General features: G+C 32.9%; 2 protein-coding genes and 3 long non-coding RNA genes across 5 annotated transcripts; 4 read left to right on the top strand and 1 right to left on the bottom strand.

Annotated features, from left to right (window-relative positions):
• Positions 1-1,949: 1,949 nt before the first annotated feature.
• On the top strand, positions 1,950-13,096 carry LOC127715594 (uncharacterized). The gene is made up of 2 exons (XR_007988481.1): positions 1,950-3,088; positions 12,825-13,096. It is a non-coding gene; the product is annotated as an uncharacterized LOC127715594 (long non-coding RNA).
• LOC127715547 (uncharacterized) lies at positions 3,871-13,096 on the top strand. The gene is made up of 2 exons (XM_052221635.1): positions 3,871-4,696; positions 9,207-13,096. The coding sequence occupies exons 1-2, from the start codon at positions 3,913-3,915 to the stop codon at positions 11,684-11,686; spliced, it is 3,264 nt and encodes a 1,087-aa protein (XP_052077595.1). The 5' UTR covers positions 3,871-3,912; the 3' UTR covers positions 11,687-13,096.
• A 22,751-nt stretch (positions 13,097-35,847) lies between these two features.
• On the top strand, positions 35,848-64,977 carry LOC127715553 (heat shock protein 75 kDa, mitochondrial-like). Its single transcript, XM_052221642.1, has 17 exons — positions 35,848-35,968; positions 45,531-45,686; positions 46,844-46,926; positions 47,339-47,488; positions 48,747-48,818; positions 49,358-49,521; positions 51,774-51,883; positions 54,573-54,646; positions 55,257-55,416; positions 56,119-56,232; positions 56,627-56,696; positions 57,941-58,088; positions 58,629-58,756; positions 61,102-61,378; positions 62,091-62,236; positions 63,382-63,454; positions 64,819-64,977. Exons 1-17 carry the CDS (start codon positions 35,857-35,859, stop codon positions 64,918-64,920), a joined length of 2,139 nt encoding a protein of 712 aa, XP_052077602.1. The 5' UTR covers positions 35,848-35,856; the 3' UTR covers positions 64,921-64,977.
• LOC127715596 (uncharacterized) lies at positions 43,795-44,958 on the top strand. The gene is made up of 2 exons (XR_007988483.1): positions 43,795-44,083; positions 44,246-44,958. It is a non-coding gene; the product is annotated as an uncharacterized LOC127715596 (long non-coding RNA).
• A 4,041-nt stretch (positions 64,978-69,018) lies between the features above and the next one.
• Positions 69,019-70,001, bottom strand: LOC127715603 (uncharacterized). The gene is made up of 2 exons (XR_007988490.1): positions 69,841-70,001; positions 69,019-69,541 (listed from the first exon to the last, which is right to left on the bottom strand). It is a non-coding gene; the product is annotated as an uncharacterized LOC127715603 (long non-coding RNA).
• Between the last annotated feature and the right edge of the window lie 2,088 nt (positions 70,002-72,089).

Raw genomic sequence — 72,089 nt, 5'->3', positions numbered from 1 at the left:
CAATATCTCGGACAAATTCAATAATGGTGAACGATCAACTTTTTTTAAAAGAGTTATGACCCTTGGAAATATTAAATTTATGGAAAATGGCCTCGTTAGCGCTCTCACGGGTACATTTTTTTATAAAACTTATAGTATACTTGAAGGTCTATTTGAAATATTAAGTATACAATAAAAAAACTTGTTTGTCCACCGCGCACGGTTTTTATTTATAAATTGTTTTAAAGAACAAAAAAAAAGTGGTTTTTTTTAGTTATTGCCCCTGGATAGATAAAATAAGTGCAACACGGGGGACATTGGAACTCTGTTCTTTTATTTAAGAAGAAGTTGTCATTTCACATAAAAGGATTTGGATAAATAATAGATATATATGAGCCTTACTCAAAATATTTCTTTCTATTTATGGATGTTTGTTGTATAAGACATTTTGGCCAAGCCTATTTTAACTGTTGAAATAGAAAACAATACATGTCATTATCAAGGATGGGGTAACATTTTTCTTTATGGAGTTTTTAAATTCTTAAATTGCTACAGAATCTGACTTTATTTATCAAGGATGATTAAAATTATACTCCCATATACTTGATAACATAGTCTATCCTATAGGTAAAAACCAATACTAAATGTAGCCAAGATACAACAATAGATGCAATAGAGGAAAGAACTATTTAAACATCAATAATAAAAAATTCTTAATGTGCGTGCTCATGCTCTTCGGGATATGTTTCGCCACTGTACCTATCATACTCCGAATGAACCAAGTGTAGTTGATTAAGTTATGGTGTCGGAGGGTATCCCAATCTGATTAAAATTTAAACCTATTTTTACTCGCGTGCTCATACATATGAGTATAACGAAATCAGAGAACTATATTTTAATTAGACTGGAGGATATCCGTGATCAGATTGGTTTTTTTACTACCTTGTCTGACACACACGTAAGCTGGAATGACAATACCAGATATAAGTAAACTGTACAGTACAAAGGACTGACGAACCAAGTTCTCCTAATTCTATATGGGTAGATGACTCAACTGAATAGTTAAAAATTGAATTCTTCGTTTTATTCAATCTGACAGGAATGTTAGTCAATTTTATCGTTAAATAACCGTTGAGCGATATAGGCTCCTTTTGAGGCATTTCGTTATATTGTGAACTTGTTATATTTTGAATATATGACACTTGGGGGCCATGATTGGTCAATGAAAATTAAATAAATCTTGAATCTTAGAATTGAAGTCCTTTAACTTCAAATGACAATTAAGACAATCGTCAACTTTACATTGTGTTAAAATATCTTGAAATTTATGATAGTTACAACCTAAATAATGTTTTTACAGGTAGATATATCCTTAAATATTATTCAGAACTATATATTGAAGTCAAAGATAATTCATATATATTTCAAATTTGATCTGTTTTTCATCGAATAACATTCCGAACCAAACTGAATTTGTTTGGCTGTTAAAGAGAGGACACACTCTTTAACACCTAAACGAAGTCCGGTTGGGATTTCGAATGCTCTTTTTTTCTTCGTTTTTTTAATACTTAAAATAATTGAAGAAAAATTTATCAATAAGGAACCTGTTATCGAGTGGTTATTGTTGGTTTTTGTCTGCCATATTAGCTTTCGTGGATTGCTTTAAGCATAAAGTTGGTTTTCACTTTTTAATAATTATTGTTTGAATATTTGCTCATCCAGAGGTCTCAAATTTATAACTTACTATACGGTATGGGTTTTGCTCATTGTTGAAGGCCGTAAGGTGACTGGTGTATGTAGAACTAAAATATCATTTATTTTGGCATTTTTCAGGTCTGTATGCCTGCATGCAGACCTAGTGGATTCTAAACTCTTATTCTAGATACATGTTTGTTGTGGCAATTATGTATGATTGAATGCTAAGCATTTGATATGTAGTGACATTTATCATTTCTTTATGTCTGTGTGAGGAAATAAATTTTACTTTATTTTTGGTAAAACGGACAATCCATAATTTGAGAATATTTTTCATTAAAGCGACTTGAAATTAAAGTTGTAAAGAATTGATTAAATTCATTTGTAAATATACTTAATAAAGTAAGTTACGTTATAACGGTCACTATAGATAAATGTTGTTAAAGGTCAATATAACATGTCAAGCCTCAAGCTAAGTTAAACACTTTACAAGTTCGTTATGCAACTTTTCTTCGGTCATATCGAATACACAGATAATTCAATTGATATATGGATTGAACTTTATCCAGTTACGAATAATTAAATAAGACATCAAACAAAATACGTGATGTCCATGTATATTAAATAGCGGTCAGTTGGGTGTTTCCAACAACAAAAATGTGAGGAGAAAAGAAGGAAATTTAGCAAGAAATTATTATAAACTGTTAGCAAAAGTATTAAACAAATAACTTAAATGGGCCTCAGTTTATTGCTAACGAAAGTACTATATAAACCTGTTTCGCCCAACGCTAGGCACTTCGGTGTTGCGGCATATTAAAATATTAGAAACTTCATTTCTATTATTCACAGGTTAGTTGAACTATTTTATTTAAGTTTTAAGCAGTAAACTGAGTACTCGATAAAGATACAGTATTTTTATATTATCATTTATTCAAAAGCAAAGTTAATTCAAATCATTAAATTACTTGGTTTAAATGTTTATGCAAAGTTGTGTCAATATCAGATAAACAATAAATGCAATATTTAATTAAATAGACTAGAACATAAATTCTCTTTCTATTATCAAGTTTAAATGGACAACTTATTTACATAATTTAAGATGTTAACCTCATAAGGTCAACCGCTTATTTATATATATATAATGGAAACTTCTTCAATTATTCTTTATCTATATTTGTTATGTTTGTATATATTATTATGTATTGTTAATTGTAATACATGACTTCGGTGTTGCGGCATATTAAAATATTAGAAACTTCATTTCTATTATTCACAGGTTAGTTGAACTATTTTATTTAAGTTTTAAGCAGTAAACTGAGTACTCGATAAAGATACAGTATTTTTATATTATCATTTATTCAAAAGCAAAGTTAATTCAAATCATTAAATTACTTGGTTTAAATGTTTATGCAAAGTTGTGTCAATATCAGATAAACAATAAATGCAATATTTAATTAAATAGACTAGAACATAAATTCTCTTTCTATTATCAAGTTTAAATGGACAACTTATTTACATAATTTAAGATGTTAACCTCATAAGGTCAACCGCTTATTTATATATATATAATGGAAACTTCTTCAATTATTCTTTATCTATATTTGTTATGTTTGTATATATTATTATGTATTGTTAATTGTAATACATGACTTCGGTGTTGCGGCATATTAAAATATTAGAAACTTCATTTCTATTATTCACAGCCAAAACAGTCCCACCCAAAGCCAAACTACGGCAAAGTTACAGGTCTGTCTAGAACACTTACGAGACAATTATAGTCCTGATAATTTTGGTGGAGGCCCGAAAGTCCCGAAATTTCAACAAAACCCAATAAGCATGTCAACTCCTGTCAATTATAGAAACAGAGACACTATGAACGACTATCTTCTTAGGAGCAAGAAAACTGAAACTGATTTATCAAAAATCCCAGTAACACCGGTGAAATCAACGACACCGGAGTCCATTAACTTATTACCAACCAACCCTAGTCCGTTATCGGAGGCAAAAGCCACAGTGGAAAATGACGCGTCAGGGGGGACTACACCTGACAAAGGCACGTCCCTGCTTGATAGAACCCGTCGATTGACAGAAAGGTTATTGCAGCCGTTGGCACAGCCGCCAAGCAATTCCACGCCTGACCAAGTGCCTATGCGGCAGCAACAACCATCACAAGAGGACCCGGAAAAGCAGCAGTTAAAGTTGCATGTGCAAAACTTAGAACGGCAGCTTCAACTGCAAATGCAGCTAAACCAATTACAGCCGCAAGTACCACAGGCGTCCCAACCTGAATCTCGGGGACCAAAACATATGGGAAACGTGACCCTGCAGAGGTTCGAGGGAAGAGGTGAAAATCCTATCAAGTTTTGGAGTCTCTTCATCCAGTATTGCACCTTGTTCAGGTACACGGATAGCGACACAGTTGGCGTTTTCCCACTGCATGTTTCCAGCACTGTTCAAGACTGGTTTTATTCGCTGGAGGAAGGCGTTCGTAGGAACCTGCAGCGTCTGAAGGAGGCGTTTTTGGAGAGATTCCAAAGACGAAACTTAGAATACAGCCTCCAGCACATAAAGCAAAATCAGTCTGAATCGGTCGACGACTACATCAATAGAATTCTGGCACAAACTTCCGACAGCAACGTTCCAGAAGCCATCCTGGTGAGCATGCTAGTTGGAGGATTGAGGCCAGATCTCGCAGCAATAGTAATGCCTCAAGTACCAAAGACCCATCAACAGTTTTTGGCTGCAGCCTCGATTGCGGAGAAAACGGTCCAGATGACGACGGCAAAGCCTATTGAAAATCTGACTTTGCAGGTAGCCAACATAGCCAGTATGGAGGACAGACTGTCGGCCATGTTGACGGACAAACTTAGCAGTAGCGTCGCCGAAATGTCAGCCATACAGGCCCACAACAATAACCAGTCAAATGGACCGTACCAAAGACAAAACTATCCCCAACGACCGAAAACCAATTTCCAGCAACGGAACTACCAGCGTCCACCGAGTTCATCGTGTCAAGGATGTGGTAGGTACTGTTTAAATAGACAATCATGCCCTGCACAAAATTCAATTTGTCGGTTTTGTAAAGTTAAGGGTCATTTTGAACAAGTGTGTAGAAAAGCTAAGAGGTACAATCAATATCCACAAAATCAATACTCGCAACATCAAAACCAACAAAATAATTATACTCAAAATCAGTATCCTCAAAATCAAAATCCTCATAGATAGGAATTCGCGCCTGTCCAAGGCTTTCCCAAGGATAGGCACAATGGAAAGTCGGCTAAAATCAACTTAACGACAATATTACATAAAAACACAACTCGTGTTTTCGTAAATAGTATACCAACAAATGCTTTGGTTGACACCGGTGCAGACATATCTTGCATATCACAGTCATTTTTAAATAAAATTTTCATAGGTAAACCAAGTTTAAAGAAAACACATGTATATTCAGTTTTAGGTATAGGACAACAAAAATTGAGAGTGCTAGGAAAAGTATTTTTGACTATTAAGATAAAAGACAAATGTTTTGATTTTGATTTTCATGTCATTGACACTTTACCACATTCACTCATCATAGGTGTAGATTTTTTAGAGACAAACAATGTAACTATTAATTTATCTAGAAAATCTATGGAAATATCAGATAAATGTGCTAAAATTTGTTCACTTGAGACTAATTCAGGTTTAGCTCGATGTATTAAATCTTGTGCATTGCCTGCCAATTCCGAGATAGTTCTACCAGTGCATGTGTCAAGAAGAATCCAAGGTGAGCAAGTACTATTAGAACCCAATCCAAATCTTGAAAAGAAGCAGCTAATGGGCGCACGTTGCATAGTTACAGTCAACAAAGGTAAGTCAGTATTTAGAATCATTAATCCAACAAATAAAACCGTACACTTACCAAGACGCTATGTACTTGCAAATGCAATTAACGTGGATGCACAATATATGCAGACGTTAGATAATGCCAAAGTTAAAAGCATAAACACAATAGAGACTAAGCCGAAAAATACAAACAGAGACAATTTAGAATTCGATTTATCGAAAGCGGAGTTGACGTCACAACAAAAGTCGCAACTTCGGACGTTCCTTAATGAAAACAAGAATGTTTTTGCTACGAACTTGAAAGAATTAGGCCAAGCTACATCATTTAAGCATAAAATCGAAACACACGATTCACATCCGGTGAAAATGCCATTTTATCGACAACCACCACACTTACAAAGAGAAATAGATAGACAAGTCCAAGAAATGTTAGATAACAACATTATTGTGCCTTCAACATCTGACTGGTTTTCTCCAGTACTCCTAGTGCGCAAGCACGATGGGTCATATCGATTCGCAATCGATTATCGTAAGGTCAACAAGCAAACAAAATCGATTTATTTTCCATTACCCAGGCTTGAGTGTGTCTTCGATGCGATAGGCGCTGCCAAAGCAACCATGTTCTCAGTACTCGATTTAGCTTCCGGGTATTGGCAAATTCCAATGGACCCAGAAACAAGACACAAAGCAGCTTTCATAACACAATCAGGAATTTATGAATGGCTAAGACTACCATTTGGGTTATCAAATTCTCCTGCGTCTTTTTCAATGGTTATGGCGCAAGTTTTAAGGGGAATCAACTGGAAATTTGTCCTATGTTATGTCGACGATATCCTAGTTTTCAGCGAAAATTTTGAAACTCATCTAGATCATTTACAGCAACTTTTTAACTGTCTCTCAAAAGCCAACTTAACATTAAAACCATCCAAATGTAGTTTTGCAGTTACAGAGGTAAAATATCTCGGTCATGTCATCTCCAAAGAAGGTGTCAAAGTGGACCCAGAGAAAACTTCTGCAGTTGCAACATTTCCCGAACCGAAAACACAAAAAGACGTACGTAGTTTCTTAGGTATGTGTAATTACTATAGAAAATTCGTTCAATCATACTCAAAAATCACTACACCTTTAACAGAATTATTGAAAAAGGATGTTCAATTTCGTTGGACACCGCAATGTCAAATCGCATTTGACGATCTAAAGACAAGACTTACATCATCACCAATTCTCGCATATGCCGACATGAACAAACCTTTTGAAATTATATGTGATGCATCAGATTATGCAATAGGACATATGTTAGTACAAAAAGACGACCAAAATAGATCAAGAGTTATAGCATACGGAGGAAGATCGCTAGGTGCAGCTGAAAGAAAATACCACACAACCGAAAAAGAATGTTTAGCTATTGTCAACGCAATCAAAAACCATGACACATATCTATCAAACAATCGATTTATAATACATACCGATCATCAAGCCCTTTGTTGGCTACAAAACACAAAACATAAATCAGGAAGACTCTTACGTTGGGCAATGGCGTTACAACATTATACATTTGATATTAAGCATATTAAGGGCAAAGACAACACATGTGCTGATGCATTAAGTAGGCGAACATACCCAGAAACACATCCAGATCAAGATCAGATGGAAGATGGTCCAAAATCAGCAGACATTTTCACACTTGATAACACAAAAGGAGAAATAACAGAGGTGCATTTCTATTATGACCACGATCCAGATACAGTCATAGCAGCCGTGCAAGACGATAACTCGACAGTGCAAGTCGAACAACAGGATGATATAGGTACGTTACAACGCGCATGTCCTGACTTTGAAGACATCTATACATACTTGAATGATGGAACTCTCCCAGAAAATAACAAATTAGCACGTAAAATCAATGTAGAATCTCAACAATATAGTATTCTGAATGGCATTCTTTATCATTGGTACCAACGACGAACAAAGAAACCAGAAGAACAAGCAAGACAACATCAACAACTAGCACTTCCAAGAGTACTAAGGGATGATGCATTACTAGCTTATCATGATAGTCAAAGCGGTGGCGCACATTTAGCAACAAAGAGAGTTTACGAAGCACTTAAACTAAAGTATTATTGGCCAAAAATGCACCAACAGGTAGATGATTATGTAAGATCATGTGACCGATGTCAAAGGATAAAAACTAGAAATCAAAATCATAAAGCACCACTGACACCTATGCCTATAGCAGACTCATTTGAAAGATGGCACATAGACATTTTAGAGCTCACACAGACAAAAGACGGAGATAGGTACGTGTTACTTGTCGTTGATAGTTTTACCAGATGGTGTGAAGCTTTCGCACTAAAAACACAAGACGCCAACGCCATAGCAAAAGTTTTATATGCAGAAATATTTTGTAGATTTGGTTGTCCCAAAATTTTGCTAAGTGATAGGGGAGCCGCTTTCATGTCGAAACTTGTCAGCGCGCTTAGTGAAATTTTTCATGTTAAACGTCACTACACTTCTTCATATCACCCACAAACAAACTCAACAGTCGAAAGACAAAATTCTACATTAGCACAATGTTTAAGAGCATATTGTAGCAAAGATCATAACAACTGGCCAAAATTATTACCAGGAATTATGATGGCTTTTAGAATGTCACCAGCAACAGAATCAACTGAGTACTCACCATATTATCTACTGTTTGGTAAAGAAATGAACTTACCATTCGATGTAGACGTACAACCAAAAGATAACATGGGCAAAGAAGCAAAAGAACATATCCAGGAGGTAATCGAAAAATTAAAAATAGCTAAAGAAATAGCTACAGACAATGTTACTCGTCGCCAAGAAAAGAATAAACAGCATTATGACAAAAAGGCAAAGGAACCAGATTTTAGGGTTGGACAAAAAGTTTTAATTCGAGTTTACAAAGTCCCCCCAGGACTTTCTCGTAAGTTACAAGACAAATCAGACGGACCTTATTTGATAACACAATTGGGACCAAATCACACATATCGTTTAATGAACTGCAACACACGCAAAGTAATGAAATCGTTGATCAATGCTCAACATTTACGTATTTATCACGACCCACGTATATTTAGACGTCAAGATGACATAATCGTCACACCACAGAACAATGATGAAGAAAACGATGATCATCAACGAAATGCAGATAACGCACACACGGTTAACAATGAAGTTGACAAAGAAATAGTAGACGAAACAACGTATGAAGTTGAATGTCTACTTGGAAAGAAAACAATGAACGGAGTTGTTCATTACAAATGCAAATGGAAAGACGGATCAACTCCAACCTGGGAACCAATCGATAACATTGCGGAAAATCTTATCGAAGATTATCATATTAAGTATACTCAACAAGGTAAACGCCGCAAACGCAAAGGTAATCAGAATTATCGTTATTTCAATCAATCCCAGGAATAAACAAATCTTACGAAGGTAAGTGTCATAATTGCCTCTAAAGCCTTGATGGCAGACTAATGCAGGTAAGTGCAGAACAGTATAGAACATTTACGATTTACATGTGCACTTGGTTGGACTCGATTGGTTCATAAGCGACGTCGTGAATTTTATTTGGCATATATTTTTTTTTTTCTCAAAAATCATTTTTCAAAATTCAGTGTCTGTCAATTATTTAAGTGTCTGATCAACACTTATGTGACTAGCACTATTTTTTTTTCTTTTTATAGGAAATGTAACCAGTCGATTTAACCTAATGTTAATGTTTATCGTTATGGTCATACTACCACTCAGCATCGTCGGAGGACACATGACAGTGCAAGCAAGCAATGCAGAAGAAGATATACACCGACTAAATTATGGTGTACTTTTTCAAAAACAACCGTCATTATATTTATCACGTGAATATTGGCTTCACACTTTTGAAGTAGAATTACCTAGTAATATTTCAATTCAAAGCATACCTGCATGCACTTCTGCTGTATCAACTTGTTATTTATTTAACTCAATCATTTTTCATGTTAATGTATTAAAGGAAAACACAATGACATTTACTCATCGAACACTTATGGAAATTTTTGACATGGTTCCAGAAACAGATTTGAACCCACAAAAACGTAAATCTCGTGCTTTATTGCCCTTCATTGGTTCGTTAAGTAAAAGTTTCTTTGGAACAGCAACCATGGACGATGTCAACCTTTTGGCTAATCACATAAATAAATTGATAAAAAGAGATAGACAAATGAGTCATGCTTTGGAACAACATGGTTCACACATTTCATCTTTTATGAAAGTAGTAAATCATAGATTTGACAAGTTAAAGGAAGGCATGAATCTAAATCATCTATTGGCCAATCAAATCTTGTCTTCAAATAAACATTTTGAAATATTGATGACAAATCTGTCCATGGTAGCATTCGAACAAATCAGTAAAGCTAATGAAATTCAAGTTCAATTAGTAAATACTCTTTCTTCAATTCAGTCTCTCATAAATGGTAAAATCACACCTCATTTAATCCCAGAACATGTTTTGAAGAAGACAATAAACGGTATCTTTGATATCTTGAAGACAGATTATCCTCAATTTCATTTACTTCAAAACAAACCATCTATGTATTATCAGAATGCCAAATTTTTTTTTACAAGGCATCATTCAAGGTTATATATCACAATGAAATTTCCAATTTCATCATTTTCATCAGCTTTAACATTGTACAAGATTTTGTCTTTTCCTCATCCTATCAGTCAAAAGAATACAACAAAAGCTTCTCAAATACTTGATTTACCAACTTATGTTGCAATAACGGCTAATCATCGTCATTTTACAACTTTTAATTACGAAACCTTGTACAATTGTGAATTTGATAGGTACATCACATGTGATGTTTCGTTACCCATTCAAACTATTAAAACGTCAAGTTGTATTTTTGCATTGCTACATGATAACAAATCAGTAATTTTTGACCAATGTAATTTCAGATTGTTACCAGAATTGACAAAACCAAATATTTTTGAATTATCACCGGCATCAATTTTATTGACGAATGCTAAAGAGGTAACTTTGAAATGCCCCAATAAAACATCAACATTACCAGGATGTCAATTTTGCATTCAAAATATTCCTTGTAGTTGTACTCTACAAACTTCAACAATAACATATCATCCTCGTTTGGTAAATTGTCTGGAAAAGTTACAAGAAAGTACAAGATTGTATCCAATAAACTTAGCATTATTACATGCATTTTTTGGTTTTGACAAGGTAAAATCTTATTTTGGCAATACATATTTCAAAACTGCAGTAAATATATCGATTCCGAATTTTAAATTGTACAATCATAAGTTTAATTCAATTTTAGCGTCAGATATTAAAGACCACTTAAATTTGAAGAAAATTGCTAAATCAGCTAAAAAGGATGAGACTATTTTTCAAAATTTAGCAGAACCTTTACTCGATGGTCAAATAACACTTGATTCGAACTGGCCAGACACTAACGGTTATTTAGCAATAGCATCAATAACTATTGGAGGAATTTCTTTTATAGGTTTTGTTTATATGTTTTTACAATTCAGATCTTTAAGAACTTCACTTTTGATTTTACAACAAGTTCATAATGTACATTCAGAGTCAACAGTACCATCTTTTCTTTTTGAAGCAGTCACACAAACAACTACACAATCATTTCTAGACTCAGCTATTTTAAAAGAATTTACTTGGGTACATGGATCTTTAATAGTAGGAGTTTTAATTTTAATACTTTTAATCTGTGTTTTAGTTTGCCTATTCAAACATAAATCTCATAACACAACTATAATGTTAGAAATTACTTCAGGAGGATCATGTGCTACCATTCCAGTTACATCATTTCCATTGTGTCCTTCTTATTGGGATATTCAACCCCCGGTCACTATTCAGAACGTTCAAATTTGTAATTTCCCATTTGGAAAACTTTCAGTTGAGTGGCCAGGATTCAAAGTCATAAATAAATTGACAAAACAAAGCTTAACAGTTAAAACATGTTTCAAAGTTGGTTTGTTTAATTATTTCAAAGTAAGGCGAATAATCAACCAACCATATTGTGCTTACATATTGATTGTACATCAAGGATTAGCTACACCTTTACAAGAAAATCAAGAACCTTTAATTCCCAAAATTCCACAGTATCAAGAATTTCAAAACAATCTGTACCCAAATTTAGAACCTTATTTATAGGCAGTCAAGCAAGGCATGACGTTTAAAAATAAACAGTATCTATTCATGTCTTATGTATATATTTGTGTTTGTTTAATTAATTTGTTTATATATGTCTAATATCTACTAGTTTTATATTGATAGCTTGTGTTTTTAATACCGTTATCGTTGCCAAGCGGATGTTACATAACATTTTACGATATTTCATTATCAGATTCCAGATAATCCTATGTGCGGACATTTAATATTCATTTCAGCAGTGACTTTGAACCAGTGTGGACATTTAAATATGTGAACAATTAATATAGTGAAATTTGGACAATAATTTTACCGAAAGTGAACAATATCTCATATATATACTTATTTTGTGTCATGCATTTTATTACAGAATTGTTGTTGTGTGCTTTGAGGACAAAGCAAATTTTTAAGAAGAGGGTAATTGTGAGGAAATAAATTTTACTTTATTTTTGGTAAAACGGACAATCCATAATTTGAGAATATTTTTCATTAAAGCGACTTGAAATTAAAGTTGTAAAGAATTGATTAAATTCATTTGTAAATATACTTAATAAAGTAAGTTACGTTATAACGGTCACTATAGATAAATGTTGTTAAAGGTCAATATAACATGTCAAGCCTCAAGCTAAGTTAAACACTTTACAAGTTCGTTATGCAACTTTTCTTCGGTCATATCGAATACACAGATAATTCAATTGATATATGGATTGAACTTTATCCAGTTACGAATAATTAAATAAGACATCAAACAAAATACGTGATGTCCATGTATATTAAATAGCGGTCAGTTGGGTGTTTCCAACAACAAAAATGTGAGGAGAAAAGAAGGAAATTTAGCAAGAAATTATTATAAACTGTTAGCAAAAGTATTAAACAAATAACTTAAATGGGCCTCAGTTTATTGCTAACGAAAGTACTATATAAACCTGTTTCGCCCAACGCTAGGCACTTCGGTGTTGCGGCATATTAAAATATTAGAAACTTCATTTCTATTATTCACAGGTTAGTTGAACTATTTTATTTAAGTTTTAAGCAGTAAACTGAGTACTCGATAAAGATACAGTATTTTTATATTATCATTTATTCAAAAGCAAAGTTAATTCAAATCATTAAATTACTTGGTTTAAATGTTTATGCAAAGTTGTGTCAATATCAGATAAACAATAAATGCAATATTTAATTAAATAGACTAGAACATAAATTCTCTTTCTATTATCAAGTTTAAATGGACAACTTATTTACATAATTTAAGATGTTAACCTCATAAGGTCAACCGCTTATTTATATATATATAATGGAAACTTCTTCAATTATTCTTTATCTATATTTGTTATGTTTGTATATATTATTATGTATTGTTAATTGTAATACATGACTTCGGTGTTGCGGCATATTAAAATATTAGAAACTTCATTTCTATTATTCACAGCCAAAACAGTCCCACCCAAAGCCAAACTACGGCAAAGTTACAGGTCTGTCTAGAACACTTACGAGACAATTATAGTCCTGATATCTGCATAGCCAACCTGTATCAAAATAGGGAGATACTGTATGATTGCGAAAGAGACAATTCTCCATCAAAGGCCGATTTACAATTATCAATTATAATTAGATATGACAATATAAGCAACAAACATGAAGCATTGTACAGAATATAATGAGACAGATATTATAATAGGCATATACCACATCTTCGTATATCTATATATGAAAATAACATTAATGATAACAATACGTTATAAGTACTCTTGAATATTTGTTTTTAAGATACCAGATCTGATTGCCTGCATACCGACCTGTTTTCTAATGAATTATAGTTTTACATACATTAAATTGAGAATGGAAACGTGGAATGTGTCAAAGAGATAACAACCCGACCAAAGAGCAGAAAACAGCCCAAGGCCACAAATGGGTCTTCAACGCAGCATGAAAATCCTGCATCCGGAGGCGGGCTTCAGCTGGCCCCTAAATATATAAACATTTTAGTATGGTCAACCAGACTCAAGCTAGCGACCAACTAAAGAACACAATGATAATCAACTTGTCAAAGAATCATAATGTGGTATATGGGAAAACCACAAAACCACATTATGAAACAACGTTCTGTTAAAAAGAAAATCTAGCTACCAGTACGGTATATATTGTGTTTTAACATTTAAATGACCAGAGACGCCCAGCATTTGAAGTGAAAGGGTGCACTACAACACCAATGACGTCTGAAGCTGAATGCACATACTAGCTTGCTTGCTAAATGCCGGCATATTGATATCAATCAGTAAAGAAATGCATAGTTTCTATAAAAAATAACGTGCCAGCAATTTGAAAAAAAGTCAAAACATCTTCAAAAAGCCTGTGTCAGATGTATGATGTTTGAGGAAATTCTGTATGTGTCTATTATTAGGACAGTCTTTGTTAACGAGCTATATTTATTCCCCTATATTCAAACACATACTATATATTAACATATATGTATTTATATAAATGAAAGTGCGCCCCCTCTTCTGATTTTACACCATCGGGAAAGCGACTAGTTGGGAAAATAACCATATTTAGACGTCTTCTTTACGTTTGAGATTGTAAACAGGTATCAATTGTTGCAAATAAAATATTAAGACGGAGTGTCTATACCCCAAGCACATAATGGCTATATAATAGCACACGGCGGATCAGAAATGAGAATAAAAAGTAAACAAATTGAATTAAAAAAAAAAGTATATTTGTCTATGATGATTTGCTCGCTCAATCATTTTCCATATTCAGTGAACCGTGACATTTGTGTCAAAATGCTAATTTTGTCATTCAATTTAGAAAGATCATATTATAATGAACATGTGTACTTAGGTTCATGTTGATCTGACTCCAACTTCATCTTAGACTAGATTCACCAATACCGTCAATCTAATGTCGTATGAATGGACGGACGGACGGACAAAATTTTATTTAAGCACAAATCAAATTATCAAAGATTTTTTCATAATATTCATATTTTCTTAAAGTTCTGTAGGATATACCAGAGACAAAGTATGTATGTCTCTAGATATACATTTCTTCTGTAGTGTACACGGGAAAGAGAATTATCATATAATTGTACATTTTAGAAAACTTGTGTATATCCAGTCGGGATTCTACTTCGTCATTATTATCTTCCCATTACGCCACCTAATTTTTATAATCGTAAAAATGGAAGCCATTGTAGTGATGACGCGCTGTCAATTTAGCTCTTGAAAACCGATAAATTTATCCACATACTACATAGTATCATTACGATCCTGTTATGCCTGTTGTATTTTAAAAGACAATTGTATCTACTAGCTATTGAATATCATTTAATATACTTTTATGCATTTCATCAACTTAAAACCATTGTCTAATCGGTTGTCAGGGGGAATTTTCGAAAGTTCAAAAATATTCAAAAAAATCCCAATTAAATATTTCGTGGAAGGGCAGACTAAAAATATTAAGATGTTGAAGACTAATTACCCTAGATAACACTCACAAAACATGAAGTTTTTTGAAGTTATGCATTTTTAAGATTGACTTGAAAAGTCTGTCGTCAAGTACTTTTAGTAAAAAAAATTGTTATTCGAACACACCTACTCTGTTGTTATAACTCATTAGAAAGGTATTTCACTTGACCCATATATTTCATTTTTTAGTACTGTAAATTCTTTATGTTATTATATCAACCTAGAGCCTAAATATATAAAAATAATAGAATCTGAAGCGAGATGATGACTGTATCAAATATTTTTCCTTAATACGTTTTCAAGACAGAATAGTCAACTCAAACACGGCTGAACATAAAAAGGTGTACTCGACTTTCTCTTTTCGATGAAATTATTGCCCATTTTGGGAATTTTTTCCCAAAAAACTGTCGCCGGGGGCAGAGATGCAAATTAATGCTTTAAAAAGATCAGTCTTTTATCTTTCTTTGGAATTTTTTCGGCGGAATTTATGCTTATGCACAAAAATGATCCACATGTAATTTGCACCTACCACAATCGACCGTTTTGTAAAAGCTTGTCTATAATTTAAAAGTTTACAAATATCTCGAAGCTCCATACCATAATTTAAGTAAAAACACATACATAAGACGCATAAAATCCTACATAAGACACATTCATTAAACTTTTAAAGCCCATAGAAACAGATGTAAACAATTTCAAATTTACCAAGTTGGCCTTTTTGACCTTCTTTAACAAAGAGTTCCATTTCTTTTGTTTGATTTCAACTGAGTTTCCGCCTTTATCATTAAAACTAAACTCTGGAAATACATGTGTACACAGGATGTTAATGTCACCTGATGGCTTTTGGTTTGACACGATACCTTTACATTACCTGACAATTTGTTGTTATGTAACATTATAACTTAAAACTTAAACCTGTTCGTATATTGGTCAATTGGTCATAGAAACTTTAAAGGGACATTTACTTAAATAGGTACAGAGCGTTTATCTATTGTTGTGACCAGGCTCAAGCTAGCAGCTACTCGCTAGCAGCCACTATTTGGATATGTCTATGAACCCAAAAGTTGCATAAGATTCAAACGCTTAATTAGATATCAAAAACTGATAGTTGTTGGTTATATATCAACAAAAACATTTTGAGTACGTTTGAATCTTATGCAACTTTTGGGTTCATAGACATATCCAAATACTGGCTGCTAGCATAGTGGCTGCTAGCGAGTGGCTGCTAGCTTGAGCCTGGTATTGTTGTGCATGTTTTTTTCCCTCACGATACGAAAATTTGTTTTTCTTAAAAAAATATATTATTTTTCAATATGTAGAGATACATTATACAGAAAAAAAGGGGAAAAATCTTTAAAATAATGAAAAATATTTTTCACGACTATTTTCTACACAGCTTCCGTCGAGGGGGTGCTACGTTTGCCTCAGTTTGATAAAGAATATTTGTATCTTCCTGATTTTCATAGCTCTCATGTTATTTTACATTTTGATACTACTGATGTAGAAAATCATACTCCGGAGATTATTTTATGTAAATTTAGAAATTTGATCTACAGTATAAGAAATAGAGATAGAGACATAAGTATTTTGATCTCTTCTATTTTACCGCGACCAGTTGATTTTATTCAGTTAGGAAGTAGGGTTGTTGAGATTAATAAAGCCTTAATTGGTATTTGTAAAGATGAAATAATAAGTTTCATTAAGTCTTATAGAAGATTCTATTAAAAGGTTCTCCAAAAAGAGATTTATTTGCTATAAAAGATGGAGGTTTGCATTTAAATGAAGCCGGAGTTTTAGAGCTTAAAATGTGTTTTATTCATGTTATTTCGCATTTGTAAATTGTACATGTTTAATTATATAGTTGTATTTTTAATATATATATGAGACAGTTGATTGATATATGAATTAACGTTATTTATTTATATTTTGTAGATAACCATTCAAGTAGGTTGCTTACAATGAAGTTCGCTATTAATTGAGTCAGAAGATTTACAAAGAAGTAACATATTCTTTGGATCTTCAGTCAGAGATTTACAAGAAAGTATCGTATTGATTTCTTGAGTCTCTTCAGGCTTACACAAAAGTTTGTGGGTCTGTTTTATTACTATTAAGATCTTCGAGTAAAATGTTCAATGCCAGTGTTTCCTTTATTTGCTGTGGAATTTTTATTTCTTTGCTATTCAATGATTATAAAATGTTTATTAATTCCATTCTTACATCCCAACTTTGTCTAAATTACATGTGCAGTGTCCATTCCATCATAACTGAAGAAAAAAAACGCGTATATATATATAGGCATAAAGCTAACAAAAAGTAATTCCACGTTGAGGCTATAACAGAAAAAATCCTAGATTCTTATCCCCATCTGATGTTTGGTAATTTTCTTTCTTTTTGCCAAAATATTTTCACCAAAAAAAAAAATAATGAAAAATTAAATTGAAATCGAAAAAAAAAAAAGAATTAAATTTGTATTGCATGCTTCTTTGGACTATTTAGATAGTTAAATAGTTTCTGATACTTGAAGTATCACCTAGTTTGACGACGCATTACCGATTGAACAGTCGGATATAAATAATCCTATTTAATTATTAAGAAGTATTCCAGACTTTGACACTATTTACAAAGAAGTATTCCAGACTTCGCCACTATACTTCCGAGTTCATATATATATATTTAACATTTTCTTTAATATATTGTTTCCGTAATAAAACCATCTTTTAGTTAAATGATTTCAGCAAATATCAAATGTATTTCAAGAAATCAAACTTTGATAATATGGAATATGAAATTTTGCAATCAATAACACTTTACACTATACAAATCGATAAAACTAGAACCGTTTACAAGCCGTTGACTGATGTAGTATAACGAAATCCGAGTTCTATATTTTAATTAGATTGGTACAACACTTAAGGTATTTTCAAGTACCTGCAAGCTATCTTACTTCGACGTTTTACACATCAACGTCACGAATAACACTTTTTTGTTGACGTCGGCATATAACGTTATATATGTCGTTTGGGGGTTTAATGCCAAGGCGACACATATATATGTCGTTTCATAAATTGCGATTGGTGAACTTTATAAATCATAACATTGCAACTTAATACACTAGATAATTAATGCTATATAACTTTAATCTTAACCATCGGTCGTCTAAGTTTATATTGAGGCAATGACGTAATATCCATGACGACAGTGTGACGTTATATTACGGCAAAAGTAAATTGAATGTTCTGTCTCTGAAAATCTCGTCTACGACAAGCGACAACAGTGGTTTCGATATTTTCATTCGCGAAAATAACTCTTGTGCTGAAGATTAAAACATTGACTTTTTAAGAGCTTATAACACCAGGTAATTTAAGAAAGAAAGGACAAACAAGAACGGGTCAACGCTTTTAACATTGCAACTTGCCTGACTTACTGCCCGACGCTTTATTGCCGGACTGGATTTCCGACATATAATAAGTCAGGCCTTGTGTTGAAAAATGTTTCAAAAATTTCTGCACATTACTTATGTTCGAATATTCGAATATCAATTTTGTATGCGTTTGTACAAACTTGTCATGCGCAGAATCTGAACTTTTTATCAATGGTATCAATGTCTTAATTGTCTTTTCCGGAGTAAACAGATTAAATTATTCTATCGATGTGATTTTTACTGAACTTTTAGCTCACTATGGAAAACGAAATTATAGATACTGAACTGAAAAAAAAACCAAAGTACTCTGTGTGTTCGTCATTAATTTTTGTCATCTAATGGGGCCGCAGTCGATGACATTATTCTCTATTTCTTTGTGCGATGATTCACATTTCAAAATCAGAAAGAACTCCCAATTTCTTTGCATTCATGTTATTCGAGAAGTGTAAGTAGAGAACAAAAGAAGAGACACGCTCTACTAACACGAATCTAGTTAGAAATTTTCCACATGAGTTAATATGGCCCCTTAAATCTTGAACTATTTTACCATTTTGGCTTCGGTTGATGATGTAACATAATTATATCATTTAAAATAATACACGGTTTGTTTAATTTCAGGTAAAGAATAAGAGGAGTACTGCAATTGTTACCCGTCATAACTACGAGCAATACTTTCTATCAGACTGTTTGACTTTTTTTGTGTTTTTAAATTTGATAAGCTAAGTATACAGAAACGTACCGTGATAAAGCAAACTAGTTACTTTTAATACCCAATCTCGAAGTGAAAAAAGAGACACCGAGTGCAGGCCTTCACTCAACAGACACAATAAAAAATTTAAAAAATGAGACATATAAGTTAACATACAAATGGCAAGCATCTATATATATCATGTACTGTGTTACGACGCTAGATAAAAACTGACGAGGAAAGGTAACATACGGCCATCGAAAGCTTGATTTTTGTCGGGCCTAGGTGGTCGAGTGGTCTAGCGCGTCGGGTATAGTGCAAGGCGATTTGGTGCCACGATATCTCAGTAGCATGAGTTCGAATCCCGGCCAGGGAAGAACTACAGATCTAACATTATTGGGCTGTTATTTAGACGAATTATGTCTACAGAATGTGTTTTCAGCCTTGTATCACCATCACTGGTGATCCGATGGATAAAATCTGTCGTAGAGTTGTCACTGGTTCAGACGTACTTATATATTAACATGCGAATGGCAAGCATCTATATGTATATAGGTTAACATACAAATGGCAAGCATCTTTAAATATATATATATATATATATATATATATATATATAATTATGTTAACATACAAATGGCAAGCATCTATATATACTCTTTAAAAATTCAAGAGTCTATCCTAAATTGAGGTAAATTATATGGCCTTCCAAATACCGTTTCGATTCCCAACATCACTGAAGAGACATTAATTGTCGAAATCCGGATATGGTGTACAATTTTTTGCACCTCATGTTTGCGGTATACCATCTTTTCCGCAAGTTTAATGTTTTCTGTTTGGTAATAAATTAATTATAAGATCGCTTTTGTTACATCTGGTGATCCGTTTATTTGGCAATCGCCAATGGCAGTCAGCAGGGTTTAAGAACATCAGTTGTTCGACCTGCTAGTCAAATGCGTTTTGTTAAAATATACTTTTTTACTTTTTTGGTCTTTTGGAAAATGTTGTTTATAATTGTGCTGTATTTAGACCCCTCTACCCAGAAATTTGTTTTGCATGCATACGTATAAAAATTGCGGTTTTTATCCAACGCAATCATACATGTAGGTTTGAACGTTGTTTTCAATTTAGACTTGTATATATATAGGTTAACATACACATGGCAAGCATCTATATATAATTTCATATCGTCAGTAGTCCCGAGTCTAGAAAAGTTGTTATTTATTTTAATTAACAGTCAGATTACTGAAATTGTCTGAAACATCAAAGGCAAGAACAGGAAAAATACTTACATATAAACAAAGTCACCTGCTTCCTGTCTTAAGACAGGAACAATAAAATGTTGCGGGGTAAAAAATTTCTGTTAATACTCAGTCCTACTCCTTGTATCGGGCATTGTCATATCAAAATGTTACTTTATTTGAAAGATATACAAAATGAGCAGATGCTTGCATATATTAAAAATATGGACAAATCCATGTGTCCCTCATGTACAGCCGGTGTGGGGACATATGTGTCCCTTTGGCACAGCCGGTGTGGACACTTGTGTCCCTCCGGTATCAATTTTTGCATGTGAGAAGAATAAACGATTATAAGTTACCCTTAATTTCCGACTTAAAAGAAATTAGGTATAAAAACCCCTGTGTACAGTGTTATACAAGAAGCCTTCTCCACCTACATGATTTTGCCATATATTTCTTTTAAAACGGGCTACGATTTAAAATAAACATTGTGAGGTCATTTATAGTTGGATTTCAATCTACTTGGTACCAATTAAAGCAAGTTTGTTACAAATGTATTTGTTTATTTGGTTATATATTTGTTGTGAAGCATTCTCATTTTCTGATTTATAATATTAATACAAGTATTATTGTTGTCCTGAAATTTGCTATTATATTTGTAAAAAAAATATTATACATGTTCATATTAGGTGTAAACAAAAACAACCGAGTACAATATTATGACCAAGATAACAAGTTTACTTTAGACAATTCTGTGTCTTTCAACACATGGTTTGTTAAAATCCAACCACATATGCCCTCAATATATTTTTTTGAAAAAATTTGTGATAATATGAAATATCTAGCAAAAAAAAAAAAAAAAAAAAAAGGAGGTGGAGAATATTTATTGCATAACACTGTTCAATATTCTTTTGCAAGGTTAAAATGATCTTTTTGCAGTTGGTCTTGTATTTGGTTTCGACATAATAAAATTTTCATATAGATGGAAGACCGTGTTATTGTAACAGCCACTATGTTCCGTCAGTTACTTTGTTCCGGCGGAACTTTTCAACTAGTTATTTCGTTCCGATGAAACTTTCCAACTAGTTGTTTTATTCCGAGTGCAGTCGAAAAGTTCCGGAAAAAATGAGCTAGTTGTAAAGTCCCGGAACAATGTAGCTATTTGAATAGTTCTGGCGGAACAGAACAACTAGTTACATCGTTCCGAATATACCATATTTCGTCCTTTTTGTAGAAAGAGGGGGAAGAATGAGTATCAGTATATATAAGAGCAAATCATTAATTTACAAGAATACCCAACGCACTGAAAGGGGTTTCTTTCGGGACAAATATGCAAAATTTAAGTTGTATTTCATAGCTCACATAAAACGGAATAAGTTGCATTATCATGCAAATTTAGTATTCATAGTACCCTCAAGAGAGGGAAGAATACCCCCCTCCTCATGTGGTTCTTTGCATCAATTCTCCAAATGGAACTTTGTGACTGGTTGATAAGTTCCGTTGGAACTTTTGGAATAGTTTGTTAGTTCCGGTTTTGACTTATTTGCCAAAGAGGAATTTGTGGCTAGTTGATTAGTTCCATTTGACTTTTGTAATCAGTATCTTGGTTTTCCTTTGAAAGGTTCAAATATAATATGTTGCGCTTTTACTTTCCATCAATTCTCCAAATGGAACTTTCTGCCTGGTTGATAAGTTCCGTTGGAACTTTTGGGCTAGTTTGTTCGTTCCGGTTTTGACTAATTTGGCAAAAAGGAACTTTCTAACTAGTTGATATGTTCCGTTGGAACTTTTCAACTAGTCACTTTGTTCCGGTGGAACTTTTAGACCAGAGTAAGAACAAAGTAACTAGTTAATAAGTTCCTCCGGAACTTTTCGGCTAGTTAGTTCTTTCCGCCCGGAACTTTCCAACGTCGGAACAAAAGAGCATTTACATATACAAGTCTAAATTGAAATATATATATATATAAAACGTCCAAATATTAGTCAACGATCTTTCCCATGATGGGTCCTGGATCGTTACGAGTAACGATACATGAACACAATAAATAAATTATATAAACCCCAAAAAAGTGTACTGATTTCTGTATACTTACTTGCAAGCTTTTCAGATTTTTTCTAATTTATGCATGTTATCCATACATGTAACACCTGTGTCCAACTTGAACTTTTCATCAATGATATCAATGTCTTAATTGTATTTTCCGGAGTAAACAGATTACATTATTTAATCGATGTGATTTTTACTGAACTTTTAGGCCAGTATGGAAAACGAAATTATAGATACTGAACTGAAAAAAAAACCAAAGTACTTTGTGTGTTCGTCATTAATTTTTGTCATTGAATGGGGCCGCAGTCGATGACATTATTCTCTATTTCTTTGTGCGATGATTCACATTTCAAAATCAGAAAGAACTCCCAATTTCTTTGCATTCATGTTATTCAAGAAGTGTAAGTAGAGAACAAAAGAAGAGACACGCTCTAATGACACGAATCTAGTTAGAAATTTTCAACATGAGTTGATATGGCCCCTTAAATCTTGAACTATTTTACCATTTTGGCTTCGGTTGATGATGTAACATAATTATATCATTTAAAATAATACACGGTTTGTTTAATTTCAGGTAAAGAATAAGAGGAGTACTGCAATTATTCCCCGTCACAACTACGAGCAATACTTTCTTTCAGACTGTTTGACTTTTTTTGTGTTTTTAAATTTGATTAGCTACGTATACAGCAAACTAGTTACTTTTAATACCCAACCTCCAAGTGAAAAAAGAGACACCGAGTGCAGGCCTTCACTCAACAGACACAATAAAAAATTTAAAAATTGAGACATATAGGTTAACATACAAATGGCAAGCATCTATATATATCATGTACTGTGTTACGACGCTAGATAAAAACTGACGAGGAAAGGTAACATCCGGCCACCGAAAGCTTGATTTTTGTCGGGCCTAGGTGGTCGAGTGGTCTAGCGCGTCGGGCATAGTGCAAGGCGATTTGGTGCCACGATATCTCAGTAGCATGAGTTCGAATCCCGGCCAGGGAAGAACAAAAAATTTGCTTCCGCAAATTTACAGATCTAACATTGTTGGGCTGTTATTTAGACGAATTATGTATACAGAATGTTTGTTCAGCCTTGTATCACCATCACTGGTGATCCGATGGATAAAATCTGTCGTAGAGTTGTCACTGGTTCAGACCTACTTCATGTAATTGCAGTAATTCCGAATACATTTATGGACCCAATTCCCATGTTATAACAGGAGATCTTAACATCGTTCAAGACCGAGAGTTAAAATCATTCCTCAGTAAAGGACCTAAATATCGTCCCCCGTCAATTATTAATTGGAATGAGTGTCGCAATATCATCCACGACTCACTCCATACTTACTGTTTGAAATGGATAAAACGGGAAAAAGCTGACAAAAAATCTTTGGACTCTTTTTTTAATTCAGTAATGAACATAGTTGATATACGTATTCAACATTTTAAAGAACATTTTACTCTTAACAATAACCACAATAAACCTATTTCTCGTATCAAACATAAACTAAAAGAACTAGCCAAGGAATTTGTTTTTGTCCCGGCCGATAAAGCTGCTAATAATATTATTATTGTTTGACGTAAATTTTACATTGAGGTTCTGAAAAAAGAAATCACCAATTCACCAACATTCCAACTGACTCCATTTTCAGAAAACGACATCTGTAACAAACATAAACTTTTAGCTACCGCTTTACAAGCAGAACCAAATACAATGAAAGTCCCAACTATGTATTGGCTTCCGAAGCTACACAAAACACCTTACAAATATAGATTCATTTCGTCTTCAAGCCATTGTTCCACTACTAAATTGTCTATTCTTCTTACCAGTACACTTGGTATAATCAAAAACCTGATAATAAATTGTTCAAATAAGGCCTTCGAAAATAGTGGAATTAATTACTTTTGGAGTGTCAAGAACTCGTTGGAAGTACTTGATAAATTACATGCATATATTGGTGATTTTGAATCTGTTCAAAGTTTTGATTTTTCTACCCTATATACCACATTGCCTCACATTCTCATTAAGAAAAATTCACACACCTAATTAAATGGGCATTTAAAAAGTCAGAATGTGAATATATATGTTCAAACTCTTTTAGGTCATTTTTTAGTAGCAATAAACAAAAAGACTATGTCAATTGGACATGCTTTGATACTATATATGCCCTTGAATTTTTACTAGATAACATTTTTGTTCGCTTTGGAGATTCCGTATATCGTCAGGTTATCGGAATTCCAATGGGGACTAACTGTGCACCACTTATTGCGGACCTTTTTTTGTATTGCTATGAGTTACAATTTATGACAAAAATCAGCAAAGACCCATCGAAACAACATCTGATACACAAATTTAATAATACTTTTGGATATTTGGATGATATTTTGGCTCTCAATAATGACGACTTCAGTATGTATACTAAAGAAATTTATCCTGTTGAACTTACTTTAAATAAAGCTAATACTAACAATGACCACTGCCCTTTCCTCGATCTTGATATCTATATCATTAATGGAAAGCTTAATACTAAAATATATGATAAAAGAGATGATTTTTCATTTCCTATCGTTAATTATCCATTTTTAGATGGTGACGTTCCCTTGTCACCATATTACGGTGTTTATATATCTCAACTTGTACGATTCGCTCGTGTATGTAACAATGTTTTAGATTTTAACGAGAGAAATTTATGTATTACTGAAAAATTATTACACCAGGGTATTCGATATTACAAACTAGTCAAAACATTTACTAAATTTTATCATCGGTATAAGGACATCATTCGTAAATATAGCTCAACATGCAGACTTCTTATACGTTCAGGTATTTCACATCCAATTTTTTATGGAAATATTCTTTATAAAGCACAAAAATGTCAGTATTCACCTCTGAAGCTAACAAAACCTTTAAATAGACTTATTAAGAAGGTATATAGTTACGATACTGTTGTCAGGTCATTAAAGATTGCATATTTTGGCGTTAATATTGATTCACTTATAGGGTCTTTGCATCGGCACTAAACACATTTATTTAAAAACCAGTTGTTGGCATGACACGGGTTATGTTCTTCTCATATATGTTATGATGGTATGATACTAAACCCCTAACGGGAAGGATTGTGCCTGATATTCATATGATGAAGACATAATCTTTCAATCAGTTTAATTGAAGTCTGGAGCTGGCATGTCAGTTAACTGCTAGTAGTCTGTTGTTATTTATGTATTATTGTCATTTTGTTTATTTTCTTTGGTTACATCTTCTGACATCAGACTCGGACTTCTCTTGAACTGAATTTTAATGTGCGTATTGTTATGCGTTTACTTTTCTACATTGGCTAGAGGTATAGGGGGAGGGTTGAGATCTCATAAACATGTTTAACCCCGCCGCATTTTTGCGCCTGTCCCAAGTAAGGAGCCTTTAGCCTTTGTAAGCCTTGTATTATTTTTAATTTTAGTTTCTTGTGTTCAATTTGGAGTTTAGTATGGCGTTCATTATCACTGAACTAGTATATATATTTGTTTAGGGGCCAGCTGAAGGACGCCTCCGGGTGCGGGAATTTCTCGATGCATTGAAGACCTGTTGGTGACCTTCTGCTGTTGTCTGTTCTATGGTCGGGTTGTTGTCTCTTTGACACATTCCCCATTTCCATTCTCAATTTTATTATATATTAACATGCGAATGGCAAGCATCTATATGTATATAGGTTAACATACAAATGGCAAGCATATATATATATATATATATATAGGTTAACATACAAATGGCAAGCATCTATATATACTCTTTAAAAATTCAAGAGTCTATCCTAAATTGAGGTAAATTATATGGCCTTCCAAATACCGTTTCGATTCCTTACATCACTGAAGAGACATTAATTGTCGAAATCCGGATATGGTGTACAAATTTTTGCACCTCATGTTTGCGGTATACCATCTTTTACGCAAGTTTATTGTTTTCTGTTTGGTAATAAATTAATTATAAGATCCATTTTGTTACATCTGGTGATCCGTTTATTTGGCAATCGCCAATGGCAGTCAGCAGGGTTTAAGAACATCAGTTGTTCGACCTGCTAGTCAAATGCGTTTTGTTAAAATATACTTTTTTTACTTTTTTGGTCTTTTGGAAAATGTTGTTTATAATTGTGCTGTATTTAGACCCCTCTACCCAGAAATTTGTTTTGCATGCATACGTATAAAAATTGCGGTTTTTATCCAACGCAATCATACATGTAGGTTTGAACGTTGTTTTCAATTTAGACTTGTATATATATAGGTTAACATACACATGGCAAGCATCTATATATAATTTCATATCGTCAGTAGTCCCGAGTCTAGAAAAGTTGTTATTTATTTTAATTAACAGTCAGATTACTGAAATTGTCTGAAACATCAAAGGCAAGAACAGGATAAATACTTACATATAAACAAAGTCACCTGCTTCCTGTCTTGAGACAGGAACAATAAAATGTTGCGGGGTAAAAAATTTCTGTTAATACTCAGTCCTACTCCTTGTATCGGGCATTGTCATATCAAAATGTTACTTTATTTGAAAGATATACAAAATGAGCAGATGCTTGCATATATTAAAAATATGGACAAATCCATGTGTCCCTCAGGTACAGCCGGCGTGGGGACATGTGTCCCTTTGGCACAGCCGGTGTGGACACTTGTGTCCCTCCGGTAGCAATTTTTGCATGTGAGAAGAATAAACGATTATAAGTTACCCTTAATTTCCGACTTAAAAGAAATTAGGTATAAAAACCCCTGTGTACAGTGTTATACAAGAAGCCTTCTTCACCTACATGATTTTGCCATATATTTCTTTTAAAACAGTCTACGATTTAAAATAAACATTGTGAGGTCATTTATAGTTGGATTTCAATCTACTTGGTACCAATTAAAGCAAGTTTGTTACAAATGTATTTGTTTATTTGGTTATATATTTGTTGTGAAGCATTCTCATTTTCTGATTTATAATATAAATACAAGTATTATTGTTGTCCTGAAATTTGCTATTATATTTGTAAAAAAAATATTATACATGTTCATATTAGGTGTAAACAAAAACAACCGAGTACAATATTATGACCAAGATAACAAGTTTACTTTAGACAATTCTGTGTCTTTCAACACATGGTTTGTTAAAATCCAACCACATATGCCCTCAATATATTTTTTTGAAAAAATTTGTGATAATATGAAATATCTAGCAAAAACAAAAAAAAAAAAAAAGGAGGTGGAGAATATATATTGCTACTGTTCAATATTCTTTTGCAAGATTAAAATGATCTTTTTGCAGTTGGTCTTGTATTTGGTTTCGACATAATAAAATTTTCATATAGATGGAAGACCGTGTTATTGTAACAGCCACTATGTTCCGTCAGTTACTTTGTTCCGGCGGAACTTTTCAGCTAGTTATTTCGTTCCGATGAAACTTTCCAACTAGTTGTTTTATTCCGAGTGCAGTCGAAAAGTTCCGGAAAAAATGAGCTAGTTGAAAAGTCCCGGAACAATGTAGCTATTTGAATAGTTCTGGCGGAACAGAACAACTAGTTACATCGTTCCGAATATACCATATTTCGTCCTTTTTGTAGAAAGAGGGGGAAGAATGAGTATCAGTATATATAAGAGCAAATCATTAATTTACAAGAATACCCAACGCACTGAAAGGGGTTTCTTTCGGGACAAATATGCAAAATTTAAGTTGTATTTCATAGCTCACATAAAACGGAATAAGTTGCATTATCATGCAAATTTAGTATTCATAGTACCCTCAAGAGAGGGAAGAATACCCCCCTCCTCATGTGGTTCTTTGCATCAATTCTCCAAATGGAACTTTGTGACTGGTTGATAAGTTCCGTTGGAACTTTTTGAATAGTTTGTTAGTTCCGGTTTTGACTTATTTGCCAAAGAGGAATTTGTGGCTAGTTGATAAGTTCCATTTGACTTTTGTAATCAGTATCTTGGTTTCCCTTTGAAAGGTTCAAATATAATATGTTGCGCTTTTACTTTCCATCAATTCTCCAAATGGAACTTTCTGCCTGGTTGATAAGTTCCGTTGGAACTTTTGGGCTAGTTTGTTCGTTCCGGTTTTGACTAATTTGGCAAAAAGGAACTTTCTAACTAGTTGATATGTTCCGTTGGAACTTTTCAACTAGTCACTTTGTTCCGGTGGAACTTTTAGACCAGAGTAAGAACAAAGTAACTAGTTAATAAGTTCCTCCGGAACTTTTCGGCTAGTTAGTTCTTTCCGCCCGGAACTTTCCAACGTCGGAACAAAAGAGCATTTACATATACAAGTCTAAATTGAAATATATATATATAAAACGTCCGAATATTAGTCAACGATCTTTCCCATGATGGGTCCTGGATCGTTACGAGTAACGATACATGTACACAATAAATAAATTATATAAACCCCAAAAAAGTGTACTGATTTCTGTATACTTACTTGCAAGCTTTTCAGATTTTTTCTAATTTATGCATGTTATCCATACATGTAACACCTGTGTCCAACTTGAACTTTTCATCAATGATATCAATGTCTTAATTGTATTTTCCGGAGTAAACAGATTACATTATTTAATCGATGTGATTTTTACTGAACTTTTAGGCCAGTATGGAAAACGAAATTATAGATACTGAACTGAAAAAAAAACCAAAGTACTTTGTGTGTTCGTCATTAATTTTTGTCATTGAATGGGGCCGCAGTCGATGACATTATTCTCTATTTCTTTGTGCGATGATTCACATTTCAAAATCAGAAAGAACTCCCAATTTCTTTGCATTCATGTTATTCAAGAAGTGTAAGTAGAGAACAAAAGAAGAGACACGCTCTAATGACACGAATCTAGTTAGAAATTTTCAACATGAGTTGATATGGCCCCTTAAATCTTGAACTATTTTACCATTTTGGCTTCGGTTGATGATGTAACATAATTATATCATTTAAAATAATACACGGTTTGTTTAATTTCAGGTAAAGAATAAGAGGAGTACTGCAATTATTCCCCGTCACAACTACGAGCAATACTTTCTTTCAGACTGTTTGACTTTTTTTGTGTTTTTAAATTTGATTAGCTACGTATACAGCAATCTAGTTACTTTTAATACCCAACCTTCAAGTGAAAAAAGAGACACCGAGTGCAGGCCTTCACTCAACAGACACAATAAAAAATTTAAAAATTGAGACATATAGGTTAACATACAAATGGCAAGCATCTATATATATCATGTACTGTGTTACGACGCTAGATAAAAACTGACGAGGAAAGGTAACATCCGGCCACCGAAAGCTTGATTTTTGTCGGGCCTAGGTGGTCGAGTGGTCTAGCGCGTCGGGCATAGTGCAAGGCGATTTGGTGCCACGATATCTCAGTAGCATGAGTTCGAATCCCGGCCAGGGAAGAACAAAAAATTTGCTTCCGCAAATTTACAGATCTAACATTGTTGGGCTGTTATTTAGACGAATTATGTATACAGAATGTTTGTTCAGCCTTGTATCACCATCACTGGTGATCCGATGGATAAAATCTGTCGTAGAGTTGTCACTGGTTCAGACCTACTTCATGTAATTGCAGTAATTCCGAATACATTTATGGACCCAATTCCCATGTTATAACAGGAGATCTTAACATCGTTCAAGACCGAGAGTTAAAATCATTCCTCAGTAAAGGACCTAAATATCGTCCCCCGTCAATTATTAATTGGAATGAGTGTCGCAATATCATCCACGACTCACTCCATACTTACTGTTTGAAATGGATAAAACGGGAAAAAGCTGACAAAAATTCTTTGGACTCTTTTTTTAATTCAGTAATGAACATAGTTGATATACGTATTCAACATTTTAAAGAACATTTTACTCTTAACAATAACCACAATAAACCTATTTCTCGTATCAAACATAAACTAAAAGAACTAGCCAAGGAATTTGTTTTTGTCCCGGCCGATAAAGCTGCTAATAATATTATTATTGTTTGACGTAAATTTTACATTGAGGTTCTGAAAAAAGAAATCACCAATTCACCAACATTCCAACTGACTCCATTTTCAGAAAACGACATCTGTAACAAACATAAACTTTTAGCTACCGCTTTACAAGCAGAACCAAATACAATGAAAGTCCCAACTATGTATTGGCTTCCGAAGCTACACAAAACACCTTACAAATATAGATTCATTTCGTCTTCAAGCCATTGTTCCACTACTAAATTGTCTATTCTTCTTACCAGTACACTTGGTATAATCAAAAACCTGATAATAAATTGTTCAAATAAGGCCTTCGAAAATAGTGGAATTAATTACTTTTGGAGTGTCAAGAACTCGTTGGAAGTACTTGATAAATTACATGCATATATTGGTGATTTTGAATCTGTTCAAAGTTTTGATTTTTCTACCCTATATACCACATTGCCTCACATTCTCATTAAGAAAAATTCACACACCTAATTAAATGGGCATTTAAAAAGTCAGAATGTGAATATATATGTTCAAACTCTTTTAGGTCATTTTTTAGTAGCAATAAACAAAAAGACTATGTCAATTGGACATGCTTTGATACTATATATGCCCTTGAATTTTTACTAGATAACATTTTTGTTCGCTTTGGAGATTCCGTATATCGTCAGGTTATCGGAATTCCAATGGGGACTAACTGTGCACCACTTATTGCGGACCTTTTTTTGTATTGCTATGAGTTACAATTTATGACAAAAATCAGCAAAGACCCATCGAAACAACATCTGATACACAAATTTAATAATACTTTTGGATATTTGGATGATATTTTGGCTCTCAATAATGACGACTTCAGTATGTATACTAAAGAAATTTATCCTGTTGAACTTACTTTAAATAAAGCTAATACTAACAATGACCACTGCCCGTTCCTCGATCTTGATATCTATATCATTAATGGAAAGCTTAATACTAAAATATATGATAAAAGAGATGATTTTTCATTTCCTATCGTTAATTATCCATTTTTAGATGGTGACGTTCCCTTGTCACCATCTTACGGTGTTTATATATCTCAACTTGTACGATTCGCTCGTGTATGTAACAATGTTTTAGATTTTAACGAGAGAAATTTATGTATTACTGAAAAATTATTACACCAGGGTTTTCGATATCACAAACTAGTCAAAACATTTACTAAATTTTATCATCGGTATAAGGACATCATTCGTAAATATAGCTCAACATGCAGACTTCTTATACGTTCAGGTATTTCACATCCAATTTTTTATGGAAATATTCTTTATAAAGCACAAAAATGTCAGTATTCACCTCTGAAGCTAACAAAACCTTTAAATAGACTTATTAAGAAGGTATATAGTTACGATACTGTTGTCAGGTCATTAAAGATTGCATATTTTGGCGTTAATATTGATTCACTTATAGGGTCTTTGCATCGGCACTAAACACATTTATTTAAAAACCAGTTGTTGGCATGACACGGGTTATGTTCTTCTCATATATGTTATGATGGTATGATACTAAACCCCTAACGGGAAGGATTGTGCCTGATATTCATATGATGAAGACATAATCTTTCAATCAGTTTAATTGAAGTCTGGAGCTGGCATGTCAGTTAACTGCTAGTAGTCTGTTGTTATTTATGTATTATTGTCATTTTGTTTATTTTCTTTGGTTACATCTTCTGACATCAGACTCGGACTTCTCTTGAACTGAATTTTAATGTGCGTATTGTTATGCGTTTACTTTTCTACATTGGCTAGAGGTATAGGGGGAGGGTTGAGATCTCATAAACATGTTTAACCCCGCCGCATTTTTGCGCCTGTCCCAAGTAAGGAGCCTCTAGCCTTTGTAAGCCTTGTATTATTTTTAATTTTAGTTTCTTGTGTACAATTTGGAGTTTAGTATGGCGTTCATTATCACTGAACTAGTATATATATTTGTTTAGGGGCCAGCTGAAGGACGCCTCCGGGTGCGGGAATTTCTCGCTGCATTGAAGACCTGTTGGTGACCTTCTGCTGTTGTCTGTTCTATGGTCGGGTTGTTGTCTCTTTGACACATTCCCCATTTCCATTCTCAATTTTATTATATATTAACATGCGAATGGCAAGCATCTATATGTATATAGGTTAACATACAAATGGCAAGCATATATTATATATATATATATATATATATAGGTTAACATACAAATGGCAAGCATCTATATATACTCTTTAAAAATTCAAGAGTCTATCCTAAATTGAGGTAAATTATATGGCCTTCCAAATACCGTTTCGATTCCTTACATCACTGAAGAGACATTAATTGTCGAAATCCGGATATGGTGTACAAATTTTTGCACCTCATGTTTGCGGTATACCATCTTTTACGCAAGTTTATTGTTTTCTGTTTGGTAATAAATTAATTATAAGATCCATTTTGTTACATCTGGTGATCCGTTTATTTGGCAATCGCCAATGGCAGTCAGCAGGGTTTAAGAACATCAGTTGTTCGACCTGCTAATCAAATGCGTTTTGTTAAAATATACTTTTTCACTTTTTTGGTCTTTTGGAAAATGTTGTTTGTGCTGTATTTAGACCCCTCTACCCAGAATTTTTTTTCCATGCATATGTATAAAAATTGCGGGTTTTATCCAACGCAATCATAGGTTTGAACGTTATTTTCAATTTAGACTTGTATATATAGGTTAACGTACTCATGGCAAGCATCTATATATAATTTCATATCGTCAGTAGTCCCGAGTCTAGAAAAGTTGTTATTTATTTTTAACAGTCATATTACTGAAATTGTCTGAAACATCAAAGGCAAGAACAGGAAAAATACTTGAGACAAGAACAATAAAATGTTGCGGGGTAAAAATTTTCTGTTAATAATCAGTCCTACTCCTTGTATCGGTCATTGTCATCAAAATGTTACTTTATTTGAAAGATAATGAGCAGGTGCTTGCATATATTAAAAATATGGACGTATCCATGTGTCCCTCTGGTACAGCCGGAGTGGACACATGTGTCCCTTTGGCACAGCCGGTGTAGACACATTTGTCCCTCCGGCAGCAATTTTTGCATGTGAGAAGAATAAACGATTATAAGTGACCCTTTATTTCCGACTTCCAAAGAAATTAGGTATAAAAACCCCTGTGTACAGTGTTATACAAGAACCCTTCTTCATCTACATGATTTTGCTATATATTTCATTTAAAACAGGCTACGATAATGGATTTAAAATAAATATTGTGAGGTCATTTATAGTTGGATTTCAATCTACTTGGTACCAATAAAAGCAAGTTTGTTACACATGTATTTGTTTATTTGGTTATATATTTGTTGAGAAGCATTCTCATTTTCTGATTTATATAAACACAAGTATATTATTTTTGTCCTGAAATTTGCTATTTTATTTCAACCAAATTAATTTGTAAATAACATATTATACATGTTCATATTAGGTGTAAACAAAAACAACCGAGGACAAGATTATGAAAAAATGAACAAGTTTACTTCGGACAATTCTGTGTCTTTCAGCACATTGTTTGTTAAAATCCAACCACATATGCCCTCAATGTATTTAAAAAAAAATATGTGATGATATGAAATATTTAGCAAAAAAAAAAAAGATAGGTGGAGAATATTTATTTGCATAACACTGTTCAATATTCTTTTGCAAGATTAAAAGTATCTTTTTGCAGTTGGTCTTGTGTTTGGTTTCGACTTAATAAAAGTTTCTTTTTGAGGGAAGATTTATCAGACAGAAAAGATAGGTGAATTAATTGGCAATCATTATAAACATGTTAATTGCATAAATGCAATTAACTGTAAATTCATCTATATGGTCAACAGCATGGACATTTGCATAGTTAATCTTTTAATGTACAATATAATTAGTCAATATATCATCATCAAAGTTGTCTACTGGTCACTTCCTTTATCAATGAACGAAGAGAAAACTACTGGGTGAATCAAATCTGAAAGACGTCAAAAGAATTTGGCACTGGCGACGTCCAAATGTGATGACACATTGGCAACGTCATAACGTTCAATTTTATAAATCTGGCATCAAGAGGGACAACCACTGAAGTAAAGGATTTCGCCAACACCAATGACCATGTTCGTATGCAAGCAAACATTCCTGACTCGTATGCATTACATTGAAGAGGCACAAAGACCTGGGAAGTACAACATCAAGTTGAATAAATTGAACGTTTTGCATACACCAGCTTCTTATGCAGACATACACCTTTGATAGGTGTTTAGTATGACGATAAATTTTCACTTTTGTTCTGTACTAGGAACAACGAAATTATTTATTTGGTAAAAATTATTTCCGTACTCCATGTATATACCTTACAACAAAATAATTTTTATTTCTCTGTGTATGTTATTTTATTTGGCGGCATTTTGTCCAAGGATATGGTTGACTTTCTGATATTGTTTTACATCTAACCCCCTTGTTTTATTAATTTTGTATTTACATTGTGTCATAGATCAAATTTATTCGTTCAGTGTATGTTCACTTGTTTTTGTTAATATGTCTTTTGATTGAGTTAAGCCATTTCAATTGATATTGTATAGTGTGTCTTTCTATGTTGTGATGTTACACTATTGTTTCAGGTAGGGTGAAGGTTTTTGCACCTGTCCTAAGTCAGGAACCTGATGTTCAGTGCATAGTTGTCGTTTGTTGATGTGGTTCAACTTCATAAGTGTTTCTCGTTTCTCGTTTTTTATATAGAATAGACCGTTGGTTTTCCTGTTTGAATGGTTTTACATTAGTCATTTTTGGGGCCCTTTATAGCTTGCTGTTCGGTGTGATCCAAGGCTCCGTGTTGAAGGCCGTACATTGACCTATAATGGTTTACTTTTACAAATTGTGACTTGGATGGAGAGTTGTCTCATTGGCACTCGTACCACATTCTTCATATATCTATATACAGACCTGTGAAATACAATGTATAAATAAAATGTACTGAAGGGTCTGCATACACCTGGTTCTTATGCAGGCATTCAGACCTGAAAAATACTGATAAACTTATAGATTGAAGGTTCAGCCTGTATATGTTAGTATAATAGTCCCAGGTTCACGGCATACACCAGGTTTTCTAGATTCGCGATATTAAAGTGTACGATAAAAAGAAAAACATATTTTTCTATATTTTTCTCGTATTTGCATACGTTTGTCTAATGGACAATAATTCGACCTATTAAGTATGACTTATGACAAATGACCGTGAATAAGAATTTTAATTTTAGACGAGAACGTATTATTATTGTATGCAAATTCCGGAATTTTTGTTTCCGTGTTCGGATCCAGTATTATAATTTAAATATTTCATCATGGCAGCCTCCATGAGGTCGTGTGTCCTTCAGAGAATACAAAATATTGGTCGATTCGCCCGTTCGAGTCGTTATTTGAAGAACACAAAGCAATTTTCAGTTATTCACATAGGTAATAAGACATTTGCAATGACGCAGTTCACTTACTTAACACACGTTATTAACAGTCAGAGCTCAGACATAAATATGAGTCGGAACGAAGATCTAATTTGTCATCAACTACTAACTGTCTTATTAAACATGTTATGAATGTGTATGAGAGTCACCATCCTTCTCTTCACTGATTATATTTTTGTGACACTTAGACTCTGTCAAAATGTTTAAACATAGCTTAGTCGTGATTTGCTCAACATTTTTTATTTTTCTGAGCACAGTCAATGAGTTTAATATACAAAATAATATACTAGAATCCAACAAATATGAGGGTATCACTATCAGCCTTCAATGTGACACAACAATTGAGGTATCTACCCAGATTTATTACTGGCACTTGCATGTGTCCAATTTTAAAAATAGATGTGTTTTTGGCAAATCAGATCGCCACATTCATCTTTTGATTAGAATTCTTTTAAGCAACCAGGTTGAAACCAACCCTGGCCCATCAAACTTGAATGACTCCAGTTATCCATGCTCTATTTGCTCGCATGAGTGTACCTGGGACAGTGATGCTATTGTTTGTGATAACTGCGATAAATGGTGTCATATTGGATGTGTAAATATAAGTCCATCTATGTATGAAAAGTTTGGAAATTCATCAGCACTTTGGATATGCCCGATATGTGATACTCCTAATCACTCTAGAACCATTTTTCAATCATACCTCTCATCAGGTAATTCTATTTTGAACCCTAACTCATATTCAGTACTTTCTGATAGTTCAGCTTTTTCCTTAAGCTTCAATATAAATGATAATCATGAAAATTTTGGAGACCCAGTTGCTACACCATCACCAAAACCACCAGTAACGAAGCAATTAAAAAATAAGAATATTAATAGACAAAACTCATTAAGAGTTCTTCAGATCAATTTTAGAAGTTGTAAAAATAAAGTTTCTCAAATTGAAAATTTATTAACGTCATCTACATGTAAACCAGATATTATTTATGATTGGTAATGAAACTTGGCTAAACAAAGATGTATTATCTTCTGAAATTTTTCCAAACACACTATTTGAAGATGTATTGCGAAACGACCGGGTCGGAAAAGAAGGTGGAGGTGTATTAATCGCCATTAAAAAAGGTATTATTTGCCAAGAAGTATATAAAAGCAAAAATGTAGAACTTATTGCTGCCCAAATTAATATAACTGATACTAAATCCTTAGTTATTATTTCTGCATATAGACCACCAAATAAAAATGATATAGACTATCTCAAACAAATGATCATTGAAATTAATGAAGTTAAATTAAGATTTAAAAATACCACCTTCTGGCTTGGTGGTGACTTTAACCTTCCAGACATAAAATGGCCGGAGCAAAATATATCTGGCTCATTGTATACTAAGGAGCTGAATGAAGCATTTATAGATATGCTGAACAACTTAGGCATTGAACAAATGGTTGATTTTCCAACTAGGAGAGATAATATCCTTGACCTTTTCTGCACAAGCCAACCTGCATTGATAACAAAAATAAAATCCATACCAGGTATATCTGACCATGATATTGTATTAGTGGATGCAATCTGCAAGCCCCAAAGATCTAAACAATCACAACATAAAATTTATTTATGGAAAAAGGTTGATATTAAAAAGATAAAAGACATAACATCTCATTTTATATCTGAACTTATATCTCAGGCTAATGAAAATTTAAATATTGACCAATTATGGAATAAATTCAAAGAAGGTAGTAATAAAATAATAGATGATAATGTACCAAGCAAATAACTAAATCTAAGTACACCAACCCTTGGGCAAATAGGGATATAGACCATTTATGTAATAAACAACGTAAAGCTTACAACAAAGCTAAAAAAACTGGTAAAACAAGAACATAAAGATAAATATAAAAAGTTAAAAGCTACTGCTCAAAGAGAAATAAGAAGAGCCCAGAGCACGTACATGCAAGAAATAATAAGCCCCCAGTTAGAAGAAAAACCTAAATCTTTCTGGCAATTTATAAAAAGTAAAAAAACAGAAACATCTGGTGTTTCACCATTAAGAGGAAAGGATGGCTTATTATATAGTGAGCCGAATACACAAGCTAACATCCTAAATGAACAATTTAAAAAGGCTTTTACTACCGAAGATACATCCTCTATGCCAAATAAAGGTACAAGTCCCCACCCCACTATGCCAGACATATTTATTAGTAATAATGGCTTATTAAAGTTACTTAAAAACTTAAATCCACACAAAGCCACTGGCCCTGATAATCTGCCAGCATATTTTTTACATAATTTTGCAGAAGAATTGTCTCCATTTTTGACATTCTTTTTCCAAAAATCTATTGATACTGGTAAAATCCCAACTGATTGGAAGCAGCTGGCTAATGTTGTACCAATATTTAAAAAAGGTGACAAGCATAACGCTATTAATTATAGACCAGTTTCATTAACTGCAATATGTTGCAAAATTCTAGAACACATTATAACAAGCAACATAAGGAAACATCTTACAATTAATAACATATTAAATGATAGTCAACATGGGTTTAGAAGTAAAAGGTCTTGTGAGACCCAACTTATCATCAGTTTACAAGATCTTGCAAAATCATTGGGATATGGTAACCAAATAGATGTTATACTTTTAGATTTTTCCAAAGCTTTCGATAAAGTCCCCCATCAAAGATTAGCCCAGAAATTAAACTTTTATGGTATTAGGAATCAAAATTTAAATTGGATAAATGACTTTTTAGCTGACAGGCAACAGCAGGTACTATTAAATGGTGTTAAATCTTTAAAATTAGCTGTTGATTCTGGTGTCCCTCAGGGAACAGTTTTAGGCCCAACATTATTTTTACTCTTTATTAATGACCTACCCGAACATGTAACTTGCAATGCAAGACTTTTTGCAGATGACTGTTTATTGTATAGAAATGTTAATAATAGTTCTGATGCCAAATTACTTCAAAAAGATTTATCTAGTTTAGTACAATGGGAAGAGGACTGGCAAATGAATTTTAATCCTGAGAAGTGTTATGTTATTCATATTTCTAAAAAAAGTAAACCTTCCACTTTTGATTATATATTGCACAATCATGTTTTAGAAGCAGTAAAAGACAGTAAATATTTAGGAGTAACTATAAGCCATGATCTTGATTGGGGAACACATATAAACAATATTACCTGTAAGGCAAATAAAACCTTAGGTTTTCTTCGTAGGAACTTAAAAAACTGCACACGTAAGGTTAAAAACCTTACGTACACATCACTTGTCCGTCCAGTCGTCGAATACTCTTCCCCTGTATGGGATCTGTACAAAAAGCAACACATCACTCAGGTTGAGCAGGTACAGTGTAAGGCAGCCAGGTTTGTCTTCAATGATTATAAAGACAGATCACCTGGAGCAGTTTCAAATTTAATTAAATCATTGGAATGGGAAAATTTAGAAATAAGAAGGAAAAAAGCTAGATTAACTATGCTATATAAAATAAATTGGGGGTTAGTGGAATTTCCTAAGGACAATTTAACAATATCTGATAGACGTACTAGGGGGAAACATAAATTTAGGCAAATATCAACAAATAAAGATTTCTATAAATTTTCTTTTTATCCTCGCACTATTTCGGACTGGAACTCACTACCTGAAGCAATAGGTATGTCTGACACCCTGGAATCCTTCAAAAGTGGCATATCCACTCTAACATTTGAAGGATCCACAACAACTTATTAAACTACAAAGCCACTGTACATAATGTATATATGTTATTGTTTTTGATTTTTCTTTGTCATATTATTTTTAAATTAAGTCCATATGTACGTAGCACACAAGTTCCGGGAAGTTTTACACTCCTACCTAGGAGTCTACTCCCGTATTCGGAAGAAGAAGAAGAAGAAATAAGTCTAAATCTGCTTTTGAATTGTAGAGGCGTAGAGGTCTAAATTTGTAGGTTTCAAGATTTGTCTCCCTTTAATTTAAGACAAAATATGACTTCAATAAGTCATTTAGAGTTAAGCAAGAAATAGTTGACCTGAATTAAAAAGTTGCAAATATTGACTCCTACAAGTTGATAAGTTACCAAAATTGGTCAACTTCAAGACCCAAGCATATTTATAAAAACTAAAAAAGGTCATGCATCTACATGAAATTATGACAACATTGAAAGACAATGCTTTGTCTTCTAAAGAAAAATATGCATGAGAGCCTATAAAAACGGAGATAATGTATATTTACTTTACCATGCAACCATCTTTAACCACACAAAATGAGGAAAAAAATCTTATATTAAGTAAAAATGTTCAATTAGATGATTAAATATAGATAACTCAGGTCCTTGTGAACTCTCAGACAGGTTTATGATGTCATAGGTCACTAGGTGGTGCACTTTGGCCACCAATTAAAATTAAGTCTTTTCCATACATGTGAAAAAAATTGGACTGTGAAACTCAGATCGGGAGATTGAGAAATTTTGGTCAGGAGATCTGTCATTTTCTGACTTAAATAAGTCTGAAAATGAAAACACATTTTTATAATAAATATATTTTTTATACAACCGCAAAAATTTTTGCGGTCGTATATTGGTATGACGTTGGCGTCGTCGTCTGGCGTCGTCCGAAGACACATTGGTTTTCGCACTCTAACTTTAGTTTAAGTGAATGGATCTCTATGAAATTTTACCATAAGGTTCAATACCACAAAAGGAAGGTTGGGATTGATTTTGGGGGTTATGGTACCAACAGTTAAGGAATTAGGGGCCAAAAAGGGGCCAAAAATAAGCATTTTTGTAACTTCCAGACATAACTTGTGTGTTAGTGTATGGATCTCTCTGACATTGTACCAAAAGGTTCCATATCACAAAGGGAATGCTGGGATTGATTTTGGGGGTAATTGCCTCAAAATATTAGGAATTAGGGGCCAAAAAAGGGGCAAAAAAAGCAGCAATTTTTCTAGTTTCATGACAATAACTTGTGTGTAAGTGTATGGATCTTTCTGAAATTGTAGTACAAGGTTCCATATCAAAAAGGGAAAGCTGGAATTGAGTTTGGGGGTAATTGCCCAAAATGTTGAGGAATAAGGGGCCAAAAAGGGGCAAAAAATAAGCATTTTTTCTAGTTTCCAGACAATAACTTGTGTTCAAGTGTATGGATCTCTCTGAAATTGTACCACAAGGTTCCATATCACACAGGGAATGCTGGGATTGATTTTGGGGGTAATTGCCTCGAAATTTTAGGAATTAGGGGCCAAAAAAGGGGCAAAAAACAAGCATTTTTCTAGTTTCATGACAATAACTTGTGTGTTAGTGTTTGGATATTTCTGAAATTGTACTACAAGGTTCCATATCACAAAGGGAAAACTGGAATTGAGTTTGGGGGTAATTGATCTAAACGTTTAGGAATTGGGGGGCCAAAAAGGGGCCAAAAAACACATTTTTCTAGTTTCCAGACAATAACTTGTGTTCAAGTGTATGGATCTCTCTGAAATTGTACTGCAAGGTACCATACCACAAAGGGAAGGCTGGGATTGAGTTTGGGGGTGATGAATCATAAGGGGGTTCAAAAAATTGGGGAAAGGGGTTTCCTTTTTTTTCTTTTTTTCCTTTTTTTTTCTTTTAAAATTTTCCATTTTAAGTTGGTTATTCCTGATTTATATTTAAAAGCAAATAATAATGATATGGTAGGAGATACACACCAAACAGGATGTGTAAATTATTATATAATAAGTATTGTGCAATAGCAAGAAATTTTCAATTGCACAGTATTGCACAATAGCAAGAAATCTTCAATTGCACAGTATTGCGCAATAGCAAGAAATCTTCAATTGCACAGTATTGCGCAATAGCAAGAATCCAATAGCACAATATTGCGCAATAGCAAGAAATTGTCAATTGTGCAGTATTGCGCAATAGCAAGAAATATTCAATTGCACAGTATTGTGCAAAAGAAGATACTTCGTATAAATTGCTTATTTCTTGACCAATTTCAATGGGGTTTTATTGTTGAATTCTTGGGGTTCTTAAATATGCTGAATCTAACCGTGTATTAAGTTTTTGGATTTTGGGCCCCGTTTTTAAATTGGTCCACATTGAGATCCAAAGGGTCCAAAATTAAACTTTGTTTGATTTCATCAAAAATTGAATTATTGGGGTTCTTTGATATGCCGAATCTAACCGTGTATTTAGATTCTTAATTTTTGGTTCCGTTTTCAAATTGGTCTACATTAAGGTCCAAAGGGTCCAAAATTAAACTAAGTTTGATTTTAACAAAAATTGAATTCTTAGGGTTCTTTGATATGCTGAATCTAAACATGTATTTAGATTTTTGATTATGGGCCCAGTTTTCAAGTTGGTCCAAATCGGGGTCCAAAATTAAACTTTGTTTGATTTCAACAAAAATTGAATATATGGGGTTCTATGAAATGCTGAATCTAACCATGTATTTAGATTTTTGATTTTTGGGCCCGTTATCAACTTTGTCCACATTGAGGTCTAAAGGGTCCAAAATTAAACTTTGTTTGATGTCATCAAAAATTGAATTCTTGGGGTTCTTTGATATGCTGAATCTAACCATGTATTTAGATTTTGGATATTGGACCATAATAGGTGAATGTCCAATTTAAAATTTTTAAGTTCTTAGACCACATTCATTCTGTGTCAGAAACCTATGCTGTGTCAAATATTTAATCACAATCCAAATTCAGAGCTGTATCAAGCTTGAATGTTGTGTCCATACTTGCCCCAACTGTTCAGGGTTCGACCTCTGCGGTCGTATCAAGCTGCACCCTGCGGAGCATTTTATTGACTTCTGTGAGTCAAAAACAAAAAACAACTTGTTTATGTCTGAGTTCTGACTGATTAACAGAGCAACCCTTCATTTATTATTGGTCTGTGTCTGTGAATATAATTTACACTAATATATTTAATAATCCTAATTATGGTTCAACATGACAATTGGAAATAAATGAAGCTTGTACATCAAAAAGTACTCTGAGACAAACCTGTGCAGTTGGAAAAGTGTATGGCTTAGCATCCCTTAGATACTATAGTATGAGACAGGTGCTACTTGAAAATTATGCTGGGGAAGCAAGCTTTGGTTATTTCAACCATTTGAGGTACAAATGTACACCAAACTATATAAAAGAACCGCATATGTTACCAAAATTGATTTCTTCTTATATTTGTAAGCAGATAAAATTTATAATGTAATGAATGTATATTGTGTATTCAGACATGTGATTCTGCCGGTGGGAGTCAAAATCTCCCGATTTTTAAGCCCTCTTCCGTCCCTCCCTTTAATAATTCAAATGGTAACAATACAGAGAGAATACATTAATAGTAATACTGTTAAAAAAAGGGGAAGAATGTAGCTTTATCATCAAAACAACAATGAAAACGTCGATAAATATGTCGATAAAAAATCTCCAGTTATGAGGAACAAACTCCAGCTGAAAATTTTCATATCTCTAGTTGTGACTTGACAACTCTGTCACATGTACAATATGATGTAAGCAATATACTTTTTCTTGTATGTTCAAAGAAAGTTTTGACCTTAAAGGTAACATTCTTATATAATATTGTATTCAATTTGTATTTTATTCCTATTTTCAATGATTGATAATATTTTAGGAGCACAAATTTGTAATAAGCTAAAAACAGGGGGGAGTAACTCCAAACTTAATTTCCAACATGTTTGAAATACACAGATTATTTATGACCTTAGGCTGAGGTAATATACGTTATTTAACGGTTTGTTTGACTTTGACACCCAAGCTGTCAATTAAATAATATGAACAAATGGAAAACCCATCTCCAACTAAGGAACTTGTAATGTTGTTTTTATACAACCGCAAAAAATTTTTTGTGGTCGTATATTGGTATGACGTTGGCATCGTCATCGTCGTCGTCATCCGAAGACACAATAGTTTTCGCACTCTAACTTTAGTTTAAGTGAATGGATCTCAATGAAATTTTACCATAAGGTTCAATACCACAAAATGAAGGTGGGGATTGATTTTGGGGGTTGTGGTACCAACAGTTAAGGAATTAGGGGCCAAAAATAAGCATTTTTGTAACTTCCAGACATAACTTATGTGTTAGTGTATGGATCTCTCTGACATTGTACCACAAGGTTCCATATCACAAAGGGAATGCTGGGATTGATTTTGGGGGTAATTGCCTCCAAATTTTAGGAATTGGGGGCCAAAAAGGGGCAAAAAAACAAGCATTTTTCTAGTTTCATGACAATTACTTGTGTGTAAGTCTATGGATCTCTCTGAAATTGTATCATAAGGTTCCATATCACAAAGGGAATGCTGGGATTGATTTTGGGGTAATTGCCTCCAAATTTTAGGAATTAGGGGCCAAAAAGGGGCAAAAAACAAGCATTTTTCTAGTTTCATGACAATAACTTGTGTGTGAGTGTATGGATCTTTATGAAATTGTACTACAAGGTTCCATATCACAAAGGGAAAGCTGGAATTGAGTTTGGGGGTAATTGCCCAAAAAGTTTAGGAATAAGGGGCCAAAAATAAGCATTTTTCTAGTTTCCAGACAATAACTTGTATTCAGGTGTATGGATCTCTCTGAAATTGTACTGCAAGGTACCATACCACAAAGGGAATGCTGGGATTGATTTTGGGGGTAATTGCCTCAAAATTTTAGTAATTAGGGGCCATAAAAGGGCAAAAAACAAGCTATTTTCTAGTTTCAGGACAATAACTTGTGTGTAAGTGTATAGATCTTTATGAAATTGTACTGCAAGGTTCCATATCACAAAGGGAAAGCTGGGTTTGAGTTTGGGGGTAATTGCCCTAAATGTTTAGGAATTTGGGGCCAAAAAGGGGCCAAAAAAACAAGCATTTTACTAGTTTCCAGACAATAACTTGTGTTCAAGTGTATGGATCTCTCTGAAATTGTACTGCAAGGTACCATACAACAAAAGGGAAGGCTGGGATTGAGTTTGGGGGTGATGAATCATAAGGGGGTTCAAAAAATTTGGGGGGGGGGGGATTTTTTTTCCATTTTTTTTCTTTAAAATTTTCCATTTTAAATTGGTTATTTCTGATTTATATATAAAAGCAAATTATAATGATATGGTTTGAATAGGTAAATTAAAAAATATTTAAGTTCTTAGACCACTTTCATTCTGTGTCAGAAACCTATGCTGTGTCAAATATTTAATTACAATCCAAATTCAGTGCTGTATCAAGCTTGAATGTTGTGTCCATACTTGCCCCAACTGTTCAGGGTTTGACTTCTGCGGTCGTATCAAGCTGCGCCCCAGCGGAGCATTTTATTAGCTTAGTTTTTAATGAATTGAACCAGAGATTTGGCTTCTGTCATAACAACTTTCTTCTCAATAAAATTGGGTCATTTGTACTAGTACAGTCTGATTAAGCTATGCAAACCTCATTTGTAGAATAGATTCATTGGATCAGTAATTTGTAGAACTACATTTTGTATAAAGACATGAGATAATCATTTATCAGTATCCTGTGAATATCCATTCTCTTTATATATATGTCTATTAAAAGTCAACCAAAATACTCAATTTTACTTTTCTAATATTGTTGCAGGCAAAAATACAATTCCTATTTATGAAGTAAAGCATTCCCATCTTCAAGCAAGATCCTTATTTACAACAAACCAATGTTACAATACAGAGGACACACAAGAAGCAGAGGTAGAGGAGGATTATCATTCTATTATTAAAGATACAGAAAGATCTAAAGGTAAGATAATGGAAGGTCATTCAGGATATTGTTAAAGGTCGCATGGTGAAAACTCTAGAAATTCATTGTATACAGGTACAAGGTATAGGCCTCTTGTTAAGTCTGTCTGTTTCTAACGTTCATACATTATAATGAAATTTCATATTCTAAGACAAGCAAATGTGAATCAAAGGAGGCTGAATTACATGTAAGTTATTTTTCAATTTTTGGCTTATCAGAACAAAAAATTACTTATAATACAAGTTCTCTAATTTTCATGCTAATTTCACATTTCTCGATCGATGAGAGAAAAACATTTCTCATCTTTACGGAAAACTTTGTTCTTGGAAAATAATTGATTGAAATTTAATTATGACGTCAAATTTTCTTGGTTTCTTCTGAATTTCTTATTGTGACATCATGAAAAAAGGCGACCATGCCTGATGACGTCACATTTAAAGAACACAACTTTCTGCAAATCTTTGAAAAGGAAGGATAAACTTTTTTTAAGATATCCTATAAAATCATTAGAGAAACAGATTCCACCACTATAACTTGTGTATAAAATATTTCTCCACTCTCAACAGTTAAATTTTAATTATTGAAAAAGCTCGGCAAGCCTCAGGCTTTAAATATTAAAATTTAACTGTCTCGAGTGGAGAAATATCGTAACATACTTGATGCAGTGGTGGAATCTATATTTAAATATCAGGCAACACAGGAAAAAATTCCAAATCAGTTTTAGAAGAAGTACATTATGTATGATATCAGATTACAAAGTCAAGCAATGGGGTTGTAATGAAATTTAAAACTTTTAGGTTTTTTTTGCCATTACTGTACATTTTTAACATTATGTGGTATCACTGCATTATGGATTTCTCTATTGTTTAGTATTTGCTTCTTTTTTTTTAAATGTACAGGTCCATTTGACGCCTAAGTTAATTTTACGATAATATCTATAAATTCAGGAGTTTATTTCTTCTTTTTATCAACCCCTTAGACCTTTTTGGTTAAAAAGCATCTGAAAATAGTTTTAGCTTTTGCTTTTTTATAAAAAAAGCAGGTAGAAATATAGACAAGTTTTAATTTATAAATGCTAATTTCATGAAAATGATATATTATTATTGTTATAATCTTTAGTTATATGAATTAAAAGATGTACAGATTTTTGTTGACAGGACCATCAGATAAACATGAATTTCAAGCAGAGACAAGGAAGTTATTGGACATTGTTGCCCGATCTCTTTACTCTGAAAAAGAGGTAAGAAGGCAAATATAGAAATACATGGTCGAAGAAAGTATTGAACTATTGTGATTTTAAACTGCTACTTTCCCTTATTTCATGAATCAAACAGCTATAACGTCAAGCTTTCATTGTTGGCCTTAGTGAATATCAGTTTTTCTAAGCTCAATTCAACCACATATTTACTGAGAAAAATGACAGTGAATGTTTTATTCCATATTCCAAGAGGAAAACACTTATTTTAATGACAATTATTTATCAAAACCAATTGTAAATTGAACACTTTACCTTAATTATACATGTAAAAGCATGTGATATTTAGTGCAGTGAATATCATTTTTTCTTTGGGTGAGTATGCTGTTTTTTTCAAAATCCAACTCCTCTAGAAAAACCTACTAAAAATACTACTATAGAATGAATACATTTACAGGTGTTCATCAGAGAATTAATATCTAATGCCAGTGATGCTTTAGAGAAGTTACGATACATACAGGTGACAAAACAAGAAGCCATTACAGACGATCTATCTTTAGAGATTCATATCGCTACTGATGAGGAAAAGAAAACGTTAACTATACAGGTTTGGTTTCCCTTATCAATATTGTTAGTCATTTATTGCTTAACTTATTAAGCTTAACATAGGGCAGGACATTGTGAAAATGACATATTTCTTGAAAAGACACAGGCAAAATGGACATACAAAATTATTATCACTCAGCACTTGCACACATAGTGTATGATTTGATATGAATAATCTCTCATTCTTTCACAATTGTCAAAAAAATAAAAAATGGTACAACACAGGAAAGAGTAAAAGCTTAATTTGAAATTAGTCTAATTGGAAAAGAACATTAACCTTAACCTTTTTTAACCTTTTGTTTTCCATGCAGAAAACTTAGTAAAAAAACTACATGGAATACATGATATTGATTGCAGTATAATTAATATGTACATCTATGTGTTTAATTTACAATACTTTTAATAATGACGTAATTGCAAGTCTTTACACTAATAGAAATAAAAAAAATCACAGTAGCTATGATTTAAAAAAAAGCAAAAAAATGTGTCATTCTATATTGTCAGTGTTGGCATAATCATGATAATAGGGTCTTTCTAATTTTTGGGTAAAGTTTGGATGAAATGCAATCAACACCCTATGATACTGACTTGAAATCTATATCTTCCAAGGTTTATCACTACATTTTATAATTCAAACAAAATAGTACGGTGAAGTGATCATTAATTAGATCCTATCCAGTCATTGTCATGCAATTTATTGATGATTTGTTATACTTTGATATTTAAGTTACAATATGATGTGTATTTGAATTACCATACTAGTCAAGACATAATCAATGCATGGTGTATGAATCTGTTATAAAAATAGGTTCAACTACAAATGTATAATCATGAACAAAGGAAGATAACTCCCAACTCATTTTTTTAAATTTTCAAATTTTTAATTTGCCTAATTAAATTCAATTCAATATTTTATTTAAAAATTCACAAAATTGCAAAATGAAAGCAATCTTTACCCTTCAGTGTTCACAATCTATTCTTTTAAATATGTGCATGTGTGAAACTTTGCAAACATTAGGCCTTTTGATCTGATATTTGAATGCTGAATAGACAAGACATTTAGTTTAATGATAAATGACTCCCTATCTCATTTAGAAAAGCAGAAATGAGATAGATCATACGTATAGATTCTAGAGAACAACAGTCAATTGGTGCAAAATGGTACAACTGATGAAACTCGATCTAGACTCAAACAAATGAAATAAATCTGTAAATTAATAAAGTAAAATGATTTTGTTCACTTTTCCTCTTCATTTCAGGATACTGGAGTTGGTATGACCAAAGAAGAAATAATTGAAAACTTAGGTACAATAGCAAGGTCTGGTTCTAAGGTTTGTATACCTATGTATATATATATATATAGGTCAACATAAAAGCTTGAACTTTAATGTATTTTAAATGCTGTATATTCATAATTTCATGTGTAAGAATTTTTCGAAGATGTTGAGTATATATGAAAGAGACGGCAATCCAACTTATAACCAGAAATGAGGATTTTACTACATTTATAACCTTGAAGAACCCTCTTCAACGGACAATAATTCTTGATTATCTAGTGTGGTTATCCTACATATTTTGTAGATCATAACAAGCAAAAATCAAAACACCCGTTTAAATTATAGAAATTGTTATCCTGTCACCTTATTTGCATTATTGAAAACTTATTGTTGATTAACTAATTAAAATGATTTGAATTAGGAGTTTATTTAGATGAATTAAAAATAAGAATTTAATAGTTGAAATGTATTGACTCAAACGAAGGAAAATTGAGGTTTTTTTTCACAGGGACACAATGAAATCACATTTATAGGTAGGTTGATCTGTAATTAGAAGGGTCTTATAAAACATGATATTGTCTAATCTATTGTAGGCCTTTCTGGAGAATGTTGACCAAGGTAGCAGTGATGTTGCAAGTAATATCATTGGTCAGTTTGGTGTAGGATTTTATTCCTCGTTCATGGTTGCTTCAAAAGTGGAAGTGTTTTCTAAAACTTATCACCCAGACTCACCTGCTTATAAATGGTCATCAGATGGGTAAATATTTTATATTGATCACTAACATTCACCCAGACTCACCTGCTTATAAATGGTCATTAGATGGGTAAATATTTTATATTGATCACTAACATTCACCCAGACTCACCTGCTTATAAATGGTCATCAGATGGGTAAATATTTTATATTGATCACTAACGTTCACCCAGACTCACCTGCTTATAAATGGTCATCAGATGGGTAAATATTTTATATTGATCACTAACATTCACCCAGACTCACCTGCTTATAAATGGTCATCAGATGGGTAAATATTTTATATTGATCACTAACGTTCAAACCTGTATTGAGCAGTCACTCATGGGAAGTGTCAAAAGTGGACACTCGAGAGAAATGACCTTCTAAAAGATGTAAAAAAGAATTCCTTTTCTGACATCGCCCGTTACCTGGATCGCAGCAAATTTTTTTGGTGTTTTCAATCAGTGGAGTTATTGTTCTTGCATGCAGTGAATATAAAATGGTGAAGTCCGGCATTGTAAATTTGAAAACTTTCATATTCTAGGACAAATAAGTTTATGACATGATTTTAGATGGAAACTAAAAGGAGTGGAACACAAGGGATTCACTTATTCACCTACTGTGGGATCTTGGTTACACATGGGTTCCCATCCTTTTTTTGACTTCGATACTGAACACATATATTTTCTGTCAAGATTATATGGGTAGTTAAAAACATTAAGATGACCACTGTTTTAAGTTGAAATAATGATTTTGTGAGAAAATTAGGAGACTGCTGATTGTGGTAGACAGGTGAATGCTGAAAAGAGATAAATTATATATAAAAAAAAACATTTAGGAGGATCTGTATATGACTGTTAAAGGCAGGTGACCACTGAATCAAGGTGACCGTTAAGGCAGGTTTGACTGTATTTTCATATTATTTAACTAATCTCAAATTGTTCATTAATTGTCAGTTAGTTGGACTGTTATAAATGCTTCAAATAAAAGTCAAATATTATTAACTTGCTATTTATAAAACAATTTAATTTGCTTGATTGACATTTATCAGGATTGTTCATTTCAGATCATCTTTGCCTGGAAGAATTGGTACCCTAGTTTTTGTGATGAAATTTTTAATTTAACAATATCAATGAGAAAACATGAATGATGATCAAGGGTCTGGAAACGGTCATATATGCCAGTCATGTCCTAAGATGAAACTATTTGTCCTAAATGAGTAATTGGGATTTAGGACAAATTTTATTTTTTTAAAGAAGTAATTAAGGTCATTTCATTGACTCAATGTTTGAAATCGGATTTCTTAATCGCTATTTTGCACTGTCTTGTGTAAGTTGTTATCACTTGTTTTATGTTTATAATCCCTTTCCTGTAATAAAACTGCCACTCCAGTTGTTTGATAATCCTGAGGGCCCTCCTAATATCTATATCAATGCCTGCTGGAAACATTGGGTAATGATCGCTAATCACTTTTTACCTGTGGTTTTAATTCACTCCTGACAGTGATCACAAACTCAGAATAATATTTTAACAGAAATTGAAATTCCCTGACAAGTGTATTCCTTTTTTTTCATTATTTAATTACTTTTCAGCAAAGACAATCATCAAATCTGATTTAAAAATTAAACCTAAATTTACGGAGAAAAAAGTATTTTTTCATGTGCTTTATTTACTATATAATACGCATGCGTAAAATTGTCCTCAGCAAATTTAATATTTAATCATAAAATGCAAATTGATTTCATGCTAAATTAAACGAGTGCAAATGTTGCCTGTTACATTCAAACACTTTTAAAGGTAATAGAATAAAAAAGCCATAAAAAGCCTGTGATTTCCTGTCAATTTGATAAACAAAACAAATCCCAGAAATGAATCCAGAATTATTCGTACTTTAACTTTATCGACAAATTCCGGTTTTAACTTTTGTCAAATCGAAAGAAACGTAAGCAATGTCAGAGAGATTTACCATTTTGAGTCATTAAAATCATTTCAATTTTAAACTATTGCCTTCCCTAAAATGTTCTTCATGGAAATGGTAAGACATTTACTTAGTAAATGCGATGAAACAGCAATACAAGTTCGTTGATGCTATGAATCTAGTCAAGTTGACATCGACAATTTGGAAAGGGGCACCAACTTTTCAATCATCTCAAAATGACCGAAATTGTGTGGAAAAATTTCCAGATCCTTGATGATGATACCTGATGCTCTGACCAGAACATTGTTTTGAAATCTATTTAAAATTTACACTCAATATTAATTTGCTTTTGTAGAACAGGATCCTATGAACTTTCAGAAGCTGAGTCTGTTGACAGAGGAACAAAAATTGTACTACATCTGAAGGGAGACTGCTATGATTTTGCTAAAGAAAACATTGTTAATGGTAACTAATTTATGTTGATACATTAATGGCTAAGATTTCTACAAAGAGAAATTAATCTTATATATCCAGGCTTTACTTAAAGCTTAAAGCTGGACAATAGAGACACCTATTTTTAGCTCACCTGGCCCAAAGGGCCAAGTGAGGTTTTCTCATCACTTGGCTTCTGTCGTCGTCGTCGTCAACTTTTTACATTTTGAACTTCTTCTAGAGGACCACTGAATGGAATGTAACCAAACATGGCATGCATGTTCCTTATGAGGTGCTGACCAAGTGTTGTTACTTTGTAGCCGATCCATCATCCAAGATGGCCGCCAGCGGGGGACTTAGTTTAACAAAGGACCCTATGGGACATACATACAAATGTCTTCTTTTAGAGAACCACTGAATGGAATTAAACCAAACATGGCATGAATGTTCCTTATGAGGTGCTGACCAAGTGTTGTTACTTTGCAGTCGGTCCATCATCCAAGATGGCTGCCAGCGGGGAATTAGTTTAACATAGGACCCTATGGGACATACATACAAATGTCTTCTTTTAGAGAACCACTGAATGGAATGCAACAAAACATGGCATGAATGTTTCTTATGAGGTGCTGACCAAGTGTTGTTACTTTGCAGTCGGTCCATCATCCAAGATGGCCTCCAGTGGGGGACTTAGTTTAACATTGAACCCTAAGGGAAATACATACAAATGTCTTCTTTTAGAGAACCATTGAATGGAATGAAACAAAACATGGCATGAATGTTCCTTATGAGGTGTTGACCAAGTGTTGTTACTTTGCAGTTGGTCCATCATCCAAGATTGCAGACAGCAGGGGACTTAGTTTAACATAGGACCCTATGGGAAATACATACAAATATCTTCTTTTAGAGAACCATTGAATGGAATGAAACCAAACATGGCATGAATGTTCCTTATGAGGTGCTGACCAAGTGTTGTTACTTTGCAGTTGGTCCATCATCCAAGATGGCCGACAGCGGGTACTTAGTTTAACATGGGACCTTATGGGAAATACATACAAATGTCTTCTTTTAGAGAACCACTGAATGGAATGAAACCAAACATGGCATGAATGTTCCTTATGAGGTGCTGACCAAGTGTTGTTACTTTGCAGTTGGTCCATCATCCAAGATGGCTGACAGCGGGTACTTAGTTTAACATGGGACCTTATGGGAAATACATACAAATGTCTTCTTTTAGAGAACCACTGAATGGAATGAAACCAAACATGGCATGAATGTTCCTTATGAGGTGCTGACCAAGTGTTGTTACTTTGCAGTTGGTCCATCATCCAAGATGGCTGACAGCGGGTACTTAGTTTAAAATGGGACCTTATGGGAAATACATACAAATGTCTTCTTTAAGAGAACCACTGAATGGAATGAAATTAAACATGGCATGAATGTTCCTTATGAGGTGCTGACCAAGTGTTGTTACTTTGCAGTTGGTCCATCATCCAAGATGGCCGACAGCGGGGGACTTAGTTTAACATAGGACCTTATGGGAAATACATACAAATGTCTTCTTTTAGAAAATGACTGAATGGAATGAAACCAAACATGGCATGAATGTTCCTTATGAGGTGCTGACCAAGTGTTGCTACTTTGTTGCCGATTTACTGTTCAAGATGGCCACCAGGATATTTTATTAAATAATGGGTCCAATATTAAACCAAATTTGGCCTCAATCATTATTTTGTATCTGTTATGATTTTTATCTACCTTTACATGATTTCTAAAACCAAAGTAGAGTCAGGTGAGCGACACAGGCTCTTGAGAGCCTCTAGTTCAACTCGAAATTAATATTTTACTACCGTAAGTGTTGAGGGGAAAAAAGATACATCTCGTGAAACTTATACACAATGCTTATTTCCACAAAACTCAGATCAAGTTCGAATTTGGGTGGTGTCACTTTTACTGTTCTTGAGTTATGCCTCTTTATAATGTTATATGCAAGCGGATACATCATCTGTGTCCCATGGATAGCGGTCTTTTTCGTAATTGCAAAATATAGGACAGTAAAAAGCTACATGTATTTGAACCTAGCTTAATACAATTTGCATTTACTTTATGAAATAGGAATCTTTAAATTCAATATTTAAATATAATTAATTGTAGAATAAATTTATTTACTGGAAAGCTATTAATAAGCAATAGTTATTGCCTTAGAGAATTGACCAATCCATTGAATGAGTTGCAATGCATGATGGACTACTACGTACTTTATCGAGAACACATGTGTTTTTCAGTGGCCTACAACTCACCTTTTCTTCTTTTTGTGTCTACGTTTAATAAAGCATTATTTGTATGCTCAGATTAAAATAACAAACAGTGAGCTGATGAACAGTAACACCTGATAATTTGTAGTTTAATACGTCAACAAATCCCTGTAACAGTGTTATAACCTTTGTGTTACAATTTTTTGAAGAATCTGAGTTTTTACGTTTTATTATGCCATATCTGAGTATTAGAACTTCATATATGTAAATATTAGTTCTTTTTGAAAACTTGCAAATAATACAAGAAATGAAATAATGGGTAAAAAGAACTTTTTTAAATAGTATGAAAAATGTTTGACTTGTAAATAAATGTTATTTGATTTGAAACTAGTACTGTATTATATTCAAACAACACATCTTATGTGTCTGTATTTGATGTAATCTAGTACATATTACTCTTTCTATTTCAGATGTTATTAAGAAATACAGTAATTTTCTTGGTGTACCGATTTTTCTTAATGGACGCAGAGCAAATATAATTCAGGTAAGCCTATACTATAAAACAATTTTAAGCAAAAGAATTAACAAAAAAAAATTTCATATTTAATTGCTTAATGTAAGCATAAGGCTTGGGAACTTAGTAATTTTCAGCAAAAAGTTTCAAAATATCTTTGGAGTTTGCTATTGAGGTTGTGCAGCTTCCATTATGAAGTTGTTAAAAGATTTTTCCCATTTTCCCATTTGATATTTTCATATATTTGAATATTCAGTATATATCATTCGCCATTGTTTGATAAACGATCTGTGCAGCCCAGCCATGTGATTTTGTGGTCTATTTTTAACATTTCACATCATATTGGATGTTTGATAAGTGGGGTCACTTTGTTTACTAATTACAGCTTTTGATGCCGCTGAACTTAGTACAAAATGTGATAAGATAGAAAAACAAAAGATATGGGGTATCCATCCATGACACAAAATCAGTACATGCACAGCAAAAAAACACAGAAAAAGCAAAGGAACTTTTATTGCTGTTCTTCATCTCAAAGTCACAGTGAGGCCTTCAACCAGGAGAAAAAAAAACTCTCACCTCACTGCAAGGTTAAGACAGCCCCTAGCACTGGTTTGAGCCAAATTTCTTCTTTTATCTATAGGCTCTATGGATGATGGATCAGAAAGACATTACAGAAGATATGCACCATGAATTCTACAGATTTACCACTAATTTATATGACTCACCTAAATACCACTTACAATATAAAATAGATGCTCCACTTAACATTAGAGCATTGTTTTATGTACCTGACCATAAACGTAAGTAATAGTAACAAATACGTGTCATTCAAGATTTTTCTTGTAAAGGTCTCTGAGTTCCATGTATTCATCTACATGTCTCGTATTGTTAATTCTAAAGTTAGTAGAGCATGAAAAATAAGGTGGTATCAACGGGGAAAACAAATCATAAATTATTTGTTTGATGTGTTTCAGCTTTTGATTTTGCCATTTGATAAGGGACCTTCCCATTTGAATTTTCCTTGGAGTTCAATATTTTTGTTATTTTACTTTTTATGTGTGCCACAATGACCAAATGGAAAACTATAATCCTTTAAACATTATTATAGAAATAAAAAGAGTAATATTTTCCCAGTAATTACTGGAGGTAAAATCAGGTGCTTTGGAGTGTTAATCAGTTCTTGCTCCACTAATGCCTAATATACACAATTTTAGACATCAATATTCAAAAATCAAAATACTTTTAAATATCTGTCATGTCTGTGTTCTACTAATAAGTTGTAAAATATCCTGAATAATGTTTATAGAGAAAATATATATTTCCAGCATTACTATAGATATACCAAAACACCAAATTGATTTTGCTTTACATTTCATTTCAAATTATCAACATGAACTGCTGACAGTTTTATACGTACTGTACACATTGAAAAATGAATGTTGTATATTAAAAATAATAAATTTGAATTCAATTTAAACAATGTAATTATTTTTACTTTTTAGCTACTTTTGATTTGAGTCGGGAATCCGATGTTGGGATTTCATTATACAGTCGTAAAATTATGATCATGTCCAAGGCTAACAACGTTTTGCCAAGGTGGCTGAGATTTGTTAAAGGTACGATTTAACATAAATACATTAGATGTGTATTTGGAGAAAATTTTGAATTGTTCAGGAAAAAAATGTTCTGTATTTCCTTTCCAGATTGTTTTAAAAGATGTTTCATATCTGAAGCTGAAAGCTATTTCCTACTAAGGTTAATGTTTGTATCAGCTTCAACTCGAGTTTTAAGATCTTGATTAACATGATTAAAAGATTTATAAAATCAATGTAATTTTGATGTGTTTTTAAATGTCATTGTCAGGAAGAGGATCTTATTTATGTTTATCATTTATTTTTGGTGATGGAAATAATAAATTTTAAGGTAGTGTTATAAAAATTCTGTACAATTGTACTATATAAGCTTATGTATGCTCTTACAATTCTATGATATATATGTATGTATTTATAGGTGTGGTAGATAGTGAAGATATTCCATTGAACTTGAGTAGAGAATTGCTGCAGGACAGCGCTCTTATCAGGTAAGTTTAATAAATCTAGATTTAACTATCAAAACCCTATGGTACTGAGGGCTGTTCCAGAAAATACTATGTCCCCCCCCCCCCCCAGGGACGGCACTTTTTTTTTAACCCCCACCACCCACAGAAAAAAAAATAAATTAGAACAACACTCCCTTTGCATTTTGGTATTTCAAATACAACCACCCACATAAAATTTAAAAAAATTGGCTTCCCTGGGGGGGACATAGTATTTTATGGAACAGCCCTGACTTGATATCTATATCTTCCAAGGTTTATCACTACCTTTGATAGTTTAAACAAAATAGTGCAGTGCAGTGATCATTATTTAGATCCTATCCAGTCAATATCATGCTATTTATTGATGATATGTTATACTTTATTATTTAAGTTACAATATGATGTGTATTTGATTTACAATACTTATAAAAATAGGAGATGTGGTATGATTGCCAATGATACAACTATCCACCAAATATAAAGATAGGTTTCACTTACAAATGTACAATCATGAACAAAGGATGATAACTCCAACTTGAATTTTTAATTTGCCTAGCAAATTACAATTCAATGTTTTATTTAAGAATTAACAAAATTGCAAAATGAAAGAAATCTTTCCCTTTCAGTGCTCACAAGCACTTTGATTAGTTTTTTGTCTCACCTGCTACAAAGTGGCAAAGGGAGTCTTAGGTTTTCTGTTTTTGGGATTGGCTGCATCAACAATTTGTAAAAGCTTTGTGATTAGATCAGTGTATGGGGAGCCATGAATGGTAAGTCAGTGATATTTGGTATACATTTGTATAAGCATTGGCAAATCCAATTTTCATGGAGATTATTAAACCTGACCTTCAGTCATGGTCTATTGACTGAAATTTTTCCATAGTGAAAACGTTAAAGTTTTGCCCATGTAATTTCTTCATTTTCATTTCACTATACAAATAAAATACAGGCAAGGCATATCTCTGTGTCAGCAGTTTATACAAATTTCATGGTTGATTTCCACATCTAAATTGATTGATTACATAATCAGATATAAGAAATAATTTTGAAATGCAAATATACAAGTCCAAAATAACAATAACAAAGCCCTGTGATTAAATATGTCATGTTTAAATGTTATCTTCATACTCAATGTTTGCCTTCAAATATGATCATTTCTAAACATTTACTGGAAAGTTTTTAACCAAAACATAAAAAAAACTTGCGTATTTCTTTTGTCAATTAAGATTTACTTTTTTTGTTAACAGGAAACTAAGGACAGTTTTAACGACCAGGCTATTAAAGTTTTTCCAGGACCAATCAAAGAAGGATCCTGAAAAATATATGAAGTTTTATGAAGATTATGGTCTATTCTTCAGAGAGGGTATAATTACCACCCATGAACAGGAACAGAAGGTTAGATCATTTTAAAAAAAGTTTTTACAAATTCTTTTTTACCTCTAGATCTGTAATAAGTAATTAATTGTAATATAAAGTTTATTAAAGGATAGTTTGTCAAAACTATGATTCATTAGTTGTTATGAAAATAAAACATAATGATTGTTTGATGGTTGCTTACCGTCCAATGGCAAATATTTCATGCATATTCAGGCAACCATGATATTGTATTGTTCTATCATGATTGATGCTAATTGTAAAAATTGTAATTGATTGACAGTTAGAGCATTATGCTTTAATGCTTTAGCATTATATGTATCTGTAGTAATAGAATAACTAATCCTAGAATTGGAATATATAAATATGCTATATCTCATTATAATGGGGCATTAAATTTGATGTCCTGAGTAGGGAGAGCACCACAGTTTGCACGATTAAAACCTTTGCAACAAACAGGGAGGTCCTGTAGCAAGTAAATATTTCAATGGAAGTCCCAAATGGTCTGCTATTCATCCAGGTAGATGTTTTCCTAAAACCAATATTGGGATAATGTTTCAGGAAGATGTAGCAAAGTTGCTGAGATTTGAGTCCTCTAAGTTACTTCCTGGTGAAGTAGTTAGTTTGGCTGAATATGCAACTAGAATGAAGGCTGGTGCCAGAAATATATACTACCTGTCTGCTCCAAGGTATGTAGATTTAGTAAAGCAATAGCTATTTTATGTTTAAAAAATCCAGACTGTTGTTGTATTTACAAATATATTTATATAAGTATAACTTTATAGAAATTCTGGCTTATCTTGTTGATCCCTAGTTTATGATCACGATTTGGTGTAGTGTTGATTACTTCTGACATTGTAATTCAACAATAGCTGTATTGACTTCTGTACATTAAAGGATATCCAGGGTAATTTTTCGTTATGAGCATTTTCAGAATAAATATAAATGTATGTAATTTCTTTTGTTTATGTACAAAAATGAAAATGGTGTTGCACCATTAGTTGGATATATATTGCTCAGAGTGTTGTTTACCAAGTACATCTTTTTGGTGAAGGTTTTTGAAAAAATTCTAATAATGTATTAGATTCTCAAACAGTATATTGTTAACTTAATCATATTAGTATTACAAATAACAATCCCAAACAACAAAAATACAGTCCATGGAAACACAATACAGGGATCTCCATGGGTGAAAATTTGACCATGGAGGAGGCTCTAACCAGGGCAAAACCCTGTGTGTCTAGATCGTAAAATATCGTTCCTGCATTTTATTGTACTGAATACTGTAAATTCAGAACTTATTGCGAGGTTTTAAAGAAGGTTCAATACCACAAAAGGAAGGTTGGGATTGATTAAGGGGATGATGGTCCCAACCATTTGGGAATTGGGGGCCCAAAAGGGGCCAAAAACAAGCATTTTTCTAGTTTCAGGATATTAACTTGTGTATAAGTATTTTGATTGCTCTGAAATTGTACCACAATGTTTAATACCACAAGTAGATGGTTGGGATTCATTTAAGGAGTTATGGGGCCAACAGTTTAGGAATTAAGGGCCAAAAAGGGGCCAAAAACAACATTTTTTGTAGTTTCCGGACAATAACTTGTGTGTAAGTGTATGGATCTCTCTGACATTGTACCACAAGGTTCCATATTACAAATGGAAGGCTGGGATTGAGTTTGGGGATAATTGCCCCAAACTTGTAGGAATTAGGTGCCAAAAAAGGGCAAAAAACAAGCATTTTTCTAGTTTTCCCGACAATAACTTGTGTTTAAGTGTATGGATCTCTCAGAAATAGTACTACAAGGTTCCATACTACAGAGGAAGGATGGGATTGAGTCTTGGGGTAATTACTCCAAGGTGGGTTTCCAAAAGTTTTTTTTTTGGGGGGGGGGGGGGGGGGGGGATTTTTTTTCCAATTTTTAAGGAATTCATATTTTTTTTCAAAAATTTTCATATTTCAAATTTTTGAAAAGTTTTAAGAAGAAATCTACAATTGCGCAGTATTGGGCAGGAGATTTGTAAGATCTTTGACCACATTTATTTTGTGTCAGAAACCTTTATTATGTCAAAAATTTGATCACAATCAAAATTCAGACAGGGGCTGAATATTGTATCCAAATTTGCCCCAACTGTTCAGGGTTGGACAACTGCGGTCGTATCAGGCTGCGCTCAGCGAAGCATTTTATTGCAAAATGTTTAAAACAGATTTGTGGAGGGGAAAAGTTTAAAACTGAAATGGTTTTAAGGACTTAAAATTGCAAATTCCACAGTAATAGACTATGCAACATGCATCATTCGATTCTGAATGTAAACTCGATGTATTGATTTGATTGTAAACTACGAAATGAATTCGGAATTACGATACAAAATTTCTTCAGATTATCAAGTTGTAGTTAATATTCAAGTATTTGCTTTTAAACTACTAAAGTGATTCATTATGATAGATCATTGTTGTTATTTGGCATGAAATAATGTTCTGTTTTATGATTAAGAGTATAAACTTGTACTTGTTTAAAAAGGGGGATTCTGATTGTGTTAATCAATAAAAGCATTTGTTCAACTTTTTTCTTTGAAATTGAATTTCATTTTTTAATTTAAATTTTCATCAGCATTTGCTGAAAAGTAATTAAAATAATGCAATTAATCGTCTCTCTTTAGCAAATGTTCTCCTGTCAGGTGTCTCGAACTTCCTGTACAAGTGATTAGCGATTGTTAGCCGGATATCTCTCAGGGCTTTAAAACGGTAATCAGGTGGACCCTTTGGTTTATAATACAATAGAGGTTATGCAATTACATGCAAATGATTATAATTGCTTACAAAAATGGCTGCAGAAAGAGAAGCATTGTTTCGTATAACAGTTTAAACCTATAGTGTTGTTCTACCATTTTTACCATGTTATTGCTATCAATTGTAAACAATGTATAAGTGGTCTTCTGACACAGTTTAGTAGCCACTTTTTGATTGGACATTTTAGGAAAATCACATCATTTTACCTTGCTTTTATATATGAATTTTTTTAATGTCTTATTACAGTCGACAGCTGGCAGAGACTTCTCCATATTTTGAAGCTCTACAGAAAAAAGACATTGAAGTGTTGTTTTGTTATGAACCTTATGATGAACTTGTATTAATGCAACTTGGCCAGTTTGATAAAAAGTATTTAAAATCAATAGAGAATGAAATTCAGGAATCAAAGGAGGATACAGACACTGTTGATGAAAAAGATCCTCAAAGTCTGAGTCAAACAAACGCTGATGAACTTATGTCATGGTTAGGAGTCATTCTCACGAACAAAGTACAGAAAATCAAGGTATATTATTACCTCATAGTCACAAAATTAGACAAACAAAGTTTCCCAAACTAAATAAACATAAATTTAATCCTTCACCAACAGCTATACATTTATATGAAAATAACATTTTGCTAATCGATGATTCCTTTTAGTTCAAATAAGAAAGAACATATCAATTATCGTTGATACTAATAAGTCTTTTTCTAATGTCTGATGGTTAGATATGTACCTCTATGAGCCAAAAAAGAAAAAGAAAAAAACAACACTAAAAGTATTTCATTCATACAGAAAAAAAACCTTCCAGGACAGAGAGATAAGAAAGTCTGGACAAATTAGACAACCAACACAGAAAATTACAAATATATTATGTTATGACTTAGAATCTTCTTTTTGTTAACTGGTGAATTGATGTGCATTAGTACAATATTTCTGCTGCATTTAATTCAATTTTACATAGCATCTACATGATTTTATGTTAATAAATGGCAGTTTTGAAATTTCGTAAACATGTACAAAATTTAGGCAAGTGTTTGTCTATTTCAGACAAGTAATATGTCATGTTCACTTGCCCGAATTTCAAGTTGTCAAAACAGTTAATGTCGAACCCTAAACAGTAGTATATTTGTTTGGCTAACTTCATTTAAGAGTCTAAGGAAACTAAAATGTTTTTAAGTTTGATTTAGACTTAAATAAGTAGATTTTTTCATTTAATTATTTTTTCCTCTTACAGGTAACAAAAAGATTATCCTCACATCCTTGCATTATCACAGTGGCTGAGATGGGAGCAGCAAGACATTTTCTAAGAACAACACTGGCAGATAAATCACAAGATGAACGATACAGACTACTACAACCGACACTGGAAATTAATCCCAGGTAAGACAGATTATAGGAATTGACAAACAGGAAGTGTAGCCAAGAGAAATTGTTGGTAATAAGTAATCATGTAGAAATAACCATGGTTATATTGCATTTAAGTTATAATTAAACAATTTTACCTGGAACTTGTATGAAAGTGTTACATAGCTTAAAATACATTTCAGTTATCTCCATTCTAATGCAATATAAACAAAGCATTCAATTTAAGACATAATTTCAGTGTAAAAATCTCATATATATGTATGTATTGAAAATTCTGCTAAACATTGTTCTCATCTCTGGAACCTTAACATTATATGCTATCATATATATGATTCCATCATCAATCATAAACATTTAAAGGCTTTATGTATACTTCAGCATGAAATAAAATTTAAATGAATAGAAGATTATCAGATGATACAGCTGATTATTTTTTTATCATTGAAGAAATCACATATAAACAGTAAATTCCAGAATTCAAAATTAGAGCTTTCCTTAGATACAAACTGGAAAAGCATGAATTTTACCTCCTCAAAGTATATGATGATGTCCAACTATAATCATGATTACAAATTAAGTGCATTTGAATACTTTTAATGTTGTCAATTTTCAATACAACAAAAAATGAAACCAAAAAACTGTAGAAAAATATTTGCCACCATGTTAATTGTTAGAAAAATAGAATAAATAGAAAGACAATCAGTACATTTGAAAAATTGTCCTTTTCAGAGAGTGTTAATATTTTAATTTCATATGAAGTTAACAATTTCAGAAATATTACATGAAAATTGTCATCAACTTTTAAGTTCATAGATCTATGTGTAAAATGTATAACAAACACAAAAACCGTATTTATCATTGGAGTTTTTTTTAGCGGAGATTCTTTCTGGTAAACAGGATATAATCAAAATTAAATAATTTTCCATTACCTTACAAATGCATTATACATTTATGTTCAATAATTTCCTAAAGTATGAATTGTACACAAATTTTGTTGCTTTTTCTGGCATCTCTAAAATATAGATATAATAATAAATAAAAATATACATGAACTGTTTTCTACTGGATATTAAGAAAACAATCACCAATCAATCTAATCAGCTAAGTAATAGTTGATATCACTGTAAAAAAAAATAACTGTATAATTTCATATTTTTCAGTCATAAATTGATCAGAAAACTGTTCTTACTTAAAGAGAGTGATCCAGATTTGGGGAGATTACTGGCTGAGCAGGTAAGTTTGTAAATAATATAACTTTATCCTACAATTGACCTTTCTACTATACTAATACATGAAGCGATATTTGTATACTAGACGTATATAGTCTCCTGATATCCTGCTTCTGTTGCGAGCAAATGGTTATGTCAAATAACTGTTTACGTCACAGTTCAATTTGGGGTCCTCATTGCGGTCCGCGTTTACATCATGTCGATTTCTTTCAAAAACAAATTGAAAGATTGGGTTGGGAAAAAAAATGTATAAAATTAATTGCAGGATAAAGACAATAACTGTTTAGTGTCTTTATTAAAATATCAGCTGTATTTGTACTCAGCTTGAAACTGGAGTAATAGCTCGCTGAAGCTTGCATTACACCTGTTTCTTAGCCTCGTACAAATACAGCTGATTTTAAAGACACTAAACAGTTATTGTCTATATATTTGATATCTTTATGGGTCAACATGCAATGAATTTACAAATACCATAAGCATAGTATTTTAATTATAGCCCTTCAGTCGAAAAAGTGCCTGAAAGTTATTCAGCAATGAGCATGATGAGTAGAAATCCATCTATATTTCTTTTTTTACATAAAAATTTTTTAAAAGTTCTTAACCAAATGCATAAACAATACAGTCTTAGTTGGTTCACACAACAACCTCTAGTTGACCTGCAATAATTCAGATGGATATCAGTTTACATCTAGAAACTTTGCACTAAAAGTTTAAGGTTAAAACTAAATTTTATGTTTACAAGATCATTTTTTGTTAGAGTTGTATTTCTCAGACGATAGGTAATATGTCATATTTAGTTTGTATTAGTACGGTATGTATTTTATCAAAAGTATGCCACTTTGACCTTTATTTCACACTTCATTGACATTTTATTAAGTTCTTCCATACTTAATAACCTGATACGAGTATTATGTACTGACTTAGATACTGTTAAGTGGTTTATTTTAGCAGGTATCCAAATGCCAAACTTTTTTGCAAGGTTTTATTTTTCAAGTTTTTCTGATCTGACTTAAAGATAAGATTGATGTGATTTTGTCTTGGCCAAATAAAACCTGTCACAAAATTTACCTGCTTTACAGTATGTATAAGGCCTGTGGATCAACTTACGAGAAAGGAGTAATATACAGCCATTAGCTTTGTGTTTGAACTAGGAATGTTTTTTCATATTTGTTTCAAACAAAACAACACTTAAAAATTGTTCAATTAAGAATTATTGAAATAATGCATGTATGACCTTAACTGTTTTTAAAAAATCAAACCACAACACTATATTTAAGATGAACCTTGTTACAGTGATAGATTTGTCAATGTTAAGAATTCATAATCCTTGATATGTGTGTTGTTATTTTCTTTGATTTTATATTTCAGTTATATGAGAATGCAATGATCGGGGCAGGACTTTTGGATGATCCACGTGTAATGGTTGGACGACTTACTGAACTTTTAGAAAGAGCTTTGGATAAAGTTTAATATAGATTTTAATATTGTTTGTCACTTTGCTATGAAAAATAAATAGAGTAACTCAAATATGATTAATTATTAAAAAATTGTGTTTAAAGACTGGTCATCTGACTGTAAACAGATTGGATTGCGCTTGATTTTCATATGATGAAGACATAATCTTTCAATCAGTTTAATTGAGGTCTAGAGCTGGCATGTCAGTAACTGCTAGTAGTCCTTTGATAATTTATGTATCATTGTCATTTTGCTTAGTTTCTTTTGTTACCTATTCTGACATCGAACTCGGACTTCTTTTGAACTGAGTTTTACTGTGGGTATTGCTGTGTGTTTGTTTTTTATACGACCGCAAAAATTAAAAAAATTTTGGTGGTATATTGGTATCACGTTGTTAGCGTTGTCAGCGTCGTCCGAAGACAGATGGTTTCCGGATAATAACTTTAGTATAAGTAAATAGAAATGTCCATTTTGGCCCCAACTTTTCAGGGTTGGACATCTGCGGTCGTATCCAGCTGCGCTCAGCGAAGCAATTTATTCTACTTTGGCTAGAGGTACAGGGGGAGGGTTGAGATCTCACAAAACATGTTAAAACCCGCCGCATTATTGCGCCTGTCCCAAGTCAGGAGCCTCTGGCCTTTTTAAGTCTTGTATGATTTTTAATTTTAGTTCATTTATGTTTTGGAGTTTAGTATGACGTCCATTATCACTGAACTAGCACACATTTTTGTTTAGGGGCCAGCTGAGGCACGCCTCCAGGTGCAGGATTTTCTGGCTGTGTTGAAGACCCATTGGTGGACTTCGGTTGTTTTCTGTTCTTTGGTCAGGTTGTTGTCTCTTTGACACATTCCCCATTTCCATTCTCAATTTTATCTTTCTATGAAATTCAGTTGAATATCTGTAAATGATTACAGAATATATTTTACATTTATTAAAACTTTCTAACTGTATTAACAAGAATCAAAAATTGATTGTATTTGTTGTGTTTTTCATTAATCACACAACATACGAATCACAGCTGGTTGCAGTTGTTGAGGTTGTGACTTTGAAGACCAGTCTACCCCACACAAAGTAACAACAACCATTTGTTTATAAAAATAAGGAGATGTGGTATGATTGCCAATGAGACAACTATCCACCAAAGTTCAAATGTAGTGGATATAAGCAATTATAGGCAACCTTTTGGCCTTCAACAATGAGAAAAACCCATTTTTCTTTTGTCCATAACAAGAAGGAATAAATCAATGGCAACATATATTTACGCAGTTGTCTCGTTGACTTACATCCCACATCTACTTGTACCTCATCTAACCAAATGGGTGGTATACTTTCACCTTGTCCATAATTTTGTTTCATTTAACTCAGATTAAGTATTGAGGCATTGGTAATTGGTCATATGATGAGTTGCACTGTATGTGATTTTCACATCTGCTGGGCAGTCACTTTCTGTTGGTAGATGCCTTGAATTTTTATAATATCTACTGAGCAATGGAATTTTCTTAGCTTCATTATAAAAGAATGATTTGAAATTTGTTTTCAACTTTATGATGATGGTTTGTACAGTCCAAATGATTTTCAGATCTGCTTGGCAATCACTTCCTGCTTGCAGATACTTTGAAATTCTATAATACTTATTGTGAATGGATTTTTTTTGTGGCATATTTCTAAGCTTATGTTTTTAGGAGTTATCTGATATTTGGTCTGGAACTTTATTGTGATGAGTTTTACTGTAATGTAATTGATTTTCAGATCAGCCTGGCATTCAATTCTTCTTTGATGATACTTTGATTTTTTCATGCCCACTTAGCATGTAGTTTTTTGTTGATGTCTAATAATGAGTGAGGTATAGTTTGCATGAGATTGCATTAAACTCCTTGTTTAAGCCTATTTTTTTACATTGATTACTCTCAAGAAAGCAGTAAGTATTTCAGTTTACAACATTCAATGTTTTATTACACAAGAGAAATATTTGAAAGTTAAGTAACACCTTTTTGGAAGATGTTGCAAAATTTGAAACATAATCATGCCTGGTAAACTATCAAATATCAACCCAAATGAAGAAAGGAACAATTTTACTGAGACTTTTTTGCTGCACTTCTGATACAAAACATGCACAATTTCAGGCCACTAGGTTGACATTCATAAAATTATTTTAAAAAAGTGATTTTTGTCTTGCCAGCAACAAATACCCTAGAATACAATACAAAGAGATGGCAATTCCAGTAATGGTGAAAACTTTTTGTAAAAAGCTTTATATCTCAGAAGGAAGAAGACCTGGTTAATTCATATCTTGTTTACAGATGCCTTATGAGTTATGATCTGAAATTACGTCTGCTTGATTGAGTCAAATTCTCAGATACTATAAGCAATCGGATAGCTATAATGATTTTAAGGTGAGCATGTCCATTTAGCAGGGTTCAACTGAAATTGACCTCCTTTTCTTGGTTCATTGGTCAAAGATTATGTGATCAGGCCTGTTTGTCGGTTATAATTAGCAAAAGGTCAACAATATTTGTTGTATGGAATGATTGTCAGGTGTACATGTTCATCTGACTTTAAACTTATTCTATTGGTCAACAATAAGGTTAGATCTGTACCAACTTTTTTCAGATACTTGACTACCAATACATTTGGTGTGAATATATCAGTTGGACTGGTTCATCTAACGTTGATCTGATTTTCATGGTTCTTTGGTTAGACTATTTTATTATGTCCATTCCTCAGATTCTATAGCATGAGGTCAACTAAATTTTCTGTATGGAGTTATTGTTAGGTGTACATGTGTCCATAAGGGTTCGTCTGACCTTAACCTCATTTTCTCAGATATTAAACCAATAGGTTGACTATATTTGATGTATGGAATGATTTTAAGGTGAATATGTCCGTCTTGTATGGTTCTTCTAACCTTGACCTTATTTTCATAGATCATTGATAATATTAAGTTCATGCGATACATCTACATGTAATAAAACCTTGATCTGAAAGATTTCAACATAATGACAAAGCAGGCATGACATTTCATTGTGATCTCTTGTTTGGTGAAATTGGCCAATTGTCATTCGAGTCTTCACAATCCTTGGCACCACAACAAAGAGCCCCATCTCATGAACAACAATCCTTGGCACCACAACAAAGAGCCCCATCTCACGAACAACAATCCTTGGCACCACAACAAAGAGCCCCATCTCATGAACAATCCTTTGCACCACAACAAAGAGCCCCCCATCTCATGAACAACAATTCTTGGCACCACAACAATGAACCCCATCTCATGAACAACAATTTGCATGACTATTTTTTGCAATGATTTCAATTGACCCTTACCTTGATATAATATAGCTATTATCAGATTAGAGGCATGCTCTATTTCAATCTGATTAAATAGAGATCCCATGTCCACACAAGGATCTGACAACACTCTGTCCTACTTACTGTTCTGATCAATTTTATACCAACCATTGAAATTTCTGCCTTCAAATTTTAAAAGGTGCTCGTCATTACGACAAAAACTGATAATCCTGATAGGTCGTAAAACTAAAATAGAATGGAGTGTTTTCAGAGCCTTTTAAGTGAAGAGTGGACAGTGGACATTTCGGGCGTTTTTAATCAGATTGGTTCTATTTTATTATGAAATTATTCCATCATAGTTGTATATCTGGGAACTCTTACTCTGGACTTCAATTTTAAAATAGGGTAATTTACATTGTAAACCATTCTTCTTTACTTGATGTAAGGTAGAGACAAGATCTTAATAACCTACAAGCTTTTATGAGAACGCGACCTAAGGCCAATATCAAATCTCATAATTCAAGTGGTCACCTTAATATTGTGTACAACCCTCTTTAATTAACCAACTAGATAATCTTGTGCAAGCATGCTCACCTGTCGTATGGGTTCTTCACTGGCTTAGCCAAACCAAACTTTGGAAAATGTATTTGCTGCTTCTCCATGAAGCACACTGCATTTAGAAGCAAGCAGCAAGATGAATCAGCTCAGGATCAGAATAATGTGTCTGGGAAGGGTGACCTATATTTCTGTGGAGTTATCTTGTGAACTAGCACATGAAAATGTAACCTCCGAAAACGATAAAACTGGCTTACGAAAGCACAAATGTAAGGTTCATGAATTTATTGTACTGTATTCATATATTCACATTATACATATATCGAAAAATAACATTAATTATTGGCAACGCTGAATAGTTCAATATTTGTGAAAAAAATGGAAAAACACAAAACATCATAAGTCTATTAATATGCAGATATAAATTCAATTAAATTTAACTTGAAATAAAGATTGCTTTTTCAAATATCAATTAAATACATCAGAACCATTAATTTATCCAAAGCTATATAAAAGCTATAAGAACACGATTATCTCCCTTCTGAATATTACAATTCTTAACATTTCTCAAATCAAAATATGAACACAAGAGAAAGTCTTCAAAGTAAACAACATTTTTTTTATGAATAATCAATAATGTTTCAATTAGAAATATCAAAAATTAACTAAACATAATCATAATATCAATCAAGGGCACATAATTACAATTCAATATACATACCCTAAATAAGGAAATGGTAGACAATTTCACCTCAAAATATCATCCTCTAGTAGGAAAAACACATAGATCTACCTGTGAACAATATTGACTTTATCAGAACCTTTTATATTTAAAATGTAAAACAAATCTTTCATAGTATAAATATTTCTCAACAATGCCTATCAATTAGTTCAATAAAACTATAATTATATTTTTCAAATGATTATACAAATTTCGAAATCATATTTGCATTTGCAAAACTTCAGATAAAAATATAGAATGTTATTTACATGCACATGTCATATTTTTTGTTCTTTTTGTATTTTATAAAACGCTTTTATATAAAACAGTTATATTCAAAATCATTATAAATATTTACAAAATACACCAACCTTAAATCTTCAAATATTCTTGTTGACAAAACTGAGACACAACTACACCTGTCGATCAGTTATTTATCAATAGTAAAAACATACAATGTAGTGAACAGTTTTTACCTGTACACTAATTACTAGAATGAAGTAAATAATATTTTGAAATACCTTTAAATAATATTTGGACAAAATAAAAAAACTGTATCATAAATATGATTTAATAAAATATATAAATGCTAATATAAAAATTATCTTTTATGTTTTTTCTTAATTTTATTTAATTTCCAAATTTTACTTCAATTGCTGAACTCTATACAAAGAGAGATAACTCAAAAACTTCTAATGTAGTTTTTGACATATTACAAAACTTCAATTGCTGAACTCTATACAAAGAGAGATAACTAAAAAATTTCGAATGTAATTTTTGACATGTTACAAATCTGCCTAGTTTTCTTTTTGTTGCCCTCAACAAACAATATAAAAATACACAACTACATATTCAATATCATTATCTTTGTTATTATAATGATCTAGCATAAAAATATTGTGATCGTTTGACTATACAAATAAAATATACTTTCTCTCAAAATTAACATTTTTCAACATAAATCTAATTGTTTGACATATTATGCTTCAACCATCCTTCTTGAAGCGTTTGTCCTAAACTCTGTCCAAGACTAGTTCCTAATGCAGCAATTGCTTCACCCAATTGTTCAAATTTCACTGGTTCTATGTTTGCATGAACAGATGCTTCTTTTAACAAGACAGACGTTGGCAAGTTAAAAGGATTTGAATGTTTTCCAGCGTTTGTTCGTTTTGATCTCCTTCTTGAATTGTCATCATCTACCGGTGGTGTCATATCTATGCTAGCTGTTGTAACATCTTGTTCACCTTCGCCAGATTCCTGATGTTCTATTTGAATTGGTAACGGAATCGGGTCAACAATGGTCACATTCCATCCTCCAAAACTCGAATTACTGTCCTCAGTAATATCTGAACTTGAGTTTTGCATCATGTCTAATTTTCCTGTGTCACATATTTCTCTTCTAGTGACATTCCTAACGGGACCACTACCATCCGCTAACTGAATCCCATACACATTGTCTTTAAAACGGTGAGCAACTCTGTACGGTGTTGGATGCCAATTGTCCTGCATTTTGTTTCGTCCCTGTACATGTTTCTTCAATAAGATGTTCGAACCAATTTCTATAGACTTGTCATCTGTTCCTCTATTCATAACTTCTTGTCTTTCACTCGCTTTCTTGTGAATGTTCTCATTAGCTGTCTTCAAGGCTTCAGTCATTCGCTTTTGATGATTAGCTAAATAAATATCTAAATCGGTGTCTATTTCCGTCATATCATTATGAAAAAGATTGTCAATAGGGAGTCTTGGCTCATGACCAAACATCAGGAAATATGGAGTATATCCAGTTGAAGAATGCGGTGTTGCATTGTACATGAAAGTTAGTTCTGGCAGATACTCAGGCCATTTAGCTTTCTTTTCGGGCATTAATGTTCTTAATCTGTCATGCATTGTCCTATTAAATCTCTCAGTTTGGGCGTTTCCTTCTGGTTTGTACGGTGTTGTCCGTGATTTTTTTATGTCATATATTCTACAGAGTTCACGTATCACTACACCCTCAAAATTCCTACCCTGATCACTGTGTAACCGTTTTGGTATCCCTAGTTTCAAAAACCAATCCTTAACCAAAACTTTAGCGACAGTTGTTGCTTTCTGGTCTCTCGTCGGAAATGCTTGTGTAAATTTAGTAAACACATCAGTTAGTACTAAAACGTTTTCTCTACCATCTGAAGATTTCTCCAAAACTGTAAAATCCATAGCTAGAATATCTAATGGTTTACATGCTATTAACGAACCCATTGATGGACGAACTTTTGGTAAAGGATTTTTAGCAACTAAACAACGTTCACATGTTTTTATCCAATGTTTTACATCGTTTATCATATCTGACCAGTAACATCGTTTATGCAATAGCGCTAATATTCGTTCTGTACCTTGGTGTCCGGATAAATTGTGTAGTGTTTCAAGAATGTAGTGTTTCAATGTTTCTGGTATTACTAACTGTTTACTCTCACCACATTCTATGTCACTGATTTTTCTGTATAAAATACCATTGTCTATCACCAATGAATCAAATTTCCTCAGTAACTTCTTCACTGGTTTCGTTTGTTTCATCAGCATCTGTGTAGTCAGTTTACCCTGCTCTACAAAATTTAAAACAACAGAGAGAACATTATCACTACTT

Source organism: Mytilus californianus, unplaced genomic scaffold (assembly GCF_021869535.1).
Source record: "Mytilus californianus isolate M0D057914Y unplaced genomic scaffold, xbMytCali1.0.p SCAF_9, whole genome shotgun sequence".
NCBI lineage: Eukaryota > Metazoa > Mollusca > Bivalvia > Mytilida > Mytilidae > Mytilus > Mytilus californianus.
The sequence above is the reverse complement of the archived record's forward strand: the minus strand, read 5'-3'. Positions and strand labels throughout refer to the sequence as shown.

Excerpts from the sequence above, each read along its gene's own strand:
- LOC127715547 (XM_052221635.1), top strand. The coding sequence starts at position 3,913 with ATGCAGCTAAACCAATTACAGCCGCAAGTACCACAGGCGTCCCAACCT. Across the intron at positions 4,697-9,206 it reads TTCATCGTGTCAAGGATGTG|GAAATGTAACCAGTCGATTT; the intron begins GTAGGTACTGTT and ends TTCTTTTTATAG.
- LOC127715553 (XM_052221642.1), top strand. The coding sequence starts at position 35,857 with ATGGCAGCCTCCATGAGGTCGTGTGTCCTTCAGAGAATACAAAATATT. Across the intron at positions 48,819-49,357 it reads TAGCAAGGTCTGGTTCTAAG|GCCTTTCTGGAGAATGTTGA; the intron begins GTTTGTATACCT and ends AATCTATTGTAG. Across the intron at positions 61,379-62,090 it reads ACAAAGTACAGAAAATCAAG|GTAACAAAAAGATTATCCTC; the intron begins GTATATTATTAC and ends TTCCTCTTACAG.